Here is a 67,730-nt window from a genome sequence, read left to right as displayed (position 1 = left end):
TTTCTCCCCTCCTTCTTCTCTCTCTCTTCTCCCCTCCTTCTCTCTCTCTCTCTCCCCCTCCTCTCTTGCTCTCTCTTTTTCCCCTCCTTCTCTCTCTCTTTCTCCCCTCCTTCTCTCTTGCTCTCTCTTTCTCCCCTCCTTCTTCTCTCTCTCTTGTCCCCTCCTTCTTCTCTCTTTCTCCTCCCCTCCTCCTTCTCTCTCGCTCGCTCTCTTCTCCCCTCCTTCTTTCTCGCTCTCTCTTCTCCCCTTCTCTCTCTCTCTCCTCTCTCTCTTCTCCCCTCCTTCTTCTCTCTCTCTCTTCTCCCCTTCTCTCTCTCTCTCTCTCTTCTCCCCTCCTTCTCTCTCTCTCTCCCTTCTCCCCTCCTTCTTCTTCTTCTCTCTCTCTCTCTCTCTCTCTCTCTCTCTCTCTCTCTCCCTCCCTCCTCCCCACGCCGCTCCTGCGGGGCGGGCTGCTGGCCTTCTTCTTCCCCCTCTCCTCCCCCCCTTGCCTCAGTGGGGGGAGGACTACAGCGCCCATGGGCCGGGCCCTCCAGCTGCTCCCCCTCCCCCCTTGCACGTGGGGAAGGATTACACTTCCCATGTGTCGAAGCCCTCCAGCTGCTTCCCCTCCCCCCCGTTGCATCAGTGGGGAGGACTACAGCTCCCATGCGCCGCGCCTTCCAGCTGCTTCTCCTCCCCCATTGCACGTGGGGAAGACTACAGCTCCCATGCGTTGAAGCCCTCCAGCTGCTTTCCCTTCCCCCTTGCCTAAGTGGGGAGGACTACCGTGACCATGCGCCGCACCTTCCAGCTGCTTCCCCTCCCTCGTTGTATAAGTGGAAAGGACTACAGCTCTCATGCGTGGAAGCCCCCAGCTGCTTCCCCTCCCCGTTCCATAAATGGGGAGGACTACAGTGCCCATGAGCCGCGCCCTCCAGCTGCTTCCCCTCCCCCGTTGCATATGGAGAGGACTCCACTTCCCATGTGTCGAAACCTTCCAGCTGCTTCCCCTCCCCCTTGCATAAGTGGGGAGGACTACAGCACCCATGCACCGCGCTTCCAGATGCTTCCCCTCACCTGTTGCGTAAGTGGGAAGGACTACAGCACCCATGCACCGCGCCCTCCAGATGCTTCCCCTCCCCCCCTTGCATAAGTGGAGAGGACTACAGCTCCCATGCGTCGAAGGCCCCAGCTGCTTCTCCTCCCCTGTTGCATAAGAGGGGAGGACTACAGTTCCCATGCGCCGCGCCCTCCGGCTGCTCCCCTCGCTGCACAAGTGGACGACTACAGCTCCCATGCGCCGCGCCCTCCAGCTGCTCCCCTCGTTGCACAAGTGGGGAAGACTACAGAACCCATGCGGGGCGCCCTCCAGCTGCTCCCGTTGCATAAGTGGGGAGGACTACAACTCCCATGCGCCGCACCCTCCAACTGCTTCTCCTCCCCTGTTGCACGTGGAGAGGACTACACTTCCCATGCGTCGGGGCAGAGAGGGTCCGACTGGGGGGGGGAGAGAAAGTGGGAGGAGATCTTCTCCCTCCCTCACCCAGGGACCCCCCCCCCGAACTGGAAAGGAATAGAGTGGGGAGGGGGTCTTCTAAGATCTGGGCGGGGCTTGTCCGCATCGGGGCATGCGCGGTGGGAAAGCACGCTGCTCCTGCAGCTGGAGGCTCTCCAGACCGCAGGGTGAACAGCCCCCCCCCCCAAAAAAAACCAGCCTCCAAGTTCTTGCAGCTCCCCCCTCCCTCTTCCTTCCAAGGGAGTGGACGGGACTTCAACTCCCAGAATTCCTCAGCCAGGCACGCTGGCTGAGGAATTCTGGGAGTTGAAGTCCACAAGTCACAAAAAGGCCCGGTTTGAAGACCACTGTTTGAAAGCTTCCCGGCTGAGGAATTCTGGGAGTTGAAGTCCACCAGTCACCAAGTGGCCCAGTTTGAAGACCACTGTCTGAAAGCTTCCCGGCTGAGGAATTCTGGGAGTTGAAGTCCACAAGTCATCAAAGGGCGAAGTTTGAAGACCCCTGTCTTAAACCCTCCCGGCTGAGGAATTCTGGGAGTTGAAGTCCCCAAGTCACAACAGGGCCCAGTGTGAAGACCCCTGTCTTAAACCATCCTGGGTGAGGAATTCTGGGAGTTGAAGTCCCCAAGTCATCAAAGGGCCACATTTGAAGACCCCCCCATCTTGGAGAGAGGAAGCCAGGGAGGGGGCTCCCTCCTGTGGGCGGGGCTGGTCCCCACGTGCCGGAAGGCAAGCGTGTGTGTGGGGGGGTCCCCGGAAGTGCCTCCCCCCACAGGGGTTTCTCCGGGGAGGGGGAGAGGGAACAGCACGACGCCCCCACAAAAAAAAGACCCTGCAGCGAAAACATGCCCTTTGATTGCGGAGAACGAGGGATCGGAGACACCCGTGTCAGGTTTCCAGCATTCACACGTGACTTGCATCCAAAGGGCTCACACCTGGAAGGGAGGGGGGGGGAAAGAAGCCAGGATGGGAAGCCAGACTATAAACCCTGGTTTGCAGAAGGCGAGGCAGACCCTCCCCTTCCCCTGCCCGCCCCCTCTCCCCAGCCATGGAGCCTGACTGCAGGGGGTTGGATTAGATGACCTCCGAGGTCCCCTCCAACTGGGTTATTCTATGATTCTGTCAGGGTCTCCTGCTTGAACAGGAGGCTGGACTAGAGGACCTCCGAGGTCCCTTCCAAGCTATGTGATTCTATGATTCTGTCAGGGTCTCCTCTTCGAGCAGGGGGTGGACTAGATGACCCCCAAGGTCCCTTCCAACATTTGTTATTCTAGGATTCTGTCAGGGTCTCCTGCTTGAGCAGGGGGCTGGACTAGATGCCCTCCAGAGTCCCTTCCAACATTTGTTATTCTAGGATTCTGTCAGGGTCTCCTGCTTGAGCAGGGGGGCTGGACTAGATGACCTCCAGCATCTCTTCCAACTCTGTAATTCTGTAATGGTTTGCTGCTTGAGCAGGGGTTGGACTAGATGACCTCCAAGATCCCTTCCAGTTCTTTTAATTCTGCAAGGGTCTATCGCTTGAGCAGGGGGCTGGGCTAGATGACCTCCGAGGTCCCTTCCAAGCTATGTGATTCTATGATTCTGTCAGGGTCTCCTCTTCGAGCAGGGGGTGGACTAGATGACCCCCAAGGTCCCTTCCAACATTTGTTATTCTAGGATTCTGTCAGGGTCTCCTGCTTGAGCAGGGGGCTGGACTAGATGCCCTCCAGAGTCCCTTCCAACTCTGTTATTCTATGGTTCTGTCAGGGTCTCCTGCTTGAGCAGGGGGGCTGGACTAGATGACCTCCAGCATCTCTTCCAACTCTGTAATTCTGTAATGGTTTGCTGCTTGAGCAGGGGTTGGACTAGATGACCTCCAAGATCCCTTCCAGTTCTTTTAATTCTGTAAGGGTCTATCGCTTGAGCAGGGGGCTGGGCTAGATGACCTCCGAGGTCCCTTCCAAGCTATGTGATTCTATGATTCTGTCAGGGTCTCCTCTTCGAGCAGGGGGTGGACTAGATGACCCCCAAGGTCCCTTCCAACATTTGTTATTCTAGGATTCTGTCAGGGTCTCCTGCTTGAGCAGGGGGCTGGACTAGATGCCCTCCAGAGTCCCTTCCAACTCTGTTATTCTATGGTTCTGTCAGGGTCTCCTGCTTGAGCAGGGGGGCTGGACTAGATGACCTCCAGCATCTCTTCCAACTCTGTAATTCTGTAATGGTTTGCTGCTTGAGCAGGGGTTGGACTAGATGACCTCCAAGATCCCTTCCAGCTCTTTTAATTCTGTAAGGGTCTATCGCTTGAGCAGGGGGCTGGGCTAGATGACCTCCGAGGTCCCTTCCAACTCTATCATTCTATGAATCTGAAAGGGTTTCCTGCTTGACCAGGGGGTTGGACTAGATGACCTCTGAGACCCCTTCTATAACTCTGTCATTCTATGATTCTGGAAGGGTCTCCTGCTCGAGCAGGGGGTTGGACTAGATGACCTCCAAGGTCCCTTCCAGCTCTTTTAATTCTGTAAGGGTCTATTGCTTGAGCAGGGGGCTGTGCTAGATGACCTCCGAAGTCCCTTCCAACTCTTGTCATTCTCTGTCAGGGCTCTGTCTTCAAACTCAGCCTTTTTATGACTCCTGAACTTCAACTCCCAGAATTCCTCGGCCAGCCTGGCTCAGCTTGGAAACCTCTCCCTTTCCCCTCAGCATGGCTGGCTCAGGGATTCTGGGAGTTGAAGTCCACGCGTCATAAAAGAGCCCAGGTTTGCGTTGTTATGCAAAGCAAGCTGCCCTGCCCCATCTTCCGTCCGCTTCAGCCTTCTTCCGCACATGCGCAAAGGAGCTCACTTCGTGCTCTCCTCCACCCCCCCCCCTCCGAACGTCATTTTTTCCTCGCCTGCCCCGGAGAGGCGCAAAGAGCGCCGTGTAGCAAATCTGGCGCCGCGATTGGACGCAGCGCCTGCCAATCAACTATCCCTGAGGGGCGGCGCTGTTGGACGCAGGTCTCCGCCCGAGCGAGCCAAAGGAAAAGCGGCGGGGGCGACCAGCGGAGGTTGCTATTGGTTGCGCAATCGGCGTTGCTAGAAGGCGGGCCAATCGGCAAGCAGCAGGGATGCCCCGCCCCTCCAGGTTGCTCTCTTAACCCCTGCGCTGCTTGAGGCCGAGCGAAGCAGAAAAAGGGACAGAGAAGAGTAGGAGTTGCTTGGAAAATATTATACTATAATATGCTATGCTATGCTATAATAACATATAGTATATTTTCCAAGCAACTCCTACTCTTATAATATATATTAGCATTGTATTGTATTGTATTGTATTATGGTATATTATATTTATTATGGTATATTTTTATATTTTCCTACTCCTATAATATATTATATAGTATAGTATGTATGGTATGGTATATATATTCTATTATAGTATATTATATTTTCCAGGTAACTCCTACTCTTATAATATATATTAATTATATAGTATAGTATATTTAGTATACTGTTGTTAATTGCGAAGTCGTGTCCGACCCATCGCGACACCATGGACAACGTTCCTCCAGGTCTTTCTGTCCTCTACCATCTTCTGGAGTCCATTTAAGTTCACACCTACTGCTTCAGTGACTCCATCCAGCCATCTCATTCTCTGTCGTCCTCTTCTTCTATTGCCCTCAATCTTTCATTTAGTATACTATAGTATGGTATATATATTCTATTATAGTATATTATAATATTTTCCAAGTAACACCTACTACTATAATATATATATTAATTATATATTTTAGTATATTATAGCATGGTATATATATATATAATTATAGTATATTATATTTTGCAGGTAACTCCTACTCCTATATTAATTATATATTATAGTATAGTATAGTACATTATAATATTTTCCAAGTAACTCCTACTCCTATAATATAAAATATTAATTATATATTATAGTATATTTAGTATGGTATGGTATATATATTCTATTATAGTATATTATATTTTCCAAGCAACTCCTACTCCTATTATATTAACTTCAGGCTGGTGTTTTCAGCTTCGTGCTTTGAGGAGCAATGTGTGGTCTTAGCTGTTTCTTCCTTTTAACTGCCAGTGGGGGTATGAACTGATTGGGTGGGAGCTTGGCTGTGTTCTGATTGGGTGGAGGTGTGTTCTGATGGTTAGGGGCTGGCTGTGCTCTGATTGGCTGGGGGTTGTTGGCTGTTGCTGTGCTGATTGGCTGGGGGAGTGTTCTGTTTGGTTGTGCTCAGGTTAGTCTGAGTTGCAGGGGGGTTTAAGATTTTGGGCTGCCTTGCTATTTTTTGGCTTCGCGTTCGTGGTCGTGCCTCATCTTCATGGAGGGTGTCAGTTTGCTTCATGTATGGATTGGAGGGGTTTAAAGTGGCTAATGATGCAGCTGTGGTCTGCCTTCTGGTTTGTGGTTGTGCCTCATCATCGGTGTGGCTTTGGGTTTGCTTTTTTCGTGGATGTGTGGTGGTGACATCCTGTGTGGTTTTTGTGAGTATGGGTCTGGTATCATTTTTTGTGTTAGGGAGTCGTTTGTCAATAAGGGCGGGTTAATGTCCACACAGCATGAACAAGCGAGATGATACCTCCCACCTACCAGCCATTTGGAAACCCGCCATTATTATTAATCAGAGCACAGCCAAGCCCCTAACCAATCAGAACACACCTCCACCCAATCAGAACACAGCCAAGCTCCCACCCAATCAGTTCATACCCCCACTGGCAGTTAAAAGGAAGAAACAGCTAAGACCACACATTGCTCCTCGAAGCATGAAGCTGAAAACACCAGCCTGAAGATGACGAATGGGACTTCGTCGAAACGTCGCCAAGACACTTCCAATTTTTCGCGGGAGAAAACCCGAACAACCAAAGACCTACATATAACTCCCCGCGAAAACCTCAGAAAACATATATATATATATATATAATTAGAGTATATTATAATATTTTCCAAGTAATTCCTCCTATAATATATATTATATGTAGTACAGTATAGTATATTTTCCAAGTAAATCCTATTCCTATAATATATAATATTAATTATATATTATACTATATTATACTACACTATATTACATTACATTATATTATATTATAGCAGTGATGGTGAACCTTTTAGAGACCGCATGCCCAAACTGCAACCCAAAACCCACTTATGCATCGTTGAGTGCCGGGTGGGTGTGGCCCATTGGGTGGGCATGGCCAATTGGGTGGGCGTGGCTGCGGTGGTCACGGCAGACTGGGTGGGACTAAAAAGTTCAATCAATCAATTCCAACTTTGCGAGATCTTTTTTTTTCCCCACAAGAAGTTGAAATTGACTGATTGAACCTTTTTTTTTGTACACAGTGGCGGAGGCCTAAAGCGAAAAGGTTTTATAAAACCCAGCTGACGGCCTAGGACTGGGGCGACGGCGCGTGCGCCCACAGAGAGGGCTCCGAGTGCCGCCTCTGGCACCCGTGTCATAGGTTCGCCACCACTGTATTATAGTAAGGTATGGTATATCTATATTGTAGTATATTATAATATTTTCCAAGTAACTCCTACTCCTATAATCTATATTAATTATATATCATATATCATATCATATGTAGATTACCTCATTACATTATATCATATTTATTGTATTTATTTATTATATTATGCAGGTCATCCTTGACTTACGGTCCCTTGAGTGACCGCTCAGACTTAACACCGGCACTCAAAAAAAAAGGTCCGACGATCTCACAAGGGTTGGCCAGAGAAGTGTTAAAATGGGGGCAAAAGTCTCTGAAGGAAGGTCTCAACCAATTGCGGTCGTATAAAATAAAATAAAATAAAAAATAAATACAATTAAAATAATGTTAAATAAAATAAAAAATGTAGTATAGTACTGTATAGTATGTATCGTGTCGTATTTTATTTTATACTATCGTATCGTACCGTGTTAGTATAATATAATATAGGTAGTCCTGTAAAAAAAAAACCAATAAAATAGTAAAAGACAAATGAAATACAAACCAGTAAAATAAAACAAATAAAACCATAAAATTAATAAAATAAAGATCAAGTAATAAAATGAAATAAAAATAAAATCGAAAATAGAATACAAATAAAAAATAAAAAATAAATAAAATAAATAAAAATAAAATCAAAAATAGAATTAAATTAAAATGAAATCAAAAATAAATAAAATAAAACTGAAATTAAAAAAATAAATAAAAAATAAAATAAAAATTAAAAATAAATACAATTAAAATAATGTTAAATAAAATAAAAAATATTGTATAGTATCGTATAGTATGTATCGTGTTGTATTTTATTTTATAGTATCGTATCGTATCATGTTAGTATAATATAGGTAGTCCTGTAAAAAAAGCAATAAAATAATAAAAGACCAATGAAATACAAACCAGTAAAATAAAATAAATAAAACCATAAAATTAATAAAATAAAGATCAAGTAATAAAATGAAACAAAAATAAAATTGAAAATAGAATACAAATAAAAATAAAATAAAATAATAAAAATAAAATCGAAAATAGAATTAAAATGAAATGAAATAAAAAATAAAATAAAACTGAAATGACATAAAACACAAATAAAATAAATAAAATAAAAATTAAATTAAATTAAAAATAAATCAAATTAAAATGTTAAATAAAATAAAAAATATAGTGTAGTATCGTATAGTACGCATCGTATCGTATTTTATTTTATAGTATCGTATAGTATTGTATCGTATCGTGTTAGTATAATATAGGTAGTCCTGTAAAAAAAATGAATAAAATAATAAAAGACAGTAAAATAAAATAAATAAAACCATAAAATTAATAAAATAAAAATAAAGTAATAAAATAAAATCAAAATAAAATCAAAAATAGAATAAAATAAAATAGAATACAAATACAAATAAAATAAAAATAAATAATAAATCAAAATAAAATCGAAAATAGAATTAAAATAAAATAAAAAATAAAAAAGATAAATAAAACTGAAGTGAAATCAAGTACAAATGAAATAAAAAATTAAAATGTTAAAATAATAAAAAATAAATAGTATAGTATAGTAATCATATTTTTATAATAATATATAAAATGAATAAAACAATAAAATACAAATAAATAACGTAACATAAAATTATTAAAATAAAAATAAAATAAAATATAGAAAATAAAAATAAAATAAAAAAATAAAATTGAAATGAAATAAAATAAAAATAAAATAAATAAAATAAAATAAAAACAATGTTAAATAAAATAAAATTAAAAATATAGTATAGTATCGTATAGTATCGTATCGTATTTTATTTTATAGTATCGTACCGTATAATAGAGTATCGTATCACGTTAGTATAATATAGGTAGTCCTGTAAAAAAATGAATAAAATAATAAAAGACAAGTCAAATACAAACAAGTAAAATAAAAGAAACAAAACAAAATAAAATAAAAAAATAAAGCAATAATAAATAAAATCGAAAACAGAATAAAAAATAGAAAATAAAATAAAAAAGAAAGTAAAAATAAATCAAACAAAACAACATAAATAAAAGTAAAATCGAAAATAGAATTAAATTAAAATAAAATAAGATAAAATAAAACTGAAATGAAATAAAATACAAATAAAACAACAAAATAAAATTAAAATTAAAATAATGTTAAATAAAATAATAAAATGATAAATAATAAACAGTATAGTATTGTATAGTATAGTAATCGTATTTGTATAATAATATAGGTAATGAATAAAATAATAAAATACAAATAAGTAAAATAAAATAAATAAATTAAAATAAAAAATAAAATATACAATAAAATAAAATACACAATAAAATAAAACTAAAATAAAATAATTAAAATAAAATAAAATTGAAATTGAAATAAAAATAAAAAATAAATATTAAAATAAAGTTAAACAAAATAAAAAATATACCATACCATACCATACTATACTATATTATACTATTACTATACTATAGTAAATTAAGTTAAATTAAATTAAATTAAATTGAAACTAACTAAACTAAAGTAAACTAAACTAAACTAAACATAAGTAAGCTCAGCCTGGCCTTTCAAAAGTAACATCTACCGCTTTATTGTCATTCTTTAAAGAATATACAGTAGGAACTCGGTGGAAAACGCGAACAGGTCAGTTTCCGGAGCAGAGCTACTACGCCTACCGCTGCCGACCAACGTCGGGAATTGGAACCGGACACCCCCAGCCTCTGCTCCCAAATTCTACGCTTACTATAAATAACAAAATAGCTTTGCCTACGTGAAGTTCAGGCTGGTACAATGGACCAAGGAGGGGCTAGGACACAGCCCCCCCTGAGAGATCCAGAAGATTCCGGGGGGGGGGTCGTATCTTCTGATTCTCGGAGATGGACCAGGAGATGGACGAACTCCTGCTCTCTGTTTTTTAAGTCGTACGTTTGGCGGTGTCGCGCAGTGAAACCGGGGGGGCCCGTACCGATCACACCGCGGCGGGAGGCACCATTCGCGGAACCTGCCCTCCTCCTTCATTTACAGGCTCCTTCTCCCCGGTGGGACGGCCCTTGGAGACTGGCCAAGGGTTAACACCGAGAGGCAGGGGGATACGCCAAATCTTTGCCCCTTGTATGTAACCTCTCTAAACTGGCACTCTGGGCAACCAGTCCGCCTACGGGCGCTCATCCCGATTTTCCACCATCTCCAGAGCTTCTCCTGCGGAATACTCACTCGCCCCCCCTCCCATTTTGCTCCATCTCGGGAACTTTTCCAGAGCTTGAGGACAGCCATTTGTCTGGCATTCAGCTTGAGCAAGGGGACTGGACTAGAAGACCTCCCGAGGTCCCTTCCAACTCTTGTCAGGTCTGCGTTCCGAGTATTCCCGCCACTCCGCAACAGAGCTCCGAGCTCCCGAGTCTCTCCGAATACCGGCTCAATCCTACACAGCTACAGTGTCTCCTCCCCAGCTCTCCGGGACCCTAGGCCAAGGTGCCAAGGGCTGGGGTCCCTCTCGCCCACCCCCAGAGAGGCATCTTCTACCCAACATCCAGGGGGGCTCAGGGACACACCTCGGCGCGGCTTGAGACGCCTATGCGCAAAGGTCGAGGGTGGGAGGGAGAGAGACGCACAGACGCGGCGCACCAGCAGCAGAGAGATCCCCCCCCTCCTCTAATTTGGCTGCTGGATCTGTTGGGCTGGGTATCCCGGGCGGAGAACCGCTTCCATCTCGGCCCCGGTTATGTTTCTGTGGCTGCGTTGATGCGCCCGCATGTTGGAGCCTTGGCTGAAGACGCGCGGGCAGAGCGGACAGGCGTAGGGCTTCTCGCCCGTGTGGAGGCGCTCGTGCGAGACCAGGTTCGACTTCTGGGAGAAGCGCTTCGGGCAGCGGCTGCAGGCGTACGGCTTCTCCCCGGTGTGGATCCGGATGTGGGCCACCAGGTAGGGCTTGCATCGGAACTGCTTGCCGCACACTGGGCAAACGAAGGGGCGGTCCACCGCCGGCTGGGGCGAGGGCGGAGGAAGGACGCCGGCCAGCTGGGGCAACGGCGTGGCGCCCCGGACGCAGGGCAGGAAGGCCTCTGCCGCCGGGCGTGCGTGCTGGAAGGGGTCCAGGCCCAGAGATTCGGGGGACGGGCGTTGCTGGCTGGGGAACGGCTCCCCGTTGAAGGCCTCGAGGGGGTGCGGGCTACCGTGGGCCAGGGGCTCCCGCGAGTGGATTTTCTGGTGGGAGATGAGGTTGGGCTTGTGACGGAAGCTCTTCCCGCACTGGACGCAGACATACGGCTTTTCGCCGGTGTGGATGTGCTGGTGGGAGGCCAGGTAGGCCTTGCTCCCGAAGGACTTGCCACACTCCTGACACTGGTAGCGCCGCTCGCCAGTATGCACTTGCCGGTGGGCCAGCAGGTTGGGCTTGTGCCGGAAGCTCTTGCCGCACTGCGCGCAGGCGTACGGCCGGTCGGTGGCCAGGTGGGCCAACGCCTCCGCCTTGGGCACCGAGCCGGCAATCCCCTCGGCGGCCATGTGGGCCATCTGGTGGGTGACCAGCTCCTCCCAGCCGTGGAAGCTCCAGCCGCATTGGTCACAGATAAACTCCCCGTTGCTCAGAAGGCCGGGCGCCTGGTGGCCGGGCAGCGGCTGGGGCCCGTAGCCGAGGGCCCAAGGGTTGAAGCTGGCCGCCGGCGGGCCCTGCTGGTGCAAGGCCATCTCTGGCCAGAAGGGCAGCGTGCCCTCGCCCTGGCTGCCGGGGAAGGGGCTGGCCCCGGTGCCCGTCTCACCCTCCTGGGGCCCAGCCAGATCTGTGGCGTGTGGTGAGCGTCCGGCTGCCGGGGGGACGGTCCGGGACCACTTGCGGACGTGGAGACGACGGTGGGCAGCCAAGGCGATGCGTCCCAGGAAGCTTCTTCGGCACTTGGGGCACTTGTAGGGCTTCTCCCGCTTCCGAGGGCCGGCCTTCTGCTCCGAGGTGGCCTCCCCTTCCCCTGCAGGGGGCGCCCTTCCTCTGGACTTTGAAACCGGCCTCTTGGGCTTCGTAACTGCTGTCGAGGAAGGGGGGACGGCGCGGGTCTTCTTCGTCTCCTCGGAAACCCCGGGAAGATCCTCGGTGGTCTGCTCCTTCTGCTCCGCTCTCACAGCTGCAAGGAGACACATCACCCAGAGGGGGGGTTATTGAACCCAGCACATCTGGGGAAGCTCTGACATAGGAAACCTCCCCCACCTCCCTGACTGGAGATTTCTCCCCCCCCCCTTCCTCCCTCTGGAGCTGCTTCCCGGGTGGGTTTGCACCACAAAAAGAGAGATTCCATCCCCTCCGGACTTTGGGGACCCCCTTGCCCACAAAGTCCGGATGGGATATTTCTCCTCTTTCTTTCTTTCTTTCTTTCTTTCTTTCTTTCTTTCTTTCTTTCTTTCTTTCTTTCTTTCTTTCTTTCTTTTTCTTTCCTTCCTTCCTTCCTTTCCTTCCTCTTTCTCTTTCTTTTCTTTCATTCCTTCCTTCCTTTTTCCTTCCTTCCTTCCTTCCTTTCTTTCCTTTGTTTTTTTCCTTTCTTTCCTTCCTTCTTTTCTTTCTTTCCTTCCTTTTTCTTTCTTTCTTTCTTTCCTTCCTTCCTCCTTCCTTCCTCTTTCTTTTCTTTCTTTCCTTCCTTCTTTGCTTTTTCTTTCTTTTCTTTCCTTTCTTTCTTTCCTTCCTTCCTTTTTTTCTCTTTTTCTTTCTTTCTCCTTTCATCTTTTCTATCTTTCCTTCCTTCCTTCCTTCCCTTTCTGTTTTCCTTTGTCTTTTCTTTTTCTCTTGATTTTCTTTCTCCTTCCATCCTTTTTTCTTCCTATTTTCTTTTTCTCTCGATTCTCTGTGTCTTCTTTGTCTTTTCTTTTTCCTTTCTTTCTTTTTTCCTTCCTTTTTTCTCTTTGCCTTTTCTTTTTCTCTTTTTCCTCCCTTTGTCTATTTTCTATTCTTTCTTCTCTTCCTTTCTTCTTTCTTTTCTTCTCTATTCTTTCTCTTTCTTTAATTCCTTCCATCCTTCTTTTGCCTTTCCTTCTCCTTCCTTCCTTCCTTCCTTCCTTCCCTCCCTCCTTCCCTCCCTCCCTATTTATATTTCATATTTCTAAACTCCGCATCTCCACAAACCCCTAGCAAACCCCATCTTTGCCTTTTGGCGTCCCGGGAAGAAATGACTCCATCCAGGTAGAATCATCCTCCCAACGCCCTGAGCCCGTGCAGAAACACAGAGACCCAGTGGTAGGATTCAGCTGGTTTGCACCGCTTGGGCAGAACCGGAAGCTAAAATTTGCTGACTTCAGAGAACCGGCTGAATGCACACTGCTTCTGGAAGTCCGTTATAGGCCTCGGAGGCCTCCCAGGCCTAGAACGGCCCATCAGGTGCGTGGATGCCAATTCTGGAAGTCCGTTCTAGGCCTCGGAGGCCTGGAGGAGGCCTCCCAGGCCTATAACGGCGCATCAGAAGTGGATGGATGCCACTTTCAGAAGTCCGTTCTAGGCCTCGCAGGCCTGGAGGAGGCCTCCCCAGCCTAGAACGGCCCGCCGGAAGTGCGTGGATGCCACTTCCAGAAGTCCGTTCTAGGCCTCGCAGGCCTGGAGGAGGCCTCCCCAGCCTAGAACGGCCCGCCAGAAGTGCGTGGATGCCACTTCTGGAAGTCCATTCTAGGCCTCCCAGGCCTGAAGGAGGCCTCCCCAGCCTAGAACGGCCCACTGGAAGTGCATGGATGCCACTTCTGGAAGTCCGTTCTAGGCCTCAGAGGCCTGAAGGAGGCCTGCCCAGCCTAGAACGGCCCGCCGGAAGTGCGTGGATGCCACTTCCAGAAGTCCGTTCTAGGCCTCAGAAGCCTGAAGGAGGCCTCCCCAGCCTAGAACGGCCCGCCAGAAGTGCGTGGATGCCCTTCCGGAAGTCCATTCGAGGCCTCGGAGGCCTGGAGGAGGCCTCCCAGGCCTTGAACGGCCCACCAGAAGTGTGTGGATGCCACTTCCGGAAGTCCATTCTAGGCGTCGGAGGCCTGGAGGACGCCTCCCCAGCCTAGAACGGCCCGACGGAAGTGCGTGGATGCCACTTCCGGAAGTCTGTTCTAGCCCTCGGAGGCCTGGAGGAGGCCTCCCAGGCCTCGAACGGCCCGCCGGAAGTGCGTGGATGCCACTTCCGGAAGTCCGTTCTAGGCCTCGGAGGCCCAGGCTTGCATCCAATAAGAGAACCGGTTGCTCAGGTATTTGAAATCCCATCACTGCAGAGACAACCCCCCCCACCACCAATGCCCTGCCCGGAACCTCCCCCCCCCGTTTACCTGGGCTGTCCCCGTCCTGCTCCGGGGGTGCCACGGTCCCGATCCGGGGCACTTCACCTTGTGCCAGCTGGGACAGCAATTCTGGGATGGCCAGCAGGCATTCTGCAGAGGGACAAAAGCAGAGACAGGTGTTGGGGGGGAGCAAGCAACAGCCCAAAAGACCCCCCTTTTTTCGAAATACCCCCCCTCGTTGCCTTTGGGGCTGCCTCCACAAAGTCCATTGGCAAAATCTTCCAGAAGCATGATAATAATAATAATAATAATAACAACAACAACAACAACAACAACAACAACAATGATAAAGTTGGAAGGGACCTTGGAGGTCATCTAGTCCAACCCGCTGCTCAGACAGGAAACCCCAGACCATTTCAGACAAATGGCTGTCCCATCTCTTCTTCATCATCATCAAGTTAGAAGGGACCTTGGAGGTCATGTAGTCCAACCCCCTGCTCAGGCAGGAAACTCTACACCATTTCGGACAAATAGCTGTCCAGTCTCTTCATAATAATAATAATAAAGTGAGAAGGGACCTTGGAGGTCATGTAGTCCAACCCCCTGCTCAGGTAGGAAACCCCAGACCATTTCAGATAAATGGCTGTCCAGTCTCTTCATGTTGATGATAGTAATAATAATAATAATAATAATAATAATAATAATAATAAAGTTAGAAGGGACCTTGGAGGTCATGTAGTCCAGCCCCCTGCTCAGGCAGGAAACCCCAGACCATTTCAGATAAATGGCTGTCCAGTCTCTTCATGATGATGATGATGATGATGATAATAATAATAATAAAGTGGGAAAGGACCTTGGAGGTCATCTAGTCCAACCCCCTGCTCAGGCAGGAAACCCCAGACCATTTCAGACAAATGGCTGTCCAGTCTCTTCATGATGATGATGATGATAATAATAATAATAATAATAATAATAATAATAATAATAATAAGAGATAGCAGAATAGAAGAGAAAGAACTGGAGAAGATAACAAAATACAAAGACCTACAAATAGAAATAGAAAGACTGTGGCAAAAGCAAGCAAGGGTAGTACCAATAGTCATAGGCGCCTTGGGTGCAATCCCAAAACAACTGGAGCACCACTTGAACACCATTGGCATTGACAAATTCGCTATTAGTCAATTGCAAAGGCGGCCTTACTAGGAACTGCTTCCATCCTGCGACGATACCTGTAATACCATCAAACATCCACATCTGCCTATCCCAGGTCCTGGGTAAGGACTCGATAGGTAGACAAAATGCCAAATCCAGTCTGAACATCTGGCTGACTGTGCGAGGAATGATAATAATAATAATAATAATAATAATAATAATAATAATAATAATAATAATAATAAAGTTGGAAGGGACCTTGGAGGTCATCTAGTCCAACCCCCTGCTCAGCCAGGAAACCCTACACCATTTCAGACAAATGGCTGTCCAGTCTCTTCTTCAAAACCTCCAGGGTTGGAGCATTCAGAGCTTCTGGAGGCAGGTGGTTCCACGGGTTAATTGTTCTCACTGTCAGGAAGTTTCTCCTTAGTTCTAGGTTGCTTCTCTCCTTGGCTAGTTTCCATCCGTTGTTTCTTGTCCTGCCTTGACGTCCTTGTCTCCACTTATTCACAATTGTTTCTTAAACAGTGATAAGCTTCTCGGACAAACGCCGAGATTGTAAAGGAGGGGGGAAAAAAATAACTAGTATCTTGCAGGAAGGAAAGAAAGAAAAAAAATCTTTCAAATGACTTTAACCTCCTAAGCGTGCTTCACGCATTCCTGACTTCCCCCCCACCCTCCATATATGTATTCAAATCAACGCGACAGAATGTGTTTTGTATACACCTTTATCGATAAAGCTAACAACGATCCTAGGGTTACGTCAACGGAGGTGCAGAATCAACGTCGCGTGAAGTCTTCGCGTTGCTTTCCAGTCTCTTCTTAAAAAGTGATGGAGCGCCCACGCTTTCTGGTGGCAGGCTGTTCCACCGGTGAATTGTCCTCCCTGTTGGGAACTTTCTCCTGAATTCCAGCTTGCTTCTCCCTGTGGTCAGTTTCCAACCATGGTTTCTCGTCCTGCCCTCTGGTGCACTGGTGAACAACCCTCTCTTTGGGACAGCCCCCCCCCCCAATACTGGAACGCTGCTGTCATGTCTCCCCTGCTTCTTCTTTCCTTTAGACTAGCCCAGTGGTTCTCCACCTGTGGGTCGGGACCCCATTTGGGGTCAAACAACCATTTCACGGGGGTCGCCAAACAACGCAGTCCGCCATTTCCCCCCCCCCCTTTTTCTTAGCTATGCTACTCCCTTTTATTCTATTGGCTTTGGAAAGCCAATAGTAGAGACTCTCTTGAATAGAGTCTCATTCTATGGGCTTTCCAAAGCCAATAGGAATTGTCCAGGCTGTCTCTGCCCTGCTGAGCCCGCCCAAAGTCCCATTCTGCAAATGGTGCTGCACCAGTTGAGTAGTCCTCGACTTACGACCAGTTGAGTAGTCCTCGAATTACGACCGGTGGGGGCTCGCGGCATTAAAAAGGTTGAGAACCACTGGACTAGCCAAATCCAAGTCCCGTAGCCGTTCTTCGTAGGTTTGAGTCTCCGGGCCTCGGATCCTCTTAGTAACTGAGAGATGGACCTCGGAGTCCTAGTGGGCGATCCCTGGGCCCGGAGCCAGCCGTGTGCAGCAGCAGCCAAAAAAAAAAAGCTCACACAATCCTAGGTTGTGTAAACAGAGGCCCAGAATCAAGATCAGTCCCGCTTTATTAAAACCCTAGCGGGGCTACACCTGGAATACGGCAGCTAATTTTGGTCCCCATATCCCAAAAAAGAGGTAGAGAGTTTGGAAGAAAAAAATTCAGAGAAGATCAACTGACAGTGGTTCTCAACCTTTTTAATGCCGCGACCCCCAACCGGTCGTAAGTCGAGGACTACTCAACCGGTCGTAAGTCGAGGACTACTCAACTGGTGCAGCACCGTTTGCAGAATGGGACTTTTGGCGGGCTCAGCAGGGCAGAGACAGCCTGGACCATTCCTATTGGCTTTGGAAAGCCAATAGAGTTAGACTCTATTCAAGAGAGCCTATTCTATTGGCTTTCCAAAGCCAATAGAATAAAAGGGAGGAGCACAGCTAAGGAAAAGGGGGAAAAAATGGCGGATTGCGTTGTTTGGCGACCCCCGTGAAATGGTCATTCGACCCCAAATGGGGTCCCGACCCACAGGTGGAGAACCACTTAACTAAGTGGATCCAAGACCTGGAGGCTAAAACACAGGAAGAACGGCTGCGGGATTTGGGGTCTGGCTGGTCTAAAGAAAAGAAGAAATAGGGGAGACAGGATAGCAGTTCTTCCAGTATTTGGGGGGGGGCTGCCACGAAGAAAAGGGGGTCAACTTATTCTCCCAAGCCCCAGAGGGCAGGGCGAGAAACCAGGGTTGGAAACTGATCAGAGAGAGGAGCAACCTGTAATTAAGGAGGAACTTCCTGACAGGGAGGACAATGAACCGGTGGAACAGCTTGCCACCAGAAATCGTGGGCGCTCCATCCCTGCAGGTTTTTAAGAAGAGGCTAGCCAGTCCCTTGTCTGAGACGGTATGGGTTCTCCTGCTCGAGCAGGGGGTTGGACTAGAAGACCTCTGAGATCCCTTCCAACTGTCTGCCTGTCTATGATTCTGTAAGGAGCCGGGGGGGGGGAGGTCAGACTAGAGGACCTGCAGGGTCCCTTCCAGCTCCGTGATTCTGTAAGGGTCTCCTGCTTCGGGCAGGGGGTTGGACTAGATGACCTCTGAGGTCCCTTCCAACTCTGTCCATCTGTGATTCTGTAAGGGTCTCCTGCTGGAGCCGGGGGTTGGACTAGATGACCTTCGAGGTCCCTTCCAACTCTACCATTCTGTGATAATGGAAGGGTCTCCTTCTTGAGCAGGGGGGTCAGACTAGATGACCTCCACGGTCCCTTTCGGCTCTGTGATTCTGTAAAGGGTCTCCTGCTCGGGCAGGGGGTCGGACTAGATGACCTCCGAGGTCCTTTCTGGCTCTGTGATTCTGTAAAGGGTCTCCTGCTTGGGCAGGGGGTCGGACTAGATGACCTCCGAGGTCCCTTCCAATTCTGTCCATCTGTGATTCTGTAAGGGCTCCTGCTGGAGCCAGGGGCTGGACTAGATGACCTCCGAGGTCCCTTCGAACTCTACCATTCTATGATAATGGAAGGGTCTCCTTCTTGAGCAGGGGGGGGGGGTCAGACTAGATGACCTCCAGGGTCCCTTCCGGCTCTGTGATTCTTTAAGAGCCTCCTGCTCGGGCAGGGGGTCAGACTAGATGACCTCCGAGGTCCCTTCCAACTCTACCATTCTACGATGCTGGAAGAGTCTCCTGCTCGAGCCGGGGGGGTTGGACTAGATGACCTCCGAGGTCCCTTCCAACTCTTGATATTCGATGATTCTCTGCCCCGGTTGGTGCACTTGGGCCGCCCCAGACGTCCCCCTCCGCCCCACCCCGAAGCCAAGGGGCAACCAGGCAGGGCTTTACCCAGCGAGGAGATCAGCTGGTAGTTCTCCACCATGACGTCGCGGTAGAGATCCTTCTGCCATCCGGCCAGCTCTGCCCACTCCTCGGCCGAAAAGCAGACAGCCACGTCGGCGAAGGTCGCTGGCACCTGTCAGAAGGACAGCCAGGTGAGGGGGTGCCTTAGGGAGAAGGGGCTGGGCGGGGGTGGGGGTCCCGCCCTGGTTCCATCACAGCCAGGCAGGGAGACAGAGAGAGAGAGAGAAAAAGAATAGAATAGAATAGAATAGAATAGAATAGAGTAGAGTAGAGTAGAGTAGAGTAGAGTAGAGTAGAGTAGAGTAGAGTAGAGTGGAGTAGAGTAGAGTGGAGTGGAGTAGAGTAGAGTAGAGTAGACTAGACTAGACTAGACTAGACTAGACTAGAATAGAATAGAATAGAATAGAATAGAATTACCTAGAATAGAACAGAACAGAACAGAACAGAATAGAATATAGAGAACAAATAGAATAGAACAGAATAGAATAGAATAGAATTTTGGAATGAAGAATAGAATAGAATAATAAGAACAGAATAGAAAATAGAATACAATAGAGTAGCATAGAATATAGAATAGAACAGAATATAGAACAGAATAGAATATAAAATAGTAGAATAGAATAGATTATAGAACAGAATAGAAAATGGAACAGAATAGAATAGAATACAGCTGGAAGGGACCTTGGAGGTCTTCTAGTCCAGCCCTGTGCCACAGCCACGCAGAAAGAGAGAGAGCGAGAGATAGAGAGAGAGAGAGAGGGAGAGAGAGAGAGAAATAGAATAGAATAAAATAGAATACAATAAGAATAGAATAGAAAATAGAAGAATAGAACAGAATATAGAATAGAATAGAACAGAATATAGAATAGAATATAGAATAGAATAGAATAGAATAGAATAGAATAGAATAGAATAGAATAGAATAGAATAGAATAGAATAGAATAGGGACCTTGGAGGTCTTCTAGTCCAGCCCTGTGCCACAGCCAGGCAGAGAGAGAGAGAGAGAGAAGAGAAGAGAAGAGAATAAAATAGAATGCAATTGAACAGAACAGAACAGAATATAGAATGGAATGGAATGGAATAGAATAGAATAGAATAGAATAGAACAGAATAGAATTAAGAATAGATTAGAATAGAATTAGCAAGAATAGAATAGAATAAATAGTAAGAACAGAATAGAAAATACAATAGAAAATAGAATAGAATAGAGTAGAATAGAATATAGAATAGAACAGAATATAGAACAGAATAGAATACAAGATAGAAGAATAGAATAGAATATAGAACAGAATAGAAAATAGAACAGAACAGAATACAGCTGGAAGGGACCTTGGAGGTCTTCTAGTCCAGCCCTTTGCCACAGCCAGGCAGAAAGAGCGAGAGAGTGAGAGAGCAAGAGAGAGAGAGAGAGGAGAAGAGAATAGAATAAAATAGAATACAATAAGAATAGAATAGAACAGAATATAGAATAGAATAGAATAGAATAGAATAGAATAGAATAGAATAGAATATAGAATAGAATAGAATAGAATAGAATAGAATAGAATAGAATAGAATAGAATAGAATAGAATAGGGACCTTGGAGGTCTTCTAGTCCAGCCCCGTGCCACAGTCAGGGAGAGGGAGAGAGATCCCCAAAAGGGCCACAGAGCTGCATCCTGGAGCCCCACAATCAGGGCCCTGGGGGAGGGAGGCCAAAGAGAGGAGGATCCCATGGGGGGGAGGGTCACTAGGAGCCCAAAGTCGGGAGGAAGCAGGCTGCCCCCGCCCTTTGGAAAGCCAAAACCTGAACCGGCTTCCGATGCACGGGTTCAAATAATTCTATTTTTCTATTCTATTCTATTCTATTCTATTCTATTCTATTCTATTCTATTCTATTCTATTCTATATTTTCGATTCTATTCTATTTTATTCTATATTTTCTATTCTATTCTATAATTTCTATTCTATTCTATTCTGTATTCTATTCTATTCTATATTTTCGATTCTATTCTATAATTTATATTCTATTCTATTCTAGTCTGTATTCTATTCTATTCTATATTCTATTCTCTATTTTATATTCTATTCTGTATTCTATTCTATTTTATTCTATATTTTCTATTCTATTCTATTCTGTTTTCTATTCTATTCTATTCTCTATTTTCTATTCTATTGTATATTTTCTATTCTACTCTGTATTCTGTTGTATATTCTATTCTTTTATATTCTATTCTATTCTATATTCTATTCTATTCTATATTCTATTTTCTATTCTATTCTATATTTTCTATTCTATTCCTTCTATTCTATTCTACATTTTCTATTCTACTCTGTATTCTGTTGTGTATTCTATTCTATTCTATTCTATTCTGTATTCTATTCTATTCTGTATTCTATACTGTTCTATATTCTATTCTATATTTTCTATTCTATTCTATATTCCATTCCATTCCATATATTCTATTCTATATTCTATTCTAATTCTCGGCCTCCGGCTCTAGTGGACGGAGAGGGGGGTCCGAAGCCCCCCGTTCACCACCGGCCAGCCCCCCGCCCCTCCTCCTCCCGCCTGCGCAGAAGAGCCGTGTCCCCCCTCCCCTTCCCCCGGGGAAGCAAAGGGGACGTTGTCTGTCGGTGTGTGTAGGGAGGGGGAAGGGTCTCCGGGGCTTCCCCCCCCCGGAAAGACGGCCGGAGAATAAGGGGAGGGGGCCGAGCAGACGAGCAGCAGCCCCCCCCAGCCCTCCGCCTCCCCTTTCCCACGACCTGGGGAGGGGGGGTCTTGGGGGTGGCCAGGGAGGGGAGGGGAGGGCAGGGTGGGATGGGGAGGGGAGACCCCGGCCCCTCTCGGCCTACCTGCCAGGGGCTCCCTCCGGCCATGGCTCTCTTCTGTCCTCCCCCACCCCTCCGGCCCCTCCCCTGGGGAGGGGGGGAACCCCAGACGCCCCTTCCCCGCCGGCCGGGGGGGAAGGGGGGGGACCCCGGCCGCTCCAGCTGCTGCGCTTCGCCGGCTGCTCTTTTGTTAGCCTCGCAAAGCTTTTTGCGCTCCGAGGAGGAGGAGAGAGGGAGGGAGGGAGGGGGGAGGAGGAGGAGGGGACCACAGCTGCATGCCGGGAAGTGTAGTCTTTCTCCCCCCCCCCAGCGGGAGGCCGCCGGGTCCCCCCCCCACCCCACCTTTCAAGGCAGACACAGCGCCCCCCCCCCTCCTCTCTCCTTTTTTTGGGAATATATTTTACTCCAGATCTCTCCATCCTCTTTTGGCCAAAGCAAAGCGCAGGGATCGGGCCCCCCTGCTCCCTGGGGGAGTGTCCCTGCGGGGTGGGGGGGAGGAGGAGGAGGAGGAAAGGAAACCCCCCCCGCTCGACCCCTTTCTCCGCTGCGCCCCCCCCCGCTCCCCAAAATCCAAAAGAAAGCGAACGAACCCAAACCAGGGCGCAGCGCCAGCCGGGCGCGCAATTGCGCCTCCGAGGTCCGGATTTGGTGAGGGGGGGGGGGAAAGGGAAGCGAGACCATCCCTCCCCCCCCCCCACAAGGGAGGGTGGGGGTCTTGAGGCTGATTATCCCCCCCCTCTCTCACACACACACACACACACAAACACACACGAACGTACTGGCTCCATCGATCTTGGGAAGGGCCTCCCCCCTCGCCCCCTCCCGGCGGATTCTGCAGGTCCAGCAACTTACTAAAATGTAATTAGAGTAGAGTAGAAGTTGGAAGGGACTCAGAGGTCATCTAGCCCAACCCCGTGGGTAAGCAGGGGACTCTGACAGACAAGCAGAGTGAATAGAATAGAATAGAATAGAATAGAATATATAATAGAATAAAGAATATAATATATTACAGAACAGAATAGAATAGAATTGAATAGGATTAAGAATAGAATAGAATAGAAAAGAATAGAAATAGAATAAAGAATATAAGAGAATACAGAATAGAATACAATAGAATGGAACAGAATATAGAATAGAGTAGAATAGAATTAAATAGAATAAGAATAGAACAGAATAGAATTAAAGAATAGAATAGAATAAGAAAGAATAGAATAGAATTAAATATAGAATAGAATAGAATATAGAAGAGAACAGAATATAGTTATATAGAATAATTAGAATAGAACAGAACAGAATTAGAATAGAGCAGAGTAGAATAATTACAATAGAATAATTAGAACAGAACAGAATAATTAGAATAGAATATAGAATAGAAAAAATATGGAATATAGAATAGAATATAGAACAGAATAGAAAATAGAATATAGAAGTATATAGAACAGAATTAGAACAGAAGAGAATAATTAGAATAGAATATAGAATAGAAAGATATAGAATATAGAATAGAAAGATATAGAATATAGAATAGAATATAGAACAGAATAGAATAGAAAATATAATAGAGTAGAATATAGAGGTATATAGAACAGAATAATTAGAATACACTAGAATAATTAGAATAGAACAGAACAGAGCTGGACCTTGGAGGTCTTCTAGTCGAGCCCCCCCCCCCCCGCTCAAGCAGGAGACACAGAATCAGACTAATTGCGATGGACGGGACCTCGGAGGTCATCTAGTCCAACCCCCTATTCAAGCAGGAGACCTTATTCAGAATAAGAGGATAATGGAGTCGGCAGGCACATCGGAGGTCTTCTGGTCGAACCCTCTGTTTAAGCAGGAGACCCTACCCCATTTCGGACAGGCGATGGAGCACCCACAACTTCCGGTGGCAAGCAGTTCCACCGGCTAACGGTCCTCCTGGTGAGAAAGTTATCCCCTTAATTCCAGGTTGCTTCTCTCCTCGGTTAGTTTCCATCCCACGTTTCTTGTCCTGCCTTCAAGGGCTTTGGAAAACAAGTGGACCCCCCCCCTCTTCTTTGGGGCAGCCCCCCTCCCCAAATACCGGAACACTGCGATCGTGTGCCTCTACCCCGCCCCCCGGTCCTCCTTTTCTGCAGACTGGCCAGGCCCAATTCCCGCGAAAGTCCTTCGTACGTTTTAGCCGCCGGGCCTTTAACCCTCTTCGTTGCTCTTCTCTGCACTTTTCCTCCCCCCCCCCAAAAAAAGTCTCCAGCATCGAGGACTCGGCTTCAACGCCTCCTCGCCAAGCTGCACACACACACCCCCTGCCCAGCCTCGCAAAAACGGGCACCCCCACAACTGTAAGAAAGCCTTTATTGCAAATAAACATAGCTCAGAAAATAAAGAGGCATAATTATCGTCGTTATTGTTGTTATAATTATAATAATACATCTGGGATTGGGTCCCACGGGCCCCGTCTGGTTGAATGGGGGTGAAGTGTCCGGCGAGGGGTCTTTTGGAAGCTGGGGATGCAAGCACGGGGAGGGGGAGGTGATGGGGGGGGAAAGCCTCCAAGGGTGGGGCGGGGTGGACAGCGGTCTCGTCTCGTGTCCACTTGACCATCTCTTTCCATCTGCAGCTCGCAGGGACCCCCCCGACCAAAAACACCCCCCCACAAAAGAAACTCATCTTCGAGCCGTGAACGGTCCCAGTGGGGGGGGGAAGAGGGTGGGGGGGTGGGTAAGGAGGGAAGACCCTCTCCACCTCCCCAATTCTTGAGCGGGATCCTGAACGCCGAGCCCAATCTCGATGCACCGAGAAGGTCCTGCGCGGACGAGCGAGGTCGATGCGACAACTGTTGTGCACTTCTCCAAAGGTGAAAGATGTCGCTGGTGGGAGGGGGGGGAAACCGCCATGCACAGGGGGGTCGACACCCCTAAATGCTGGAAGACGAGCGGGGTACAGACAACAAATGGCGACCGCAGCATGCTCGGAGCGCAAGCAATTGACCCGCTGCTCCGGAGGCCGGATCCAGCAGGAGAACGAAGATGTCCATTAGCCAACTGGTCGGATCCTGGCGGCGACGCAGGGAGACTTCTGCCTGCCCGCCCGGCTGACCTCTGACCCCCCCTCCCCTCCCCAACCCTGCCAGCCTCGTCTCGCCAAACGACCAAAGGGACCCGTCCTGCCGCTGGCACCCAGTGTGTGTGCCGCCTCTATAAACGGCAACCTTGCTCTTTCGGGATGGGAAAAGGCCTTGCCGCCTGCGTCTGGATGACCTCGCGGAGCCCCGTGCGGCTTTTGTTAAGCATCCTGCTTGAGCCACAAAGAAGACCCTCTGAACCCACGAGGATCCTTCGGGGAGGGGGCGCAGCCATGGTGGTTTTAGCTGGCCACGGTTAAGAGGGCTGGTGAAGCACCTCCGCGAAGGCGTCAATCCGTACCACAGGGAGGAAAAGGGCTGGGGGAGCCCAGGACCACCGCCCCCCTTTCACACATCTCTTCCATCACATCCACGCTCTCCTCCCACTGGGGGCGAAACAACCAAATTTCCAAGAGACCCCCGCCAGGATTGCGGGACCGTGCCACCGTTGTTTCCCGCAGCATCTTCACGGAGAGGCCGTATTTGATCGGAACAAAAATGCAGGCCCCCCCAGTAGCCAAAAATTAAGATTTTTTCTCTCTTTCTCTCTCGCTGCAACATTGTTTTGCCTTTTCAATCTGCCTCAGCATTCTGGAAGGAGGAACGTTATCTAGAAGGGTAAAAACCATGCTGGAATCACAGAACGTCGCACAATCCCGCCGCCGCTGCACGGACGCAACCACGCTCGGCCCCAGAGGTGGCCGAAACGACGATAAAGGGGGGGGTGTCTACAAAGCCGTTATCTCTCACGGCCAAAGCTGCCCTCCCGGCACCCCGAGGAATAAAAGGGGAGCAGGCAGCTGGGTCTCTCTAGCGTAGCGGGACTCCAACGTTTTGGGAAGCGCAGAGCCGTTCTGCGGAGAGCGGGTCTTCCGCAGGGTGGGTGTAGTTTTGCGTGCTGCCCGCATCCCACGCGTGCGCGTGCGGACGGGGCTCCGCTCGCTTGCACGGACCGCTTTCTGCCAGGCTACTGGTCCAGAAGATTGCAGGTCGGGGACCTCTCCTCTAGCGGGAACCTCTAGCCTGGTCGCAGAGCTCAACCGTTCCCCAACTCTGTCGCTCGCTCCCTTTTGCCGTCGACACTGAGGGAGGGAAAACCGAGGTCAGAATTCAAGGACCACCCAACAATTGGCAGGGAAGGTGGGGGGGCAATGCTTGTATCCTGCCCTAGCCAGAGTCGGGCCGACGGGCCAACTCAACCCTATCTGACAGCCGTTTTCCGAGCACGGCAACTCAACAAATAGAAGTCGCAACTTTTTCCAAAAACGGGGACCCCCTTTGGGCCCCGAGACCCAGATGGAGGTGGTGCTGGGCCTCTCAGCTCCTGACTCACAGCCCTGGTTTTTTTTTTTTTAAAAAAAGGATTTTCTAACTTCCGGAGGGCTGTGCAACGCCGGGCAAGGCCCTACTTAGACAAATACACACACACACATACACACCATACACACACATACAGGGAAAGAGTCCCCAGGCAAAGGAAGCAAACGGCTGGAGGGCTAGCAAAGCTGCCGGCGGGAGGGAGGGCACCCCCCTCCCCGCCCGCCCAGCAGCGTACGAACAGCTGCCGTGTGCCAATCAAATGTCCGGGGCCCCCCACCCCATCTGCACAAAACTAAGAAACGGGTCCTCCCTTCTCGCGTCGTTTACGCGCTCAGCCGCACCCTTCGTCGTAAGACCCCGGATAGAATCCGTGCCACGTCTGCCCGACATCAGCCTAGCTCAACGGGCGTCAGATATGCCAGAGACGCTGGGCCAGGGGAAGGGGGAAGCTCTCACCGCCGCCCCCCCATCAACCTCGGCGGCTTCGCCCTTCGAAGACCAGAGTTTTTTTATTTTTTCTCCCCATTTCTCTGCTTCCTTCCTCTCCATCCTAAGCCACGACCCGCAGCCCTTGTGTGGTGGACCATCTTAGCATCCACCTTCCCTCCCTCCCCTTTCCTTCCAGGAAGGCCCCCCCCCAGCTTAAGGCACAGATCCCCTCTCTCTCACACACACACACACACACGTTCTTCCGGCAGAGTAAGACGGGCGGTCCCGTGCCAGGGCAGAGACCCGGCCTCGTGGGTGCCCCGTGGTTGGGGAGTCCAGGCGCCAACGGGTCATTCTAAAGTGCTTCTGCTTCGTTCTGCCCACCCCCTTTTGTGCGAGGACCCCCACACACACACACCTCTGTCTTCCAGCCCCAGCACAATCCAACCTCTTTGGTGTCGGGCCCTCTGCGAGCGTCAGACCTTGCTAATCCAGTGGCTGGAGGAGAGTAGTGGTTCCTTCTGCCTTTGAACACACACACACACACACCCCGAAGGCAGCCCCACATTGTACCCCCCCCTGCAGGGCTAAGCTGGAGGGAGAACGTGGCTTTGCTTGGGATTCAAAAACTCTCGGAGTTGAGTGCCAGGCAGGACAGGGGATCCAGCTGTCTCCCTTCCCAAAGTCTTTTTCCCCAAATCCCTCCCTCCCCAGAAAAGTCCAAAAGTCCTGTCAATCACCCCCGATGGATTTACAGGGAGCCCGACAGCAGGCCTGTTCCCCTTGGCACGAAGCCGGCACTCGCTTGCTGGCAAGAGTTCAACCATCCGGTTTGCGTAACGGCGATGCCGATGGTCCCATTTCTCGAACGAGTTGTTTCGATTTTTCCCGCATGGAGGAAAGCAACGGGCTCTCCGGAGTCTACAAGATGGCTTTGCAAAGCCGTGATGGCAGGCAGAGGCAAGCCAGACCAGACCCATCTTTGAAGGGTGTACGGGGAGCCGTACCCGGGTCCACAACCAGGGTTTATGGAGGGGGGTACCGCCGTCAGTCAAGTTTTCGTCTACACGGATGGGCAAGGTCACCCTCTTTGCACTGCCGCCGAGTTCTCGTTCTTCCCTTCCGCTGTTGGGGAGTAGACAAGTGGCGTCCAGGGAGTTACAAAGGGCGCGGGGGTAAAATAAGGAGGTGGGCACGGCTTGCGTCCTCCGGCCATGTGCCACTTTGGGGGGGGGGGGAGAGTGCCCTTGCCGGAAGGATGGGTTGCCTCTTGAGACGGAAAGAGTCTTGGCCGGGTCCAAAGAGGCTCAGTTTGTGTCCCTAGAACAGGAGGGGGCAGACAGGGGCGTCACGGTCCAGGATACATGCATAAACCCCGTGGTCTGCCCCACGGGGGGTTGGGGATCCGAGGGGAGTCCAGCCCCAGCCAATCTGTGCTCGCACAACGCAGGGAAGTTACCGCAAAGAATCGGGAATCGAACATAGTCTGGGGTTAGGGGCGGCTGGATGCGGCTGCCCGCTCTGCTGAAGCTGAAGGGTGCGAGTCGGGCAGGGGAGGCCCAGCCAGGCGCGGCCGGGGGCGTCTCTGTTGCTGGGCTGCAGCTGCCCCAGATGTGGTGGGTGCGGAATGACCAACGAGGCTCTGCCGGCGTGGCAGAGGCAGTGGAGCATCTCGCTCGGGGCTTCCACGGTGGCGGTGGGCCGCGGGGTGGCAGACAACCCCTTGGGCTTGGAGGTGACGGGAGGGGACTGCCCCATGGGCATTCCCGAGTGGGCGCTGGAGGTGGGGAGCATCGGTAGGCCCAGCCGGCGTTGGCAATGCAGCATCTCTAAGTGGGGATCCAGAACGGCCGGCGGGGCGCTCAGCTTCGGGCCCTGCTCCGAGTTGGGGGACACCCCTTGGAGGTGCCCCGAGGGGCCGGCCGTGTGCGGGCCAGGGGCCGGGTCCGCGGGAAGACTCTGCCCATGAGGGGCCCCATGTTGCCCGGAGGGGGCCGGTCGGTGGACACTGGGAGAGGGGTCTCCAGGCAGATCCGGGCGGGGGACCGGCGTGGCCCGCTGGGCGGCCGACGCAGGGTCCCCCGGGAGGGCTTGTTGGAGGGCAGGGGCAGCCAGGAGAGTGCTAGTCAGTGGATCGGGGCCCAGCACCTGCCGATGGGTACGCTGGTGCGCACGCAGCGCCGACTCGCCCTTGAAGCGTTTGGGGCAGCAGGAGCAGGCGTGGGGCCGCTGCTGGGAGTGGGTGCGCTGGTGGGCCGCGAGGTTGCCCTTCTGGCTAAAGCGACGCCCGCAGGTGGCGCAGGGGAAGGGGCGCTCCCCCGAGTGGATGCGCCGGTGGGTGATGAGGTTGGCCCGCTGGTTGAACCGCTTGCCGCACTCGGTGCAGGGGAAGGGCTTCTCGCCGGTGTGGATGCGCTGGTGGGTGATGAGGTTTGGCCGCTGGCTGAAGCTCTTGCCGCAGACGCTGCAGGGGAAGGGCTTCTCGGTGGAGCGGCTGCCCCGCGGCGCCGGCACCTTGGGCTCGGGAGCGATCAGCCCCTCCTGCACCGCGTGGGTGCGCTGGTGGGCCGCCAGGTTGGCCTTCTGGCTGAAGCGCTTGCCGCAGCGCAGGCAGGGGAAGGGGCGCTCGCCGGTGTGGACCCGCTGGTGGGTCAGCAGGTTGGGGCGCTGGCGGAATCGCTTGCCGCACTCCAGGCAGGGGTAGGGCTTCTCGCCGGTGTGGATGCGCCCGTGGGTGATCAGCCCCTGCTTCTGTCGGAAGCACTTGCCGCACACCACGCAGGTGAAGGGGCCGGAGCCCAGGCCCTGGGAGGGGCGCCCGGGGCCGCCGAGACTGGGCTCGCAGGAGGCCGTTTCCTCTTTCTTGACCCGGGTCTGGGTTCTCAGTTGACCGGCATTGGGGGCTAGGAAGAGCCCCGCCCGGGAACTCTCGGGGAAAAGCTGGTAACGTTCCAAGCTGGCCACAAAGCCCTTCTGGCCGCCCTCTTCTTCCTTGATGGCTTTGCTGCGTCCAGCGGCTGTTCCAGAGTGGACAAAAAGGAGGGAGGGGGAGACACACACAAAAAAAGAAATGAAATAGTGCAGGGGGTCCCCAACCCTCGGGCTGCGGCGCACTACCATTTGGAAGTGGGCCACCCACCAGCGAGCAATGGCATATGCGAGCGCACCAATTCTCATGCTTGCGCGTGAAGTTCCCCTCGTTTTGAGCGACAGGCTCTCCCGCCCGCGTGCCTGCCACAGACACGAAACCATCCCCCCCCCCCGGGCGCCCTGCCGTCAAGCCAGAAAGGACGGGGAACGCCGGTCTAGTGTAGTTGATGTCGTTTTATTTTCCACACCTTTCCGACTAAGGTCTACGTAAAAGGTAATGGTTTCCCCCCACGCGCGTGGCTGACTCTAGGGCGTGGCGCTCATTTCCCTTTCCTGCCCAAGGAAGCTGGCGTTGTCCGAAGACTCGCCGATATTACGTGGCCGGCATGGCTCTATGACAAAAGTGCGCCGAAGGATGATACCTTCCCAGCGAAGTGGTACCTATTCGTCTACTCGCATTTACATGCTTTTGAACTGCTAGGCGGGCAGGAGCGGAGGTGAGGACGAGAGCTCGCCCCATCCACGGGGCTGTCGGCTTTAGTTCGGCATCTTTAATCGCTCAGTCCTCACGCCCCAATCAACTGCAGTGATTCACTTAACGACCGTGGCCAGAAAGGTGGTAAAAACGGGGCAAAATTCATCTCGCAATTGTCTTGCTTCGCGAGGGAAATTTTGGGCTCAGTTGTGGTGGTAAGTCAAGGACGACCTTTATATTATTCCTCCTTTACATTATCTTCTATTCCCGCTTTTATTGATATTGCGATTATTCTCTCTATTGCTTTGCATGTACTGGAGGCAAATTTCTGGCGTGTCTAATCCACGCTTGGCCAAATCAAGAATTCAATACAATTCAATTCAGTTCAATGCAATTCAGTTCAATGATTTCAATTTCATTCAATTCAATGATTTCAATTTCATTCAATTCAATTTCAATTTCATTCAATTCAATGCATTTCAATTCAATGAAATTCATTTCAATTCAATGATTTCAATTCAATTCAATTCAATGCATTTCAATTTAATTTAATTCATTTCATTTCAATGCAATGCAATTCAATGCATTTCAGCTTAATTAAGTTCAATGATTTCAATTTAATTCAATTCAATGCATTTCAATTTAATTCAATTCAATGATTTCAATTTAATTCAATGATTTCATTTCAATGCAATGCATTTCAATTTAATTCAATTCAATGCATTTCAATTTAATTTAACTCAATTCAGTTCAATGCAATGAAATTCAATGGATTTCAATTTAATTCAATTCAGTTCAATGCATTTCAATTCAATCCATTTCAATTCAATTCAGTTCAATGCAATGCAATTCAATGCATTTCAACTTAATTTAACTCAATTCAGTTCAATGCAATGCAATTCAATGCATTTCAATTCAATTCAGTTCAATGCAATTCAATGCATTTCAACTTAATTTAACTCAATTCAATTCAATGCAATGCAATTCAATGCATTTCAATTCAATTCAGCAATGCAATGCAATTCAATCCATTTCAATTCAATTCAGTTAAATGAAATGCAATTCAATGCATTTCAACTCAATTCAGTTCAATGCAATGCAATTCAATGCATTTCAATTTAGTTCAATTCAATGCAATTCAATGCATTTCAATTTAATTTAACTCAATTCAGTTCAATGCAATGCAATTTCAATTTAATTTAACTCAACTCAGTTCAATTCAATGCATTCCAATTTAATTTAACTCAATTCAGTTCAATGCAATGCAATTCAATGCACTTCAATTCAGTTCAATGCAATGCAATTCAATGCATTTCACTTCAATTCAGTTCAATGCAATGCAATTCAATGCATTTCAATTCAATTCAGTTCAATGCTTTCCATTTAATGCGATTCAATGATTTCAATTCAATTCCATGCATTTCAACTCAATGCATTTCAACTTCATTCAATTCATTGCATTTCAACGTAATGCAATGCAATGCAATGCATTTCAATTCAATTCAATGCAATCAATGCCCTCATTGCTGGCTGAAGATGACTGCTGGCCCTTTTGGACAGAGCCCGGAATGGTTTCTGGCAACCAGTGTGTGTGTGTGTGTGTGTGTGTGTGTGTGTGTGTGTGTGTGTGTGTGTGTGTGTAATCAATCTCCCTTCACTTTGTTCTCTCTGAAACCAGCTCAAAATCACTAAATGTCTCCTCAACTGTGTAGTCCTCGGGGGAGCTCCGAGCCGGGCGGTTTTCCTTGCGGACGTCTCATGACCCAACTAGGGAACGTCATCAGTGCTAGAAGGGAGGGGGGATTTTAGAGAAGAGGAGGGGGGGAGAACTGTGGGCTCCTTGGTGCTCTCTGAGCTTGGGGGGGGGGGCGGAGACGGGTGTTTAGCAGACGTTTCATGACCCAGCTAAGTAACATCATCAGTGCTAGAAGGAAAGGTTTGTGGAGAGGAGGACTGCGGGGTCCACCAGGAAACCAGGCGCCGCCTGCTCTTGCCTACCTTGGCAGGCGCCTGCGCACAACTTGCCTTCCTCCAGCTTCTGACGGTCGGTCACCCCGAGTTCCTCCCAGCGTTCGATCCACGAAAGGCTCTCGGGTTTGAAGAAACGGTAGCCTGGGGGGGGGAGGAGGGAGAGAGAAAGAGATCCCCAAAAGGACCGGGTGAGCCCGTCGATCTTCTCCACGGAATGTTCTGGAAGGACGGGGGAAGAGAGGCTCGTCCCACCCCCACCCCCACCCCTCCCCGGGTGCCGCCAAGCCCACGAGGCAGCCTGGATTTGCGAACGCCCCGTTTTAGCTGGGCTGGGCTGAGAGAGAGAGAGAGGCGGGACTAGAACTGGCAATTGGCCCAAAGTCACCTGCCGTCGCCTGGCAATTGCCCCAAAGTCACCCAGCTGGCTTTCCTGCCTGAGGCGGGACTAGAACTCCCCGTCGCCTGGCGATTAGCCCAAAGTCACCCAGCCGGCTTTCACGTCTGAGGCGGGACTATAATTCCAAGTCTCCTGGCGATTGGCCCAAAGTCACCCAGCTGGCTTTCCTGCCTGAGGCGGGACTAGAACTCCCCGTCGCCTGGCGATTGGCCCAAAGTCACCCAGCCGGCTTTCACGTCTGAGGCGGGACTATAATTCCCAGTCTCCTGGCGATTGGCCCAAAGTCACCCAGCTGGCTTTCCTGCCTGGGCGGGACTAGAACTCCCCGTCGCCTGGCGATTGGCCCAAAGTCACCCAGCTGGCTTTCCTGCCTGAGGCGGGACTAGAACTCCCAGTTTCCTGGTGATTGGCCCAAAGTCACCCAGCCAGCTTTCCTGCCTGAGGCGGGACTAGAACTCCCTGTCGCCTGGTGATTGGCCCAAAGTCACCCAGCCGGCTTTCCTGCCTGAGGCGGGACTAGAACTCCCCGTCGCCTGGTGATTGGCCCAAAGTCACCCAGCCGGCTTTCCTGCCTGAGGCGGGACTAGAACTCCCCGTCGCCTGGTGATTGGCCCAAAGTCACCCAGCTGGCTTTCCTGCCTGAGGCGGGACTAGAATTCCCAGTCTCCTGGTGATTGGCCCAAAGTCACCCAGCCGGCTTTCCTGCCTGAGGCGGGACTAGAATTCCCAGTCTCCTGGTGATTGGCCCAAAGTCACCCAGCCGGCTTTCCTGCCTGAGGCGGGACTAGAATTCCCAGTCTCCTGGTGATTGGCCCAAAGTCACCCAGTCGGCTTTCACGCCTGAGGCGGGACTATAATTCCCCGTCGCCTGGCGACTGGCCCAAAGTCTGCGATTCTGTAAGGGTCTCAGGCTGGAGCAGGGGGGGCTGGACTAGAAGATCTCCAGGGGTCCCTTCTATTCTTCTGCCCTTCGGGTTAAATTGGGCCCGACAAATCGCAGGGTCTGCACTCGCCCAATTAAAAAAAAGAAATAAGGGCGTTATCCCGCACGGACGGGGGGGTTTGGTCGGCGTGGGACTCGGCCCGCCGAACGTACCTGCACACGGATCGGTCGGGATCCCTCGGCTCGACTCCAGCTGGTCCCCGAGGCACTGCTCTCCGACCCGCTCGATCCGAGACAGGAGATCGGGTTTGAGAACCGGATAGCCTGGGGAAAGGTCAGAACCGGGCGGGTCACCACCTCGCAAAGGCGGGGGGGGGGAGAAAATAGCCAGCTGTCCCACCTATGGGGGGGGAGGGGGAGGAGGAGGAGGAGGAGGAGGAGGAGGAGGAGAAAAGACCGTGGGGTCCTCGGTGCTCTCTGAGCTGGGTGGTTTTCTTGCAGACATTTCATGACCCAGCTAGGGAACATCATCAGTGTTAGAAGGGAGGGATGTGTGGAGAAGAGGAGGAGGAGGAAGACTGTCGGTGCTCGGTGCTTTCTGAGCTGGGTGATTTTCTTGCAGACGTCTCGCAACCCAACTAGGCAACACCATCAGTGCTGGAAGGGTTGGAGGAGGAGGAGGAGGAGAAGGAAGAAGAAGAAGAAGAAGGAGAAGGAGGAGGAGGAGGAGGAGGAGGAGGGGAGGAGGAAGAGGAGAAAGGAAGAGGAAGAAGATGAAGAAGAAGAAGACGAGACAGTGACTGTGGGATCCTCGGAGCTCTCTGAGCTGGGTGGTTTTCTTGCAGACGTCTTGTGACCCAACTAGGCAACACTATCAGTGCTGGATGGGAGAGAGGGAGGAGGAGGAGGAGGAGGAGGAGGAGGAGGGGAGGAGAAGGAGGAGGAGGAAGAAGAAGAAGAAGAAGAGGAAGAGGAAGAAAGAAGAAGAAGAGGAGGAAGAGGAAGAAAGAAGAAGAAGAGGAAGAGGAAGAAAGAAGAAGAAGAAGAAGAAGAAGAAGAAGAAGAAGAAGAAGAAGAAGAAGAAGAAGAAGAAGAAGAAGAAGAAGAAGAAGAAGAAGAAGAAGGGGAAGGAGGAAAAAAAAGAGGAAGAGGAAGAAGAAGAAGATGATGAAGAAGAAGAAGACGAGACAGTGACTGTGGGATCCTCGGTGCTCTCTGAGCTGGGTGGTTTTCTTGCAGACGTCTCGTGACCCAACTAGGCAACACCATCAGTGCTGGAAAGGTTGGAGGAGGAGGAGGAGGAAGAAGAAGGAGAAGAAGGAGAAGAAGAAGAAGAAAAGGAGGAGGAGGAGGAGGAGACAGAGACTGCGGGATCCTCGGTGCTCTCTGAGCTGGGTGGTTTTCTTGCAGACGTCTCGTGACCCAACTAGGCAACACCATCAGTGCTGGAAGGGAGTGAGGTTGGAGGAGGAGGAGGAGGAGGAACAGGAACTGTAAGGGTCCTGAGCTTGGTTGTTTTCTTGAGGACCTTTCATTATCAAACTAGGTAATACCATCCGTGCAAGAAAGGAGAGGGTGAGGAGGAGGAGGAAGAGGAGGGAGAGGGAGGGGAGCGGGAGGAGGAGGAGAAGGAAAAGGTCTGTGGGGTCCTCGGTGCTCTCTGAGTTTGATGGTTTTCTTGGAGACCTTTCATTACCAAACTAGGTAACGCCATCAGTGCAAGAAAGGGGTTTGAGGAGAAGGAAGAAGGGGAGGAGAAAGAGAAGAGGGAATCGGAGGAGGAGGGGGAGGAGGACAACCCTGACACTCTCCCCCCCCCGCTCCGGTCTGTGTTTGGCAGGGAAGACCCTCTGCCCTTTGACCCCCCCCCTCGAGCCTGGCATCTGACCCCCATCCCCGAAAGCAGCCAGTCCGGAGAAAAGAGCATCCCTCAAACCCAGCACTGCCTGGACGCCAAGCGAGGTGCCTCCCCTTGCCCCTAGGAACGCCCCCCCACCCCCAGTTTGGCTCTTACCCAGTGAAGTGACCAGCTCGTAGTTCTCCATCACAACCTCCAGGGACCCCTTTGTGATTTTTTTTGGGGGGGGGAGCTCCTTGGGGAGGAAGACGAGGACGACCAGCTCAAACGTCACCTGCTTCGGAGGGAAAACCAACCAACAAACAAACAAACAAAAACACACCTGCGTTCCCCTGCTGGAGGGAGGAACTACAAAACCCATCGGGCGGCCGGCCGGCCAAGTCACGCCCTCCCGGCTCACCGTCCCGGCGGAGAGACGCGAACGGGGACTTTCCGAGGGCGGACAAATCGTCTTAGCCTGCGGGGCCTCGACTCACGACGTCGTCGCCGCCGCCGCCGCGCGACTGCTCACAGGGACGACCAGGGCGCCGCCGCTGGGAACCGAGGACCGTTTTTCCACCCCCGCGACCGTCGCAGCATCCTCGGGGATCCACGGGATCAAAATTCAGACGCTGATATTTTTTTGGGGTGCGGGGGGGATAAAACGAAACCACAAAAGAAAACAAAGTCTGCATTGAACCGCCGGCGCCGAGGCACTACGAAACCCATCGGGCGGTGCCAAAGAGGGCACACAGCTTGCCGGGCTCCCCTTTCCCAGGTCCAGTTCAGGCCCTAAATACGGGACCGTTTTGGGGCCTAAGGAAAGGTCCAAGGGGGGGGCGTGCGGGCTGTCTCCCCCCCATCTCCCACCCACCCCCCTTTGAGATAGAGAGGAAATGCTTATGGATACATCCGTTGGGAAGGGGGGAAATATTGGGGATGCTATTGCTTGGTGGCCCGGCCTGGCCCGTGTGTGTGTGTGTGTGTGTGTGTGTGTGTGTGTGTGTGTGTGAGGGGCAGGAATGGCACGAGCAGATAGATAGATAGATAAATAGATAGGACGGACAGATTTTATACAGACACACACACACACACACACACACACACAGAGAGAGAGAGAGACACACACACAGACAGAGACAAACAGAAACAATATAGATGACAGATATAAACTATCAATATAGATAGATGATATGATATACATATATGTGTGTGTATGTATGTATATGTATATGTGAGTGTGTGTGTGTGTGTATATATAGGTAGGTCTTTGGTTGTTCGGGTTTTCTCCCGCGTAAAATTGGAAGTGTCTTGGCGACATTTCGACGAAGTCCCATTCGTCATCTTCAGGCTGGTGTTTTCAGCTTCGTGCTTCGAGCAGCACGAAGCACGAAGCTGAAGCACGAAGCACGAAGCTGAAAACACCAGCCTGAAGATGACGAATGGGACTTCGTCGAAACGTCGCCAAGACACTTCCAATTTTACGCGGGAGAAATCCCGAACAACCAAAGACCTACATATATATATATATATATATATATATATATATATATATATATATATATATGAGAAAAATACAGAGAAATAAATAGATGACAGAGAGAGAGATGATAAGATAGATAGATAGGTAGGTAGGTAGTTAGGTAGGTAGGTAGATGATAGACAGACAGACAGACAGACCTAACCAGGAAATTAAGCCCTAATGCATCTTTTCGAGCAAAAATTAATATACAGCCCGGTCTTATTTGGGGAAATATAAGGGATATATATGTATATTTATATGTATGAATGTATGTATATGTATGTATACATGTATATATTTGGGGAAATATACATGTGGGGTGTGTGTGTGTGTGTGTGTGTGTGTGTGTATATGTATATATTATACACACACACACACATACACACACACACACACACATATATATATGTATATGTATATGTTTGTATGTGTATATATCTATATCTATCTACCTACCTACCTACCTACCTACCTACCTACCTACCTACATATATATGTGTATGTCTTTGGTTATTCGGGTTTTCTCCCGCATCAAATTGAAAGTGTCTTGACGACGTTTCGACGAAGTCTCATTCATCATCTTCAGGCTGGTGTTTTCGGCTTTGTGCTTCTAGAAGCAATGTTCACATTGCTCCTAGAAGCACGAAGCCGAAAACACCAGCCTGAAGATGACGAATGAGACTTCATCGAAACGTCGCCAAGACACTTCCAATTTTACGCGGGAGAAAACCCGAATAACCAAAGACGTACATACAAACACCCACGAAAACCTCAGAAAACACATATATATATATACATATACATACACACACACACACACACACACACACACACACACACACACACACACAGACGTCGTGATGTTTGGATCATTTTGTCTTTCATTTTTTCCCCTCATTTCATGTACACATTTTTCCCCCTTTTGTTATTATGACTGATGGATGTACGTTTTGTTTTCTCTTTTGGCATTCCTTTTTTATTCTTTTATTCCCGCTGATAAAGATAAAGCACAATAAATGTATATGTAAAGAGAAAAAGAGAGAGAGAGAGAGAGAAAGAGAGAGAGAGACAGACAGACAGACATAAAGAGAAAAAGGGGACAGAGTGAGAGATAGAGAGTGAGAAAGAGAAAGAGACAGAGAGAGAAAGAGAGAGAGAAAGAGACAGAGAGAAAGAGAGAGAGAAAAAGAGACAGAGAAAGAGAGACACAGAGAAAAAGAGAGACACAGAGAGAAAGAGACAGACAGAAAAAGAGAAAGAGACAGAAAAAGAGAAAAACAGAGAGAGAGAGACAGAGAGACAGAGAGAAAAAGGGAGACAGAGAGAGACAGAGAGAGAAAAAAAGACAGAGACAGAGAGAGAAAAGAGACAGAGAAAGAGAGAAAGAGAAAGAGAGAAAAAGAAAGAGACAGAAAAAGACAGAGACAGAGACAGAAAGAGAGAGACAGAAAGAAAAAGAGAAAAACAGAGAGAGAGAGAGAGAGAGGAGAGAGAGAAAGAGATGGAGAGAGAGAGACAGAAAGGGAGACGGAGTGAGAGATAGAGAGTGAGAAAGAGAAAGAGACAGAGAGAAAAACAGAAAGAGACTGAGAGACAGAAAGAGAAAAGAGAGACAGACAGAGAGAAAAAGGGAGACAGAGAGAGAAAAAGAGACAGAGAGACAAGAGACTGAGAGACAGAGAGAGAGAGACAGAGAAAAAGAGAAAGAGAGAGATAGAAAAAGAGAAAGAGACCGAAAAAGAGAAAAACAGAGAGAGAGAGAGAGAGAGAGAGAGAGAGAGAGAGAGAGAGAGAGAGAGAGAGAGAGAGAGAGAGAAAGAGAGAAAAACGCACCATCAAAAATCCCTCCAACTCACCTGGAGAATCCCTCCAATTTGCATTTGTGGGAACTGGAGAGCCGTTTTGAATCCCAGCCTGGAGCGATAAATTGTGTGCTTTCGGTCCGTTGATTTGACTTTTGCCTTTCCTGAAAGTCCCTGCATAAATTGAAGGGGGGCAAGAGAAATAACAGAAGAAATGAACTCGAAGGGAAACGAAATCTGATCCTTCGGGAGCACTCTCCTTCTGCCCCTCAGCCAAATCTTGCTTTATATATTATTTTTTTCACACGGGGGGGGGGGGGGGAAACAAACAAAAACAAAAGCTAAAGCCCCTTGAGGACCAGCCTCTTGATTCTGTAAGGATCTCCTGCTCAAGAAAGGGGGTTGGACTAGATGACCTCCAAGGTAGAACAGGATAGGAATAGAATTAGAATAGACTAGAATAGAAATAGAATAGAAATAGAAATAGAAATAGAATAGGTAGAACAGGATAGGAATAGGAATAGAAATGGAATAGAATAGAATAGAATAGAATTAAAATAGAATAGAATGGAAATAGAATAAAATAGAATAGAAATAGAATAGAAACAGAACAGAATAGAAATAGAATGGAGTATAGAATTGATTACAATAAAATAGAATAGGAGAAAGAATAAAGTAGGAATAGAATAGAATAAAAATAGGAATAGAATTAAAATAGAATAGAACAGACTATAGACTAAACTAGACTAGATTAGACTAGAGTTAGAATAGGAGCTGGAAGGGACCTTTGAGGTCTTCTAGTCCAACCCCCTGCGCAAGCAGAGTTTTTTCTATACTAAGAAGTATAGACAGAATGAGAGAAAACAGAATAGGATAGTGAAGAATAGAATAAAGAATAGAATAAATAGAATAAAGAATAGAATATAGAATAGAATAGAATTCAGTAGAATAGAATAAATAGAATAGAATATGGAATAGAATAAAGAATAGAATAGAATAAAGGATAAAGAATAGAATAGAATACAGAACAGAATAAATATAATATAGAATACAATACAGAATAGAATAAAGAATAGAATAGAATAAAGAATAGAATATAGAATAGAATATTGAGTAGAGTATAATAGAAATAAGAATAAATAATAGAAATAAGAATAAATAAGGACAGAAATAAGAATAAGAATAGAATAGAATAAAAATAAGAATAGAATAGAATAAGAATAAATAAGAATAGAAATCAGAATAAATAATAGAAATCAGAATAATAGAAATCAGAATAAATAATAGAAATCAGAATAATGGAAATCAGAATAATAGAATAGAATAAAAATAAGAATAAGAATAGAATAGAAATAATAAATAAGAATAGAAATCAGAATAAATAATAGAAATCAGAATAAATAAGAATAGAAATAAGAATAAGAATAGAATAAAAATAAGAATAGTATAGAATAGACCTCAGAGGTCATCTAGTCCAGCCCCCGGCTCAAGCAGGAGACCCTGACAGAATCATAGAATCACAGAGTCGGAAGGGACTCTCAGAGGTCCTCTAGTCCAGCCCCCCGGCTCAAGCAGGAGACCCTACACCCTCTCAAGACAAGTGACTGTCCAGTCTCTCCTGATACATCCTCCAGCGAGGGAGCAACCCCCAGCTTCCGGTGGCAAGCAGTTCCACCGGTTCAGCGTCCTCCCCGTCAGGAAGTTTCTCCTTCCTTCCAGGGTTGCTTCTCTCTTTGCTCCGTTTCCAACCCTCGTTTCTCGCCCTGCCCTCTGGTGCTTTGGTGAACGACGGGGCAGCCCCCCCAAATACTGGAAGATCTGCTATCCTGTCTCCCCTCTTTCTTCTTTTCTTTAGACCAGCCAGACAGACCCCCAAATCCTGCAGCCGTTCTTCGTTCTGTTTTCGTCTCCGGGCCTGGGATCCTCTCAGTTCAGTTTTAATGCCGCGACCCCCCCCCCACCAGTCGTAAGTCGAGGACTACTCCACCGGTCGTAAGTCGAGGACTACTCAACTGGCGCAGCACCGTTTGCAGACTGGGACTTTGGGCGGGCTCAGCAGGGCAGAGACAGCCTGGACAACTCCTATTGGCTTTGGAAAGCCAATAGAATTAGACTCTATTCAAGAGAGTCTCTTCTATTGGCTTTCCAAAGCCAATAGAATAAAAGGGAGGAGCACAGCTAAGGAAAAGGAGGGAAAAAATGGCGGACGGCGTTGTTCGGCGACCCCCGTGAAATGGTCGTTCGACCCCCAAATGGGGTCCCGACCCACAGGTGGAGAACCGCTGCCTTACAGAATTACAGGATCACTAAGTTAGAAGGGTCCTGGGAGGTCATCTAGTCCAACCCCCTGCTCAGGCAGGAAACCCTATGTACCATTTCAGACAAATGGCTGTCCAGTCTCTTTAACAATAACAACAACAACAACAACATTGACAAATTCTCCATTAGTCAATTGCAAAAGGCGGCCTTACTAGGAACTGCCTCCATCCTGCGACGATACCTGTAATAACATCTGTAATAATAATAATACTAATAATACTAATAATAATAAAGTCGGAAGGGACCTTGGAGGTCATCTAGTCCAACCCCCTGCTCAGGCAGGAAACTCTTAGTCTATACCATTTCAGACAAATGGCTGTCCAGTCTCTTCATAATAATAAATAATCATCATCATCATCATCAAGTGGGAAGGGACCTCAGAGGTCATCTAGTTCAACCCCCTGCCCAGGCAGGAAACCCTATACCATTTCAAACAAATGGCTGTCCAGTCTCTTCATAATAATAATGATGATGATGATGATGTTAGAAGGGACCTTGGAGGTCATCTAGTCCAACCCCCTGCGCAGGCAGGAAACCCCAGACCATTTCAGACAACGGGCTGTCCAGTCTCTTCTTCAAAACTTGTATATCTTTTGATTTTTCCCTGCCTAAATGTAAAACTTTGCTCTTCTCCACATGGACAACTCGTTTTGTCGGAGAGGGCCCATCGTTCGGGGTTTCTCAAGATCTTTTGGGGATCCCGAGTTTGTCTTCTGGGGTGGGGGGTGGGGGGTCAGCTGCTCCTGCCCGCTTGGGGTCATCTGCAAATTTGACGAGTTCCCCTGTCTTGTCATGGAGCAGGGGGTTGGACTAGATGACCACCGAGGTCCCTTCCACCTCTGCAATTTGTGTCACGGTGTCTCTGCCCGGCCAGGGGGTTGGACTAGATGACCTCCGAGGTCCTTGCAAGCTCTTGCCATCCCGTGATTCTGGAAGGGTCTCCTCCTTGAGCAAGGGGTTGGACTAGATGACCTCCGAGGTCCCCTGCCGACTCTTTGTCATTCCGCGATTCTGGGAGGGTCTCCTCCTTGAGCAAGGGGTTGGACTGGATGACCTCCGAGGCCCCTTCCGACGCTGTCATTCTCTCAAGGGTCTCCTGCTCGGCCAGGGGGTTGGACTAGATGACCTCCGAGGTCCTTGCAAGCTCTTGTCATCCCGTGATTCTGGAAGGGTCTCCTCCTTGAGCAAGGGGTTGGACTAGATGACCTCCGAGGCCCCTTCCGACGCTGTCATTCTCTCAAGGGTCTCCTGCTCGGCCAGGGGGTTGGACTAGATGACCTCCGAGGTCCCTTCCAGCCCTGCTAGCCTGGGATTCGGCTGCAGCTGAGGGTTTAGACCTGGGTTGAACCTGATTATCCAATCAAAATTCAATCCCTCCCCCCCCCCCCGTGAGGAAGGGACCCCCCCATCTCCACCAAAGGGGGGAAAGCTCCTCCCCCAGGATGGCAGTCAGTCCCCCCCTCCCCAAATTCAACCCCCCCCCTCCCCAAGTCTGCCCCAAGTCCTGCCAATCACCCTCTCTCTCATTCTATTTCGTTCTTTCTCTTTTTTCTTCTCTCCTTCCCTCTTTCTCCTTCGACCTTTCCTTGTCTCTTTCGCTTTCTCTCTCACGCTCTCTCGTTTCCTCTATCTTTCCTTCTCTCTTCTCTTTCTCCTGCTCTCTCTTCCTTGTGTCTCTTTCTCATGCTTTCTCTTTTTTCTCTCTCTTTCGTGGTCTCTTTCTCCTTCTGGCTTTCCTTCTTTCTTTTTTCCGTCTCATTCTACCTTTCATCGTCCCGACTTTCTCTCGTGCTCTCTTTTTCTGTCTTTCATTCTCTCTTCTGTTGTCTCTCCCCTTCTCATTCTTTGTGTCTCTCGTGCTTTTTCTCTCTCGTTTTATCTATCTTTTACTGTCTCTTTCTCCTTCTCTCCTTCTAGCTTTCATTCTTTCTCTTTATCCCTCTCCTCTCATCCTTTCATGCTCTCATGCTCTTTTCTCTTTCATTCTTTCTCATGTTCTTTTTCTCTTTCTCAATTCTCTTTGTCTTTCTCATGCTTTTTCTCTCATTTTCTCTTTTATTTTCTCATTTCTCTCATTCTAGCTTTTATTCTTTTTCCTTCTTGCTCCTTCTCTACTTTTCATTGTCTCTTTCACTTTCTTTTTCTTTCATTCTCTCACTTTTTTCTCTTCCCCTTTCTCATTCTTTCATTGTGTCTCTTTCTCGTGCTTTTTCTCATTTTTTCTTTCATTTTGTTTCTCATTCTTTCTTTGACTGTCTTTGTCTTTCTTGTGCTTTTTTCTCTCCTTCTTTCTTTCATCGTCTTTTCTCCTTTCTCTTTACCTTTCATTTCTCATCTCTTTCTTTCGTTGTCTTTCTCCTTCTTTCTTCTCTCTACCTTTCGTTCTCCTTATCTCTCTCATTTCTCTCCTTCGTTGTCTCTCTTCTCTTTCTCAGGCTCTAACTCTCTACCTTTCATTCCCTCTTCTTTCACTCTCCCCTCAGGCTACTTTCATTGTCTCTTTCTCTTTATCACGCTCTCTCTTTTTCTCTCGCCTTCTCTTTTCTCCCTCTCCTTTCTTCTTCTCTTCTTTCATTCTTTCTCATTTCTCTCTCTCATTGTCTCTCTTCTCTTCCTCATGGTCTTTTTCCCCCTTTTTCTCAAGCTTTCTCTCCTTCTCTCTCCCTCTCATTCTCTTTCATTGTCTCTCCTTTTCTCTCCTTCATTGTCTCTCTTCTCTTTCTCAGGCTCTCACTCTCTACCTTTCATTCCCTCTTCTTTCTCTCCCCCCTCAGGCTACTTTCATTGTCTCTTTCTCTTTAGCACGCTCTCTCTTTTTCTCTCGCCTTCTCTTTTCTCCCTCTCCTTCTTTCTTCTCTTCTCTCTTTTTTCATTCTTTCTCATTTCTCTCTCATTGTCTCTTCTCTTCCTCATGGTCTTTTTTCCCCTCTTTCTCAAGCTTTCTCTCCTTCTCTCTCCCTCTCATTCTCTTTCATTGTCTCTCTTTTTCTCTCCTTCATTGTCTCTCTTCTCTTTCTTAGGCTCTCACTCTCTACCTTTCATTCCCTCTTCTTTCTCTCCCCCCTCAGGCTACTTTCATTGTCTCTTTCTCTTTAGCACGCTCTCTCTTTTTCTCTCGCCTTCTCTTTCCTCCCTCTCCTTCTTTCTTCTCTCTAGGTTTCATTCTTTCTTTTTCTCTCTCTCGTTTCTCTCTCTCATTGTCTCTCTTCTCTTCCTCGTGGTCTTTTCCCCCTCTTTCTCAAGCTTTCTCTCATTCTCTCCCTCTCATTCTCTTTCATTGTCTCTCTTTTTCTCTCGCATTCTCTCTTTTCTCCCTCTCCCTCATTCTTTCTTCTCTCTACCTTTCATTCTTTCTCTCTCTCATTTCTCTCTCATTCACACTGTCTCTCCTTTCTCTCGTTCATTGTCTCTCTTCTCTTTCTCATGCTTTTTCCCTCTTTCTCATGCCTTCTCTCATTCTCTCCCTTTTATTCCCTCTTCTCCCTCTCTCCCTCCCTCTTTCATTCTTTCTCTTCATCGTGCTACCTCTTTTCTCCCTCTTTCTCATTCTCTTTCATTTTTTCTTTCTCTCTCTCTCCCTCCTCTTTCTCATTCTTTTTCTTTCTCATTTCTCTCTCATTCACACTGTCTCTCCTTTCTCTCGTTCATTGTCTCTCTTCTCTTTCTCATGCTTTTTCCCTCTTTCTCATGCCTTCTCTCATTCTCTCCCTTTTATTCCCTCTTCTCCCTCTCTCCCTCCCTCTTTCATTCTTTCTCTTCATCGTGCTACCTCTTTTCTCCCTCTTTCTCATTCTCTTTCATTTTTTCTTTCTCTCTCTCTCCCTCCTCTTTCTCATTCTTTTTCTTTTGCTCCCTCCCTCCCTCCCCTCTCTCCCCACCTGCCAAACTTCCTGAGGGTGATCCCCCCCTTCCTTGTCCACCAACCCAGGCCAGAAACCCCCCCCCAAAAGCAGATTAACCCCCTCCAAGGAGGACCCCCCCACACACCCAGGAGAGTTTGAGTGGGGGGAGGCCCGAGAGACCTCACTGCAGGGCTGGAATCCCACCCCCCCAAATAGCTGCCCCACCCTCCCTTGGGAAGCAGGACCCCCGCCTCAAGCCCCCCCAAAGCTGCCCCTCCCCCCTTCCCTTGGGAAGCAGGACCCCCGCCTCAACCCCCCCCAAATAGCTGCCCCACCCTCCCTTGGGAAGCAGGACCCGCCCTCAAAAAGGCAGCCAAGGAGGGAGGGGGGCTGAGAGAGGAGGGGGCTCAGCAGGGCGGGGTGGAGGGGCACTCCCCCCCTTGGGTGGGTTTTTGAGGCGGGGGTCCTGCTTCCCAAGGGAGGGGGGAGGGGCCGCGTTTGGGGGGCGTTAGAGGCAGGGGTCCTGCTGGAATTCCCCCCACAAGCTGCCCCTCCCTCCCTCCTTGAGAAACGGGACCCCCCGCCTCAAAGCCCCCCCAAAAGCTGCCCCTCCCTCCCTCCCTTGGGAAGCAGGACCCCCACCTCAAAAACCCACCCAAGGGGGGGGAGTGAGCCCCCCTCCCCGCCCTGCTGAGCCCCTCCCCTCTCAGCCACCCCCTCCTTCCTTGGCTGCCTTTTTGAGGCAGGGGTCCCGCTCAAGGCTCCCCCTCCCCTTCTCCCTCCCTCCCTTCCCTTGGAAAGCAGGACCCTCTTCAGCCCCCCCAAAACTGCCCCTCCCTCCCTTGAGAAGGGGAACCCCCGAATCAAAGCCCCCCCAAAAGCTGCCCCTCCCTCCCTCCCTCCTATGGGAAACAGGACCCCCGCCTCAACCCCCCCCAGAGCTGCCCCTCCCTCCCTTCCTTGGGAAGCAAGACCCTCCTCAGCCCCCCCCAAACTGCCCTTCCCTTGAGAAGGGGGATCCCCGCCTCAAAGCCCCCCCAAAAGCTGCCCCTCCCTCCCTCCCTCCCTCCTATGGGAAGCAGGACCCCCGCCTCAACCCCCCCTCCAGAGCTGCCCCTCCCTCCCTTCCTTGGGAAGCAGGACCCTCCTCAGCCCCCCCCAAACTGCCCCTCCCTCCCTTGAGAAGCGGGACCCCCACCTCAAAGCCTCCCCCAAAAGCTGCCCCTCCCTCTTATGGGAATCAGGACCCCCGCCTCAACCCCCCCAGAGCTGCCCCTCCCTCCCTCGGGAAGCAGGACCCTCCTCAGCCCCCCCAAACTGCCCCTCCCTCCCTTGAGAAGGGGGACCCCCGCCTCAAAGCCCCCCCAAAAGCTGCCCCTCTCTCCTATGGGAAGCAGGATCCTCCTCAGCCCCCCCCCAGAGCTGCCCCTCCCATCCCTGGGAAGCAGGACCCTCCTCAGCCCCCCCAAACTGCCCCTCCCTCCCTTGTGAAGGGGGACCCCCGCCTCAAAGCCCCCCCCAAAAACTGCCCCTCCCTCCTATGGGAAGCAGGATTCTCCTCAGCCCCCCCCCCCAGAGCTGCCCCTCCCTCCCTCCCATCCCTGGGAAGCAGGACCCTCCTCAGCCACCCCCAAACTGCCCCTCCCTCCCTTGAGAAGGGGGACCCCCGCCTCAAAGCCCCCCAAAAGCTGCCCCTCCCTCCTATGGGAAGCAGGACCCCTGCCTCAACCCCCCCAGAGCTGCCCCTCCCTCCCTCCCTTGGGAATCAGGACCCTCCTCAGCCCCCCCCAAACTGCCCCTCCCTCCCTTGAAAAGGGGGACCCCCGCCTCAAAATCCCCCCCAAAAGCTGCCCCTCCCTCCCTCCTATAGGAAGCAGGACCCCCGCCTCCAAAACCCACCCAAGGGGGGGAGAGTGACCCCCCCTCCCCGCCCTGCTGCGCCCCCTCCCCTCAGCCCCCCCTCCCTCCCTTCTTGGCTGTTTGAGGCGGGGGTCCCGCTCCCCCAAGGCTCCCCCCCTCCCCTTCTCCCTCCCTCCTCCCCCCTCCCCCGCCTGCTAGGCCCGACGCCCCTCACCCGCCGAACTGGCGTCCGGAGGAGGCCTCGCCTTCCCTCCCGCCCGCCCGCCCGCCACGTGTGAACCCCTCCCGCCACCCCCGCCGCGGGACCCCCCCCCTCCCCCGCGGGCCTCGCTCACCAGGCCGCGCCGTGACCCCTTGACCCGGCGGGCGGGGTCGCCATAGCAACAACGGCGACGGTCCGGGCCCCGTGGCGGAGGCGCGGCGCGTCAGCGGCGCGTCATCGGGCGCCAGAGGTGACCTCACGCGCTGACGTCACGCGCCTCCTCTTTCTCCTCCTTCCTCCCTCCCCCATTTCCCCGTCCGGACGCGCGCCTGCGCGCCTCTCTCCGGCCGGACGGGGCGAGGCTCTCTCTCTCTCTCTCTCTCTCTCTCTCTCTCTCTCTCTCGGGCCCTTTTTCTTTATTATTATTGTGGTCGTCGGAAGACCCGGATTGAGGAAGCGGAAGTGACGCCTCACTGCTCCGCGACCCCCCCACCCCCACCCCACAGAGCTCGCCGACGCAGTTCCGAAGGCGGGCGCCTGTGGCCCCTCGAGGCTTCCTCCTCCCCCCGCACGGCGTGACGGGAAAGAGAGTTCTTTTGTGTATTCGTCTCGCATTCTTTGCCTCAATCCCTCCCCTCCATCGCTGAGGGAAACCTCGCGAGATGGGACTACTTTTCTGCCCTCCCTGAGAGGCTGTTTTGTTGTTGTTATTGTCGTTGTTCTTTCTCGCGCGCGGATCTCTGGGAATGGTAGTTCGTCGATGAAGGCCGCCGGCTTCCCAACGCGAGGCTTTGCCAATCGGCGCCTCTCGGCTCGCAGGCCCCACGGTGCCCAGTCAGCCGGATCCGCGGCCATCCTAGCGGGGGAAGCATGGGCTCTGTAATCCAAAGGCTGCTCCGAGGATCTGAGCTCAGCCCTGTTATGTTGAGTGCGATATTTCTCAATTTCAGAGCCGGTCATCGACTCCCAGAATCCCCCAGCTGTGTGGGGAATTCTGGGAGCTGAAATCCATGCATGCCCACTGGGGGATTCTGGGATTTGAAGTCCAACTACGCTGGCTAGAGATTCTGGGAGTCTCGAGTCCAAAGTCCCCCAGCTGGGGATTCTGGGAGCTGAACTCCACCCATGCTGGCTGGGGATTCTGGGAGTTGAAGTCCACTCACTCCGGCTGAGGGATTCTGGGAGTCAAAAATCTACCCACACCTGCTGGGGGATTCTGGGAATGGAACTCAAGTCCAGTTGAAGTCCAAGAGCTGGGGATTCTGGGAATTAAAGGCCACCCACACCTGTTGGGGGATTCTGGGAGTCGAACTCCGCCACCGCCGGCTGGGGGACAGGGAATCGAACTCAAGTCCAGGTGAAGTCCACCAGCTGGGGATTCTGGAAGTCGGAATCCAGCCAGGCCAGCTGGGGAATTGTGGGAGTCAAAGTCAAGTCAAGCTCCCCCCCCTTTGCTGGCTAGGGCATTCTGGGAATTCAAGTTGAGTAGAAGTGCACCAGCGGGGGATTCTGGGGGTCAAAAATCTACCGGCGCCAGTTGGGGAATTATGGGAATCAAAGTCCCCATTGCCGGCTGGGGGATTCTGCCTGTCAAAGCCCATTCAGACCAGCTGGGGGATTCTGGGAATTGAAGTCCCTTCTTAAAGCCATTTACAGCCTTTGGTCCTCAGAGCCTGGATGGGTCTGTTCACCGATCCGCAACCCGGATCCATCTACTTCTTTCCCCCTTGCACAGTTCTCCTGCTTGAGCAGCGGGTTGGAGTAGATGACCTCTGAGGAACCTTCCGACTCTCTCATTCTGTGATTCTATGAAATTCTCCTGCTCCAGTCGGCGGGGGGGGGGGGGGGGGGCGGGACTAGATGACCGCCAAGACTCCTTCCATCTCTGTTATTCTGTGATTCTGCAAGGGTCTCCTGCTTGAGCAGTGGGCTGGACTAGATGACCACCAGGGTCCCTTCTGACTCTGATTCTGTGATTCTGGAAGGGTCTCCTGCTTGAGCAGTGGGCTGGACTAGATGACCACCAGGGTCCCTTCTGACTCTGATTCTGTGATTCTGCAAGTGTCTCCTGCTTGAGCAGTGGGCTGGACTAGATGACCTCTGAGATCGCTTCCAACTGTGTCATTCTGTGATTCTGTCATGTTTCCTCCTCCAGCAGAGGGCTGGACTAGATGACCTCTGAGGTCACTTCCAACACTTGTCATTCTGTGATTATGTCAGGGTCTCTGCTTGAGCAGGGGGTTGGACTAGATGACCTCCGAGGTCCCTTCCAATTCTTATTCCGTGATGGTGTAAGGGTTTCTTGCTCGAGCAGTGGGCTGGACTACATGACCACCGAGGGTCCCTTCTGACTCTGTGATTCTATGATTCTGTCAAGTTCTCAAGCAGCGGGTTGGACTAGATGACCTCTGAGGTCCCTTCCAATTCGGTGATTCTGTGATTCTGCTCGAGCAGGGGGTTGGACTAGATGACCTCCGATGCCCCTCCCGAATATGTGATTCTGTCATGTTCTCCTGCTCGAGCAGGGGGTCGGACTAGATGACCTTGGAGGCCCCTCCCAAATCTGTGATTCTGTCATGTTCTCCTGCTCGAGCAGGGGGTTGGGCTAGATGACCTCCGAGTTCGCTTCCAACTCTTGTCATTCTATGCTTCTGTCAGGGTCTCCTGCTTGAGCAGCGGGTCGGACTAGATGACCTCCCAGCTCCCTTTCAACTGGGTCATTCTGTGATTCTGTCAAGTTCTGATGCTCGAGCTTGGGGTTGGTCTAGATGACCTCCGAGGCCCCTTCGAACTCGGTCATTCTATGATTCTGTCAGGGAATCATGCTTGAGCTGGGGGTTGGACTAGATGACCTCCAGGGTCCCTTCCCACTCTGTTCCCTTACGATTCTGTCAGGGTCTCCTGCTCGAGCAGGGGGGTTGGACTAGATGACCTCCGAGGCCCCTTCGAACTCGGTCATTCTATGAGTCTGTCAGGGACGCATGCTCGAGCAAGGGGTTGGACTAGATGACCTCCCAGCTCCCTTCCAACTGGGTCATTCTGTGCTCTTCTAAGGGGGCGGCGTGGACTTTGCCCCCTCCCCGCGCGGTAAACAAGGGCGGCGGCGCCCGCCTCCGTCCCAGCCTCCCCGGAGGGGCGGGGGGGGGGCGGGGGTGTGGGGGGAGCCGGCCGATGACCCTCCCAGCTCATCCAGCCGCCGCCCCAGACGCGACCATGTCCCGCTCCTGGCTGCTGTGCTTGGCCGGGCTGCTAGTCCTGAGTGAGGCCGGCCGGCTGCCCGCTTTGCAGAGCGCCCTGGACAAAGTGCTGGAGGATGTCCACGGGCGGAGCCTGGTCCAGGCGGCCTTCCTCGGGGAGGCGGCCACAGAACTGGTGGAGGTCGGCCCGCGTGGGTTGCGTGTGTGTGTGTGCGTGCGTGCGTGTGTGTTTCAGCCCGCGTGGGAGCGGGCTGGAGGATGCCCACCTGGGGAGTGGGTTGGGGGGGGCGCGCCTGGTCCGGGCGGCCTTCCGTGGGGAGGGGGGGGAGCGCGTGGGAAGCCTGGAGGACTCCCCCGGGGAAGGGGGTTCCCCCCGTGGAAGGGAAGGGGGGGCGGCTGCGCTCCGTGGGACGCGCGGGCTTTCGTTTCGCCGAATCGCCGCCGCCCCGGGAAAGTCCCGCTTGGGAAGGAGGGAGGGGGTAGGAGGGGAGGGGAGGGGAGGGGAGGGACGGAGTTCGGACGGGGACAGGTGTCAGATCGTCTTGGAAGGGATCTGGGAGGCCATCTAGTCCAACCCACCTTTCTTCCTTCCTTCCTTCCTTCCTTCCTTCCTTTTCTTTCTTTCCTTTCTCTTTTCCTTTTCTTTCTTTCTTCCCTTTCCCTTTCTTTCCTTCCTTCCTTCCTTCCTTTCTTTCTTTCTCTTTCCCTTCTTTTTTTCTTTCTTCCCTTTCCCTTTCTTTCTTTCCTTCCTTCCTTCCTTCCTTTCTTTCTTTCTCTTTCCCTTCTTTTTTTCTTTCTTCCCTTTCCCTTTCTTTCCTTCCTTCCTTCCTTCCATCCTTCCTTCCTTTTTCTTTCTTTCTTTCTTTTTCTTTCTTTCTTCCCTTTCCCTTCTTTCTTTCTTCCTTTCCCTTTCCTTTCTTTCTTTCTTTCTTTCCCTTTCCCTTCTTTTTTCTTTCTTCCCTTTCCCTTTCTTTCCTTCCTTCCTTCCTTTCTTTCTTTCTTTTTCTTTCTTTCTTTCTTTCTTCCCTTTCCCTTCTTTCTTTCTTCCTTTTTCCTTTCTTTCTTTCTTTCTTTCTTTCGTTCTTTCTTTCTCTTTCCCTTTTTTCTTTCTTCCCTTTCCCTTTCCCTTTCTTTCTTTCCTTCCTTCCTTCCTTCCATCCATCCATCCATCCTTCCTCTTTCTTTCTTTCTTTCTTTCTTTCTTTCTTTCTTTCTTTCTTTCTTCCCTTTCCCTTCTTTCTTTCTTTCCTTCTTTCTTCCTTTCCCTTTCCTTTCCTTTCCTTTCCTTTCCCTTCTTTCTTTCTTTTTCTTTCTTTCTTTCTTCCCTTTCCCTTCTTTCTTTCTTCCTTTTTCCTTTCTTTCTTTCTTTCGTTCTTTCTTTCTTTCTTTCTTTCTTTCTTCCCTTTCCCTTCTTTCTTTCTTTCCTTCTTTCTTCCTTTCCCTTTCCTTTCCTTTCCTTTCCTTTCCCTTCTTTCTTTCTTTCTTTTTCTTTCTTTCTTTCTTCCCTTTCCCTTCTTTCTTTCTTCCTTTTTCCTTTCTTTCTTTCTTTCTTTCTTTCTTTCTCTTTCCCTTTTTTCTTTCTTCCCTTTCCCTTTCTTTCTTTCCTTCCTTCCTTCCATCCATCCATCCTTCCTCTTTCTTTCTTTCTTTCTTTCTTTCTTTCTTTCTTTCTTTCTTCCCTTTCCCTTCTTTCTTTCTTTCCTTTTTTCTTCCTTTCCCTTTCCTTTCCTTTCCTTTCCCTTCTTTCTTTCTTTCTTTCTTTCCCTTTCCTTTCTTTCTTTTCCCTTTTTCTTCCTTTTCTTTCTTCCTTCCTTCCTTTCTTACTTTCCCTTTCCGTTTTTCTTCCTTCCTTCCTTCCTTCCATTCATCCATCCATCCTTCCATCCCTCTGTCTCTTTCTCCTGCCTTATAGAATCCTAGGCCTGCAGGGGACCTGGGAGGTCATCCAGTCCAACCCCCTGCTTGAGCAGCAGACCCTCAGAGAATTACAGAGCAGGAAGGGGCCTTTGAGGTCATCTAGTCCAACCGTCCCTCCCTTCCTCCCCTCTGTCTCTTTCTCCTTGCCTTATAGGATCCTAGCGCTGGAAGGGATCTTGGAGGTCATCTAGTCCAACCCTTCCTTCCTTCCTTCCTTCCAACCCACCCACCCATCTGTCTCTTTCTCCTGCCTTATAGAATCCTAGGCCTGGAAGGGACCTGGGAGGTCATCCAGTCCAACCCTTCCTTCCTTCCTTCCTTCCTTCCTTCCTTCCTTCCTCCCTTCCTCCCTTCCTTCCTTCCTTCCTTCCTTCCAATCCACCCACCCATCTGTCTCTTTCTCCTGCCTTATAGAATCCTAGGCCTGGAAGGAACCTGGGAGGTCATCCAGTCCAACCCCCTGCTCAGGCAGGAGACACTGTTGCCGCTTTTGTGCACCAAAGCACAACTCCCATTTTGTTTCCACCCAGGTGTTACCAATGGGGACCTACGTCCAGTTGGAAGTGGACCTGGTGCAGACGGTCTGCAGGAAGCACCAGTGGAGGAGCCAGAATTGCCAGATCAAAGCGGGCGGGGTGAGTGCGGGCGTACACAAAAACACACACACACCCACACAAAAGCACAACGGACTGCCCCCTTCCCCTCTGGGCCAACTCTTGCAAAACAAAAACAAAGCCAGGAGGAATCTAAGCCAAGCCAAGCCTCTCAAAGGGAGTCAGGAATGGAGTAAAGAGGAATCCCCCTCTCTCGGAATCACAGCGTTGGAAGGGACCTCAGAGGTCATCTAGCCCAACCCCCTGCTCGAGCAGGAGACCCTGACCGAATTACAGAATCGTAGAGTTGGAAGGGACCTGGGAGGTCATCTAGCCCAACCCCCTGCTTCAGCAGAAGACCCTTAGAGGATCATAGAATAGTAGAAGTTATTACAGAAAAATAACTTTTTCCCTTTCTTTTCTTTCTCTTTCTTTCTCTCTTTTTTTCTTTCTCTTTTTCTTTCCCTCTTTCTCTCCCTCCCTGGTTGTCTCGTTTGTTTCTATTTTTCTCTCTGTTTGTCTTTCCCTCTTTCTTTCTCTGTCTTTCTCTGTCTTTCCGTCTCTTTTTCTGTCTCCTGTTTCTATCTTTCTCTTTTTCTATCTTTCTCTTTCCTCTCTTTCTTTTTCTTTCTTGTCTTTTTCTCTTTTTTCTCCTTCTCTTTCTTTCCGTTTCTGTCTCTTTCTTCTGTCTCCTGTTTGTGTTTCTCTTTCTGTTTGTCTTTCTCTTTTTCTCTCTTTTTTTCTGTCTTTCTTTCTTTCTCTCTTTCTTTTTCTCTCCCGTTTCTTTTTCTTTCTGTCTTTCTCTTTCTCTCCTTTTTCTTTTTCCTTCCTTTCTTTCCTTGTCTTTCTTTCTTTTTCTTTTTCTCTTTTCTTTTTCTTTCTTTCTTTTTCTGTCTCCCGTTTTTTTTCTTTTTCTTCCCTGCTCTTTCTTACTTTTTCTTTCTTTTCCTTCTTCTTTTTCTCTTTTTTCTCTTTCTCTTTCCCTCTTTCTATCACTCTCTTTTTCTTTTTCTGTCACCCATTTCTTTTTCTCTTTTTCTTTTTCTCTTTTTGTCTTTTTTTTTCTTTTTTTTTCTCTTTCTTTCTTTCTCTTTCTTTTTCTGTCTACCGTTTCTTTCTGTTTCTCTTTTTTCTTTCTTTCTCTTTCTGTCTTTCTCTCCTTTCTCTTTCTTTTTTCTGTTTTATTTCCTTCCTTTCTCTCTCTTTTCTTTCTTTTTCTTTTTCTTTCCTCTTTCTTTCTCTTTTTCTTTCTCTTTGTCTTTCTTTTTCTTTTTTCTTTTTCTTTCTCTTTCTTTCCCTTTCTGTGTCTCTTTTTCTGTCTCCTGTTTCTTTCTGTTTCTCTCTGTATGTTTGTCTTTCTCTCCCTTTCTTTTTCTCTCTTTTCTTTTTCTCTTTCTCTTTTTTCTTTCCATCTTTTTCTGTCTTTTGTTTCTTTCTTTTTCTGTCTCCCGTTTCTCTTTCTCTCCTTCTTTCTCTCTTTCTCTTTCCTTTTTCTTTCTCTGTTTCTTTCTCTTTTTTTCTTTGTCTCTTTCTCTTTTTTTCTTTTCTTTCTTTCTTTCCCTCTATCTGGTTGTCTCTTTTTTGTCTCCTTTCTTTCTGTTTTTCTGTCTTTCTCTTTTTTCTTTATTTTTATCTTTCTCTTTCTTTTTCTCTTTCTATCCTTTTCTGTCTCCCATTTCTTTTTCTCTTTTTCTCTCTTTTTCTTTCCATCTCTTTCTTTTTCTGTCTCCTGTTTCTTTCTTTCTCTTTTTCTTTCTGTCTTTCTTTCTCTTTCATTTTTTTCCTTCTTTTCTTTCTTTCCTTCTCTTTCTTTTTCTCTTTTTTCTTTTCTTTTTCTTTCTTTCTTTTTCTTTCTGCCTTTCTCTTTCTCTCCTTTCTTTCTCTTTCTTTTCTTTGTTTTTCTTCCTTTCTTTCTCTATTTCTTTCTTTCTTTTCTTTCCTCTTTCTCTTTCTTTCTTTCTTTCTTTCTTCCCTCTCCTTTCTTTCTTTCTTTCTTTTTTTCCCTTCCTCCCTCCCTGCCTCCTTCCCTCTCTCCCCCCCCCATCTTTCTCCAGAGGAGACAGAAATGCCTGGCGTGCTTCAAGTTTGACGACAACAATCCGGGAACTCTGCTGAACAAATCCCTCCGGTGTTTATCCGAGCAGAATCCCCTTTTCCAGGTGGGTCTGCCTTCCTCTTCCTCACCCACTCACACAGGGCCGGCATCCCAGCTACTCCTCCCCCCCTGCCCGGGGGAGCGGAGGCCGAGCTCCCAGAATCCCCACCTAGGTGTCACGGGAGGGTCTGGGGTCTCCCACGATCCCGCGGGGGGGGGGGGATAATAAGCCACCTGCGGAACTTCATTGTGGATCGCCCAGGCTGCTGGCTTTCCCCTGGGAAAGGATGGGGAAGGGGGGGGAGTAGAGATGGGAAGGCCTGGGATGAAAAGCTGGAAAAATCGGGGGGGGGGAGGGGAAACAGGGTGGCCTTGAATGTAGAACAGACTAGAATAAAAACCAAGAACAGCAATTAGAATAGAATGGAATTATAGAATAGAATGGAATTGAATAGAATGGAATGGAATGGAATATAGAATGGAATGAATAGGATACAGTATAGAATAGAATAGAAACAATAGAAATGGGGATAGAATGTAGAATAGAATAGAGGCGAATAGACTAGACTAGACTAGAATAGAATAGAATAGAATAGAAAATAGAATGGGAAATATAGAATACAGAATAGGAATAGAATAGAAAATAGAAGAGGGGATAGAATAGAATAGAATATATAGAATAGAATAGAGAATAGAATAGAATAGAATAGAGAATAGAATAGAATAGAATAAATTAGAATTAGAATAGTGAATAGAATAGAATAAAAGAATAATAGAATAGAATAGAATTTGAATAGAGAATAGAATAGAATAAAAGAATAGAATAGAATAGAACAGAATAGAATATATAGAATAGGAATAGAATAGAATAGAAAAGAGAATAGAATAGAATTAGAATAAATAGAATAGAATAGAATAAAAGAATAGAATAGAATAGAACAGAATAGAATATATAGAATAGGAATAGAATAGAATAGTATAGAATTAGAATAGAGAATAGAATAGAATATAATAAAAGAATAATAGAATAGAATAGAATAGAAAAGAATAGAATATATAGAATATGAATAGAATAGAATAGAATAGAATGGGAAATATAGAATATAGAATAGGAATAGAATAGAAAATAGAAGAGAGATAGAATAGAATGTATAGAATAGAATAGAATAGAAAATAGAATAGAAAATAGAATAGAAAATAGAATAGAATATAGAACAGAATAGAATAGAAAGAATAGAATAGAATAGGAAATATAGAATAGAATAGGAATATAGACTGGAATAGAATAGAAAATAGAATAGGATAGAATAGAATAGAATATAGAACAGAACGGAATGGAATGGAATATAGAATAGAAAATAGAATAGAACAGAAAATAGAATAGCATAGAATAGAAATAAGAATAGACCGGAATTAATAACCGAACATAGAATAGAATGTGGAACAAAACAGAATAGAACAGAAAAAGGATCCCCCTCCACAGTTTCCTCCTTCCCCGCCCGCAAAGCCGTTCCCATCGCAGCCCCCTCCCCCACAAAGCTGACGAAAAGTGTGTGTGTGTGTGAGGGTGTCTCTTCCCACCACTGGTCGGCGTTCCGCACTCTCTGCCCCCCCCCGTCCTTGGAGATGCCAACTTCCCGCCCCCCCCCCCCGGTTTTCTCTCCCCATCTCTGCCCGCCCTCAGGAGGCGAGGCGGCGACAAGAAGCCGAGTGCCAGGCCATCAAGGCGACCAACGAGGACCGGTACCTTCCCGGGAAGTTCGCCTTTTCCGTGGGTCTCCCTTCCTGACCCTCCCCGGACGAGGCCGGCCAGGTAAGTAGCCGGTCTTCACCTGTGGGGAGCCAGACCTAGGGGGGGGAGAGGAGAGGAGAGGAGAGGAGAGGAGAGGAGAGAGGAGAAAGAGGAGAGGGGAGAGGAGAGAGAGGAGAGGAGAGAAGAGAGGAGAGAGAGAGGGAGAGGAGAGAGAGGAGAGGGAGAGGAGAGGAGAGAGACGAGAGAGGAGAGGAGAGAAAGTAGAGGAGAGGAGAGAGGGGAGAGAGGAGAGAGAGGAGAGAAGAGAGGAGAGGAGAGAAAGGAGAGGAGAGAGAGGAGAGAAAGGAGAGGAGAGGAGAGAGGAGAGGGAGAGAGGAGATGAGAGGGAGAGGAGAGAAGAGAGGAGAGAGGAGAGGAGAGAAGAGAGGAGAGGAGAGAGAGAGGGAGAGGAGAGGGAGGAGAGGGAGAGGAGAGGAGAGAGACGAGAGAGGAGAGGAGAGAAAGTAGAGGAGAGGAGAGAGGGGAGAGAGGAGAGAAGAGAGGAGAGGAGAGAGAAGAGGGGAGAGAGAGGAGAGGGGAGAGAGGAGAGGAGAGGAGAGGAGAGAGGGGAGAGGAGAGGCAGGAGAGGAGAGAGAGGAGAGGAGAGAGAGGAGAAAGGAGAGGAGAGGAGAGAGAGAGGGAGAGGAGCGAGGAGAGGAGAGAGAAGAGAGGAGAGGAGAGGAGAGAAAGGAGAGGAGAGAGGAGAGAGAGAGGAGAGGAGAAAGGAGAGGAGAGAGAGGAGAGAAAGGAGAGGAGAGGAGAGAGGAGAGAGGAGAGGGAGAGAGGAGATGAGAGGGAGAGAGGAGAGAGAGAGGAGAGAGGAGAGGAGAGAAGAGAGGAGAGGAGAGAGAGGAGAGAAGAGAGGAGAGAGAGGAGAGGAGAGAGAAGAGAGGAGAGGGGAGAAAGAGGAGAGAAAGGAGAGGAGAGAAGAGAGGAGAGGAGAGAGGAGAGAGAGGAGAGGAAAGGAGAGAGAAGAGAGGAGAGAGAAGAGGAGAGGGAGAGAGGAGATGAGAGGGAGAGGAGAGAAGAGAGGAGAGAGGAGAGGAGAGAGAAGAGAGGAGAGGGGAGAAAGGAGAGGAGAGAAAGGAGAGGAGAGAAGAGAGGAGAGGAGAGAGGAGAGAGAGGAGAGGAGAGGAAAGGAGAGAGGAAAGGAGAGAGAAGAGAGGAGAGAGAGGAGAGAGGAGAGGAGAGGAAAGGAGAGAGAGGAGAGGAGAGAAGAGAGGAGAGAGGAGAGGAGAGGAGAGGAAAGGAGAGAGAGGAGATGAGAGAGAGGAGAGAAGAGAGGAGAGAGGAGAGGAGAGGAAAGGAGAGAGAGGAGAGGAGAGGAGAGAAGGGGGACCGTCCGGGATGGAAGGAGGCATCCAAAAGGGGTTTCGGAGGATCCTCCAAGCCGGGATGGGGAGAAGGGGATATTAGGAAGAGTCCGCAGGCAGGATTTACTTTGAGGCGCCCCGTGGCGGTCTCCGAGCCTGGTGGTGGATGTTTCATCACCCAACTAGGGAACGGTGTCCGTGCGTCGAGTGGGGCATCCGGTTGGGATCGGGAAAAGGTTTGGGAGGAAAGAGCGTAAGCAGGGAAACACTACTGAGGAAAGGACATCGTTTTCTTTCTTTCTTTTTCTTTCTTTCTTTCTTTCTTTCTTTCTTTCTTTCTTTCTTTCTCATCTCTCCCTTTTCACTCTCTCTCTCTCCCTTCATCCTTCATTTTCTTCTCTCTCCCTTTTCTCTCTTTCTCTTTCTTATCTCTCCCTTTTTGCTCTCCCTCTCCCTCCCTTCATCCCTTTCTTTTTCTTTCTTTTTCTCTTTCTTTCTCTTATTCTTTCTTGTCCCTCCCTTTTCACTCTCCCTCTCTTCATCCCTTTCTTTCTTTCTCTTTCTTTCTTGTCTCTTTTCTTTCTCCCTCTCCCTCCCTTCATTTCTCTTTCTTTCTTTCTCTTCCTTTCTTTCTTTCTCTTTCTTTCTTTCTTTCTTTCTTTCTTTCTTTCTTTCTTTCTTTCTTTCTGTTTTTCTCTTTTTCTTTCTTGTCTCCCCCTTTTCTCTCTCCCTTTCTTTCTCTTTCCTGTCTCTCCCTTTTCACTCTCCCTTCATTTTTTTCTCTTTCTTTCTTGTCTCTTTTCTTTCTCCCTCTCCCTCCCTTCATTTCTCTTTCTTTCTTTTTCTTTCTTTCTTTCTCTCTTTTTCTTTCTTTCTTATCTCTCCCTTTTCTCTCTCCCTTTCTTTCTCTTTCTTGTCTCTCCCTTTTCACTCTCTCCCTCCCTTCATCCCTTTTTCTTTCTTTCTTTCCTTTTTCTCTTTCTTTCTTGTCTCTCCCTTTTCTCTCTCCCTCCCTCCCTTCATTTCTTTCTTTCTTTCTTTTTCTTTCTCTTTTTCTTTCTTGTCTCTCCCTTTTCACTTTCTCTCCCTCCCTTCATCCCTTTCTTCCTTCCTTCCTTTCTGTCTTTCTTTCTTCTTTCTCCAGCTCTTTCCTTTTTTTCCTCCCGTTCTCCTCCTCCTCCTCCTCCTCCTTTCTCCTCCTCCTTCCTCTTTTTCCTCGTCCTATTCTTTCTCTTTTTCCTGTTCTTCCTCCTCCTCCTCCTCTCCCCCGTTTCAACCCCAAGCTACAAGGATCTTCCCTCCTCTTTGTTGAAGGCATGCAGGCACCCCTTCTCCCTCTTATAACCCCCCCCCCCGTAGGTCGCTTCCAAGGTGCTTCATCCCCTGGGGGCTTTGGGGGACCCCTCCCTCCCCGGAGAGGACGTTGAAGGACTCCCCTTCTCTCTCTCACTCTCTCTCTCTCTCTCTCTCTTCTCCCCCCTAAACAGAGCGGCACGGACCCAGCTGACTGGCATCCATGCGGAGACCCGGGCATCGGCGCCATCGTCAGCGGGAAGGGCTGCTTCCCGAAGCATCACCCCCCCTGTCCGATCTCTCTCGGTCCCCCCAATAAAATTGCAAGCTGCGTTTTCACCCTGGACCCCTCCTGCCTGTCATTTCCGCTCCCCGCGGTATTCTTGTGGCGCCCAACGTGGGTAGCGACCTTGGAAGGCCAGGCGGCGCCGGGCGGGCCTTCTACGATTTTGGCAGTGTGGGGGGGAGGGGGTGGCCCCTCCCTTCTACGAACGGGCGGGAGACCCGCGACACGCCACCGAGCCGTGCGGGGCGGCGAAGGTCGTGGGGAACGTCCCCCCGGGGGGACGCCGTGCGAATTCAGCTTCCGGGGTTTCCCGTCCCGGCAAAGGCGGCGGTTCCCAGTTGCGAAGTCGCACCCGGCTTGTCCGTTTTACGGACACCCCCCCCCCAAAAAAGAAAGCAGGATTGCCAAGGTTCCCAGTTTTGTTGTCGTGGTTGTGGTTGTTTTAATGGGTTGTCGGGTCTCCGCTTAGTGCGGCGGTTCTCTAACCTGTGGGTCGGGACCGCATTTGGGGTCGAACAGCCATTTCACGGGGGTCGCCAAACAACGCCGTCCGCCATTTTTTTCTCTCCTTTTCCTTAGCTGGGCTACTCCCTTTGATTCTGTTGGCTTTTGAAAGCCAATCGAAGAGACTCTCTTGAATAGAGTCTCATTCTATTGGCTTTCCAAAGCCAGTAGGAATGGTCCAGGCTGTCTCTGCCCTGCTGAGCCCGCCAAAAGTCCCATTCTGCCAACGGTGCTGCACCAGTTGAGTAGTCCTCGACTTACGACCGGTGGAGTAGTCCTCGACTTACGACCGGTTTGGGGTCGCGGCATTAAAAAGGTTGAGAACCACTGGCTTAGTGAAATTGCTAGCCCCGGAGAATGGGGAGGGGGCGTCTGTTGCAGGAACATCCTGGCTTGATTCCCTCCACCATCACTCGGCTGTGCCAACTAGGCCGAGATTCCTCAAATGCTTGCTTAACGGAGAAACCCGGGTGTTAAACTGGGAGAGAATTGTGGTGACCTTGCTAAGCAGCATCAGTGTGTGTGTGTGTGTGTGTGAGTGTGAGTGTGATCCCCATGTCCCTTCTCTAGTGGATGTGGCCAACAGTATAGCCAACTAGGCATGACCAATTCGGTGTCACCAATGTGGCACGGCCAACTTGACGTGGCCAAACAGGCACATCCAATTTGGCATGGCCAACTCAGTGTGGCCAACTTGGCATGGCCAATTCAATGTGGCCAATTAGGAACAGCAAATTTGGCATGGCCAACTCAATGTGGCCGACTCAACGTGGCCAACTTGGCACGGCCGACTCAACATGGCCAACTTGGCACGAGTAATTTGGTGTGGCCAACTTGGCATGGCCAACTCAACGTGGCCAACTTGGCACGGGCAACTCGGCGTGGCCAACTTTACATGGCCAACTTTACATGGCCAACTCACATGGCCAACTTGACTCAACATGGCCAACTTGGCACGAGTAATTTGGCATGGCCAACTTGGCATGGCCAACTCAATGTGGCCAACTTGGCATGGTCAAATTGGTGTGGCCAACTTGGCATGGCCAATCCGGCGTGGCCAACTTGGCATGGCCAACTCACGTGGCCAACTTGGCACGGCCAACTCAACGTGGCCAACTTGACACGGCCAACTTGGCACAGCCCACTCACCACAGAACAACTGTCAACGGCCAACTTGCGACGGAAGAACTCACCGTGGACAATTGCACAACATATAATGTAAATATTTCCAAGAACTTTAAAGAAATCATTTTAATCTTTCTCCTTCACCCTTCCTTTTCGTTCCTCCTTCGGCGTCCTTCCTCAACTGAGTCTGTTCCACCCTTCAATATTAGCCTCTCTTCTTCCGCAGCGGTTACGCCGAGCTAGTCACAACAAGTCGGTTATGCCAAGTTGGTCCTCTTGAATTGGCCGCGGTGAGTCGGCTACACCAAGTACGTAGCAACGAGTCGATTACGCCGTTGCTTGAGATGAGTTGGCCGTGGTAATTTGTCCCGCGTCTTCTTGGCCGTGGTGTCTTTGTCGTCCTGCATTGGCCATCTCAAGCTGGCCACGGCATGGTGGTTACGCTGAGTTGGCCGTGGCGAGCAGTCCTCGACCCTTCCCCGGCACATCTGGGGCTGAGTAGCCGGGAGGTGTTGTGAGTCGGTGCCAGCCACTGGAGCCGGCAGCTGAGTTTGGGAAATCGGAGGCGGAGGAGGGGCGTGGGGAACTATCCGAGTCGGAGGAAGGCTTTGATGAGCTCCAGCACTTACAGTCTGACGAGGAGCCAGGCCTTCGACTCATGCTTAGACTGAGACCCAGCTGTGCTGGGAAGCTGAGTCAGGCTCTGAGGACTCACAGCTGGGAGACATCACAGACGCTCGCAAACGCCAACAAGAGCAGGACAGAGGGAGGCAACGTGGTGACTCCAAGGGAGGAGGAGAAGAAGGCAATGAAAAGCCATGCCTTGGGGCTGCAAAATAAAAAGAGAAGGTTGTGGGCGAAGGCAACCGTTTGCAAAGGACTCCAGTTTCGCAGAATCGGATTTGGTTTGCCTCGCCTCGTGAACAATTCTCCGTTGGCATCGTGGTTTGTTTGCCTTGGATAATTCTCCGTTTGCATCGTGCTTTGTTTGCCTTGGCTTTGGGGACATGTACCTAATTAACAAAAGCGGGGTTTGTTTTCCCCGCATTTCCAGCCTACTTGTTAAAAGAGGGGTTCATCCTTGTGCGTTCACAAGGACTCAACATAGGCCGGGATGTAACCGGAGGTTCAAAAGAGATACGAGTTGGCCTCGAGACGTCCGCCCCCGAGGGCCCGCTCGGCCTGGCTGATGCTGTGGTCCGCCTGCTTGCCCAGTTCCCGGCATTCCAGCAAGGCCTCGTTGAACTGCTTGTAAGCTTCCTCCACGATGGAGCTCCTCCGGGCCGGCTGCACCTCCCAGTAGCCCTCGTCCACCCAGGGCTGGGCCCGGCCGGCCATGTCGGGCGGAGCCCCGCCGTTGCCGCGACGTTGCAGCGAGCGATCCAGATCCTTGCACAGCTGGTAAAGCTCGCTACCCCGTCCGGACACTCTCTCGCCGTCGATGACCTTCACCTGCGGGAACATTTCCGCCAGGATGGCCGGATAACCGGCAGCGGCGAGGCACAAGGGGTTGCTGAGACGGGCCGGGCCGTTGTGGAAGCGCAAGTTGTCCAGGTGCTGCAAGCCCAGCAGGCACTGGAGCTGCTGCAGGTTGCGCAGCTGATTGCCGGCGGCGTTGAGGCTCTGCAATTTCTCGCAGCCACTCAGAGGATCCAGGTTGGAGATGCGGTTGGCCGAGAGGTTGAGCACGGTTAAAGCTTTGAGCAAAGCCAGCGGGCCCAAGTGGGTCAGGCCGTTGCCCGACAGGTCCAGCCACTCCAGGCTGGCGCACTCGCCGAGGCAGCCCAGTTCCAGAATCCCCAGGCCTCTGAGCTTGAGGAAAAGGATGGACCCCAAGTCGAATTCTCCCGTCCGGCTTTTCAGCAGCTGGACGGTAATCTTCCCGTTCTCCAGATCGTCGCCTTTGTCGCTCCGGAAGTCCATTGCTGGAAGGTAGAGAGAAGAGAATAGAGCTGGAAGGGACCTCGGAGGTCATCTAGTCCAACCCTCTGCTCACGCAGGGGACCTGTACGGAACGATAGAATGACAGGATTGGATGGGGCCTCGGAGGTCATCTAGTCCAACCCCCTGCCCAAGCAGGAGACTCTTACGGAATCATCGGACAGAGTTGGAAGGGACCTTGGAGGTCATCTAGTCCAGCCCTATGGCAGGCCTAGAACTCCCCGTCTCCTGGTGATTGGCCCAAACCCATTCAGCTGGCTTTTCTGCCTAAGGCGGGACTCCTGGTGATTGACATAGCCTGACTCATAAAACAAAATATAAAATAAAAATAAAAGGAAACAAATAGTGAAAGTAAAGTAAATACAATTAAAATAAAATATGAAATAAAAAATAAAAATAAAACAAAGTGAAAATAAAATAACTAATAAAATGAAATAAAAAATGAAATAAAAAATAATCTCAAATAATATGAAATAAATAAAAGAACATTTTAAAATAAAAAGTAAAATAAAATAAAAAATGTAACATAAAAGGAACAAAATAAAATAAAAAATAAAATAACAAAATAAAAATAAAATGAAACAAATAATGAAAGTCAAATCAATAAAATAAAAATCAAATCAAAATAAAGGGAAAATAAAATCACACCAAATAATAAAATGAAATAAAAAAATAACCTCAAATAATAATATGAAATAAATAAAAGAACATTTTAAAATAAAAAATAAAAACAAAAAATGTAAACTAAAAGAAACAAAATCAATTAAAAAATAAATAACATAAACTAAAAATAAAATGAAACAAAGTCAAATAAATAAAATAAAAATAAAGGGAAAACAAAATAACACCCAATAATGAAATGAAGTAAAAAATAACCTCAAATAATAATGTGAAATAAATAAAACATTTAAAAATCAAATTAAATTAAAAATGAAAAAACTGACATAAAATAAAAATAAAATGAAACAAATAACAAAAATAAAATAAAGAAAAATAAAATAAGATAAAACAAAATAAAAATAATGGGAAAATAAAATAACACCCAATAATGAAATAAAATAAAAAAATGAAATAAAAATAACCTCAAATAATAATATGACATCAATAAAATAACATTTTAAAATAAAAAAATAAAAAATATATAAAATAAAAGAAACAAAACAAAATAAAAAAGAAATGACATCCAATAAAAATAAAATGAAACCAATAATGAAAGCTGAACAAATAAAAATAAAATAAACGATAATACAATCAAATAAAAACAAAAAACAAAATAAAAAATAACCTCACATAGCAATATAATTATAATATAAAATAAATAAAACAAACCGTGAAAATAAAAAAGAAACAAAATAAAAAATACAAAACAAAATAAAAGTTAAAAATAATAAAAAAAATGTGAAATAAAATAAAAAGGAACATAACAAAACAAAACGTAACCCCCAGATTGCCCCTAATTTTCAGGACAAGCCCAAGGAGGGGGGGGGAATCCCCTAGATCCATTTTGGGATCCTCCTCCCCCCCCCACCGCCATGCTCCAATCTGGGACCCCCAAATCTGTCTGGATCCCTTCCGCCTCTTCTCCTGGGACGCAGCCCCGGGCCCCAAGGCGCTAGTCCTCAAGCACTAGGGCTTGTTTTTTCTGTTGCCGCAGAGTTCTCAAATGAGCGGGGGGGGGTGTCTCTTAAGCTGTCAGGGGTGGGAGTGGGGGGGAGGTTGCTGGGGGTCCCTTTTCCCCCCCTTTCGCCCAGCCCCTGCCTACCTCGCAGGGCTGTCGTGGGGAGGAAAAAAAAAATCCCCACGCGAATTTCCCGCCTGGCATGAATCCCAGCCCTCTTCATAACCTCAAGTCAGCCTGTCCCCTCCCCCCCAAAACACACACACACACAGAGACACACATTGCTGCGTGCCAGGCGCTGCGGCAACCAGCCACAACACAACCCAAACACAACACAGTTGCCGGGGAGGGTTGCTAAGGACGGGAGCCGACCTGGCTGCCATTTGGAGTGTCTCTGTGTGTGTGTGTTTGTGTTTGTGTGTGTGTGTGTGTGTGATCTCCCTCCCCGGGCAGAGGGGCACAGATTAGCCCCCCCCACCACCAAAAGGATGGACGCGGGTACCAGCATCCTTCCTCCCCTTCTTCTGTCTCCATGGCAACCCCCTCGCATCCTCTCAGCATCCTCCCTCCCTCCCTTCCTTGGGTCGTCCTGGGGGGGGGAGTGGGGGAGAAAAGCCCCCCCCACTTTTCTCCCCCTCACTCCTCCCCCCCCCACGGACCCTGCACCCCCTTACCCTTCCTCCTTCTCCTCCTCTTCCTCCTCCGGCTTTGGCTGTTCCGGGCCCCCTCCCCGCCCAAGAAACGGCCCGCATTGCCATGGCAACGCCCGCCCCCCTCCCGGGGGGGTTTTAAAGGCACAGCACGGCTGGATTTCCCCCCCCCTTTTTTTTCCTTCTTTCCACCCCAAGAAAGGGGGAAAAAAAAGGCTTTTGGGGGGGGCATATTCCTGCAACCCCCGGCCAGCCGGGGAGACTCACCTGCTGGGGAGGGGGGGCTGGGGGGTGGCAGTTCTGCCCACCCATCTACCCCCCCCCACGCCGGTGGGGATGATGGGAAGGGCAGTCGCGCCCAGCCGCTCCCGATCGGCAAGAGCAAGAACGGTGAGAATGGTGGTTTAATGCGGGCTCGAATTCAGCTCCGTTCCGAGTGGCAAGGATGGCGCCCCCTGCCGGGACTAGAACGGGGGGGGGCGGAGGAGGAGGAGGAGGAGGAGGGGGAAAGAAAGGACTGTGGGGTACCTGGTGCTCTCTGAGCTTGAAGATTTTCTTGCAGACGTCTCGTGACTCAACTAGGTAACAGCATCAGTGCTAGAAGGAAGGAAGGAAGGAAGGAAGGAAGGAAGGAAGGAAGGAAGGAAGGAAGGAAGGAAGGAAGGAAGGAAGGAAGGAAGGAAAGTACGGTCCTTGGCGCTCTCTGAGGTGGGTGGTTTCCTTGCAGACGTCTCATGACCCAACTAGGAAACATCATGAATGCTAGGAGGAAGGGTGAGTTCATTCTGTTTATATTCAGTTCTTTCTAGCTCTGATGGCGTTCCCTAGTTGGGTCATGAGACGTCTGCAAGGAAACCACCCAGCTCAGACAGCACCAAGGACTCCACAGTCCTTCCTTCCTTCCTTCCTTCCTTCCTCCCTCCCTCCCTCCCTCCCTTCTAGCCCTGATGATGTTCCCTAGTTGGGTCGTGAGACGTCTGCAAGGAAACCACCCAGCTCACACAGCAGTAAGAACCCCACTTTCCTTCCTCTTCCTCTTCTCTTCCTCCCCCCCCCCCACAAATCTCACTCCCTTCTAGCGCTGAAGACATTCCCTAGTTGGGTCATGAAACGTCTGCAATGAAAATCCATAAAATTTTTAAAATTCCGGGCATTTGTGCTGAAATGTTGGCAGAGGAGAAACGACACAATATTATAAATTACATATTTAGTAAATAAAGCACAGAGTTAAGGTAAATGAAAAGCAAGCAAGCTCAGAGAGCGTCAAGGGCCCCTTCAAACACAAGAGATAATAAGACAATACTATTAATATTAGATACCCACAAAGAAAGCAACAACAACAATAATGATGATGATGATGATGATGATGATAAAAATATAATTAAGAGTGTAGGATAATATGCCAGCTTTGGAAGACATCTTTGAATACTTTTTCCAGTATTTTGAAGCCTTCTCAAAAGTTGAAAGTACTCCGAAATGGGAAGAAACACACTGGAAGTTTTGAAGAAGAAACTGGACAGCCATTTGTCAGAAATGGTATATAGGGTTTCCTGCCTGAGCAAGGGGTTGGACTAGATGACCTCCAAGGTCCCTTCCCACATTATTATTATTATTGTTATTATTATTATTATGAGACTGGACAGCCATTTATCTGAAATGGTCTGGGGTTTCCTGCCTGAGCAGGGGGTTGGACTAGATGACCTCCAAGGTCCCTTCCCACTTTATGATGATGATGATGAAGAAGAAGAAGAGACTGGACAGCCATTTATCTGAAATGGTCTGGGGTTTCCTGCCTGAGCAGGGGGTTGGACTAGATGACCTCCAAGGTCCCTGCCCACTTTTATTATTATTATTATTATTATTATTATGAAGAGACGGACAGCCAATTTATCTGAAATGGTCTGGGGTTTCCTGCCTGAGCAGGGGGTTGGACTAGATGACCTCCAAGGTCCCTTCCCACTTTTTATTATTATTATTATTATTATGAAGAGACGGACAGCCAATTTATCTGAAATGGTCTGGGGTTTCCTGCCTGAGCAGGGGGTTGGACTAGATGACCTCCAAGGTCCCTTCCCACTTTTTATTATTATTATTATGAAGAGACTGGACAGCCATTTGTCTGAAATGTGTATAGAGTTTCCTGCCTAAGCAGGGGGTTGGACTACATGACCTCCAAGATCCCTTCTAACTTGATGATGATGAAGAGACTGGACAGCCATTTGTCTAAAATGGTCTGGGGTTTCCTGCCTGAGCAGCGGGTTGGACTAGATAACCTCCAAGGCCCCTTCCCACTTTATTATTATTATTATGAAGAGACTGGACAGCCATTTGTCTGAAATGGTATAGGGTTTCCTGCCTGAGCAGGGGGTTGGACTAGATGACCTCCAAGGTCCCTTCCAACTTTATTATTATTATTTTGTTATATTTTTATTTTTAAAAAACACGAGCCCCCCCACCCCGGCACAACCACCCGTCTCACCAGGCCTCAATTTCACTCTGTAAAAAAATAAATAAAATAAAATTAAGACCGGAGACAGAAGTCAAGTTTTTTTTTCTTTTATTGTTTATATCAGAGAAAGGATTACAAAACGTAATTTATTTATTTATTTTTTTGCCTTTAGGACGCTACTAAAATGATTTGTCTACCCTTTTTTCCCCCCGCCCCCCCAAAAAAACCCACCAGCGTTTCCGTTATCATTTAAAACCAAAGTCAGCCCAATAATTTGATGTTTTGCCCAAAAAAAGAGATTGAGGCTCACGCGGGCCCCCCCCACCCATGTCTGGGCCCTTCGGAGGCT

The 67,730-nt window shown here is 49.2% G+C and overlaps 5 protein-coding genes across 15 annotated transcripts in view; 1 reads left to right on the top strand and 4 right to left on the bottom strand.

The window, feature by feature from the left end:
• Positions 1-9,522: 9,522 nt before the first annotated feature.
• Positions 9,523-21,761, bottom strand: LOC120299901 (replication initiator 1-like). Its single transcript, XM_039325195.1, has 4 exons — positions 21,581-21,761; positions 18,730-18,856; positions 14,227-14,328; positions 9,523-12,071 (listed from the first exon to the last, which is right to left on the bottom strand). The coding sequence occupies exons 1-4, from the start codon at positions 21,602-21,604 to the stop codon at positions 10,609-10,611; spliced, it is 1,716 nt and encodes a 571-aa protein (XP_039181129.1). The 5' UTR covers positions 21,605-21,761; the 3' UTR covers positions 9,523-10,608.
• A 2,111-nt stretch (positions 21,762-23,872) lies between these two features.
• LOC120299900 (zinc finger protein 25-like) lies at positions 23,873-47,040 on the bottom strand. Of its 5 annotated transcripts, none has more exons than XM_039325194.1 (7): positions 46,742-47,039; positions 38,440-38,559; positions 35,483-35,693; positions 35,239-35,404; positions 33,438-33,548; positions 31,972-32,085; positions 23,873-29,425 (listed from the first exon to the last, which is right to left on the bottom strand). In XM_039325194.1, exons 4-7 carry the CDS (start codon positions 35,267-35,269, stop codon positions 27,864-27,866), a joined length of 1,818 nt encoding a protein of 605 aa, XP_039181128.1. In that variant the 5' UTR covers positions 35,270-35,404; positions 35,483-35,693; positions 38,440-38,559; positions 46,742-47,039; the 3' UTR covers positions 23,873-27,863. The 5 variants fall into 5 exon arrangements, with proteins under 5 accessions (XP_039181128.1, XP_039181125.1, XP_039181127.1 ...); XM_039325191.1 differs by having other exon boundaries at positions 35,239-35,359; XM_039325193.1 differs by having other exon boundaries at positions 35,239-35,356.
• Positions 47,041-49,785: 2,745 nt separating this feature from the next.
• On the top strand, positions 49,786-59,152 carry RARRES2 (retinoic acid receptor responder 2). The gene is made up of 5 exons (XM_039325216.1): positions 49,786-49,986; positions 52,253-52,357; positions 54,370-54,474; positions 56,095-56,223; positions 59,003-59,152. Exons 1-4 carry the CDS (start codon positions 49,822-49,824, stop codon positions 56,197-56,199), a joined length of 480 nt encoding a protein of 159 aa, XP_039181150.1. The 5' UTR covers positions 49,786-49,821; the 3' UTR covers positions 56,200-56,223; positions 59,003-59,152.
• Positions 59,153-60,834: 1,682 nt separating this feature from the next.
• LRRC61 (leucine rich repeat containing 61) lies at positions 60,835-65,477 on the bottom strand. Of its 7 annotated transcripts, none has more exons than XM_039325212.1 (2): positions 65,461-65,477; positions 60,835-62,648 (listed from the first exon to the last, which is right to left on the bottom strand). In XM_039325212.1, exon 2 carries the CDS (start codon positions 62,644-62,646, stop codon positions 61,852-61,854), a length of 795 nt encoding a protein of 264 aa, XP_039181146.1. In that variant the 5' UTR covers positions 62,647-62,648; positions 65,461-65,477; the 3' UTR covers positions 60,835-61,851. The 7 variants fall into 7 exon arrangements, with proteins under 7 accessions (XP_039181146.1, XP_039181140.1, XP_039181144.1 ...); XM_039325206.1 differs by lacking the exon at positions 65,461-65,477 and adding an exon at positions 65,200-65,351 and having other exon boundaries at positions 60,835-62,728; XM_039325210.1 differs by lacking the exon at positions 65,461-65,477 and adding an exon at positions 65,200-65,350.
• Positions 65,478-67,472: 1,995 nt separating this feature from the next.
• LOC120299899 (zinc finger protein 467-like) overlaps positions 67,473-67,730 on the bottom strand; it is a 12,372-nt gene continuing 12,114 nt past the window's right edge. Inside the window, exon 5 of the mRNA XM_039325188.1 lies at positions 67,473-67,730. This exon is cut by the window's right edge and continues 3,435 nt beyond it. The gene's annotated coding sequence lies outside the window, so the exon portion shown is untranslated.

The sequence above is a fragment of the Crotalus tigris genome, unplaced genomic scaffold (genome assembly GCF_016545835.1).
Source record: "Crotalus tigris isolate CLP2741 ecotype Arizona unplaced genomic scaffold, ASM1654583v1 scf7180000024320.386069, whole genome shotgun sequence".
Lineage (NCBI taxonomy): Eukaryota > Metazoa > Chordata > Lepidosauria > Squamata > Viperidae > Crotalus > Crotalus tigris.
The sequence above is the reverse complement of the archived record's forward strand: the minus strand, read 5'-3'. Positions and strand labels throughout refer to the sequence as shown.

Coding starts and splice junctions, on each gene's coding strand:
- LOC120299901 (XM_039325195.1), bottom strand. CDS start 21,604: ATGGCCGGAGGGAGCCCCTGGCAG. Junction 18,857..21,580: donor CCGGAGGGAGCCCCTGGCAG/GTAGGCCGAGAG, acceptor TCCTTCTGACAG/GTGCCAGCGACCTTCGCCGA. Junction 14,329..18,729: donor CCAGCTGATCTCCTCGCTGG/GTAAAGCCCTGC, acceptor GTCCCTCTGCAG/AATGCCTGCTGGCCATCCCA.
- RARRES2 (XM_039325216.1), top strand. CDS start 49,822: ATGTCCCGCTCCTGGCTGCTGTGCTTGGCCGGGCTGCTAGTCCTGAGT. Junction 49,987..52,252: donor CGGCCACAGAACTGGTGGAG/GTCGGCCCGCGT, acceptor GTTTCCACCCAG/GTGTTACCAATGGGGACCTA. Junction 52,358..54,369: donor GCCAGATCAAAGCGGGCGGG/GTGAGTGCGGGC, acceptor ATCTTTCTCCAG/AGGAGACAGAAATGCCTGGC.
- LRRC61 (XM_039325205.1), bottom strand. CDS start 64,505: ATGAAGAGGGCTGGGATTCATGCCAGGCGGGAAATTCGCGTGGGGATT. Junction 62,649..64,426: donor CCCCACGACAGCCCTGCGAG/GTAGGCAGGGGC, acceptor TCTACCTTCCAG/CAATGGACTTCCGGAGCGAC.
- LOC120299900 (XM_039325189.1), bottom strand. CDS start 35,443: ATGGGTTTTGTAGTTCCTCCCTCCAGCAGGGGAACGCAGGTGTGTTTT. Junction 33,549..35,238: donor CGAGCTGGTCACTTCACTGG/GTAAGAGCCAAA, acceptor ACCTTTCCCCAG/GCTATCCGGTTCTCAAACCC. Junction 32,086..33,437: donor CCCGACCGATCCGTGTGCAG/GTACGTTCGGCG, acceptor TCCCCCCCCCAG/GCTACCGTTTCTTCAAACCC.